At 31.6% G+C, this 68,391-nt stretch overlaps 2 long non-coding RNA genes across 2 annotated transcripts; both read left to right on the plus strand.

Moving 5' to 3' along the window:
• Positions 1–1,552: 1,552 nt before the first annotated feature.
• Positions 1,553–3,332, plus strand: LOC121118512 (uncharacterized). Its single transcript, XR_005864483.2, has 3 exons — positions 1,553–1,752; positions 1,818–2,147; positions 2,272–3,332. It is a non-coding gene; the product is annotated as an uncharacterized lncRNA (long non-coding RNA).
• Positions 3,333–16,997: 13,665 nt separating this feature from the next.
• Positions 16,998–18,645, plus strand: LOC121118753 (uncharacterized). Its single transcript, XR_005864559.2, has 3 exons — positions 16,998–17,369; positions 17,443–17,695; positions 17,769–18,645. It is a non-coding gene; the product is annotated as an uncharacterized lncRNA (long non-coding RNA).
• The last annotated feature ends 49,746 nt before the right edge of the window (positions 18,646–68,391 follow it).

The following is a 68,391-nucleotide window of genomic DNA, read 5'->3' on the forward strand; positions in this document are numbered from 1 at the left end:
AGATTTAGGAGGCCACAAATCCTTGGTTACGACGTCATAACAGTTCACAAAATAGTCCAAGGGATTAAGGTCGGGAGAGTTAGGAGGCCACAAATCCTTGGTTACGACGTCATAACAGTTCTTGGTTAACCACTGCATGGAGATTTTGGACACATGGCAGGGTGCTGAGTTCTGTTGCCACACCCAGGGCAGCCCAGATCCCTCGCAATGACCTTCATGGACCTGGTAGGGTCATCCTCAACCATCTTCTTTACCTTGTCGACAAAGTCGGTGTCCCTGACCTTCCTGTCGGCGCCCTCTTTATTGTGGCATCAACATCCCAGGTGTCCTCTAGCTTCTTACGGATACGCTGAACAGTCCGTAAATTCACTCCTAAGGTTGAAGCAATCGTTGAATTGGAGATTTCACCTCCATTATTAACCAATGCCATGACTACGACGGACCACGAAAGCTCATCGTTCCACTTATAGCTCTTTATCTTCTCATATGATGACGGCATGATGCTAACTGAACTATGTATCATGCAGCTGACGAGAATAGCTTTCCTATTTGGTAACCGGTTTTGTATTTGATAATGTCGTCTTCAAGTTATCAAGGTTTAAAGTAGGCGACAACTTGATCCCCGCTCCCTAAATAATAAAATTCATTTACCCCAAACTGGTTCAGGGACGTCTGCAAGATTATATTATTAATTTTTTTCCGGGAGAGTCTTGGTTTTTTGATGAAAAACTGCAATTTTTTTTTTGCTCCCTAGCCTAATTTGATCGAATCAAAAGAAATCCTCAAACAAATTTTCTCCTTCACGTTTTCTCAAGATATTTTTTTTAAATCAGTCATTTATTACAAAGAATCCATTTGGACATTAATCACAAGGAAGTAAAAATAATTTATATGGGATGGAAATAATATCCACTCCCATTACACAAAAAATTTCTAAATTACCCTTATTTGGGGTAATTTACCCATGTTCCCCGACCATTGACCTACATTCATGATTAATATATATGAGCCCAAAAATCAATAACACAAGTTATCAAAAAAAAGGTAATGCAAAATGAAACCACGAGATCTATTGCATGGGTCTCATGGACTTGAGGGGATTAGCCTGACCTGTTTTCTTTAACTACTTCGGGTCCAGTTTGGCCTTTTTAAGAGAGCCCTTCTTCCTCCCCAACGTTTCAGACTTGGTGACAGCGTAGAATGGTGTGTCCGTGTAGACACCCAACTATTTGGAGTGTGCCATTGGAAATTTGTCGATCACGTATATTTATCATTATTTTTTAATTAATTGTTGAATTAATAAGTGTTCAGATTTCAATCGACCACCTTGTATAAAGAATGTTAACTAATAGAGGGTTAAATACTTATAAGTTTAATTATTTTTGCTTTATAAATGTCATCAAATTCCAATTACAAAGGTTGCAACGTGTGCCAAATCTATAGTTGTAATAATAATCAAACAACCGAGCTCGCATTATTCCAAACACACTTGTTTGAGTCATTGTTTTATAAAACTAGAATGCATCAATTGCTCAGGATATATCTTGTCTGCCTATAACTAAGAGGTATTACTCATTTATAACACCCACACTAAACATTCTAAGTTTTTCACAATGATGCATTTGAAAATATTTGTGTTCTACAGGAAGGAAATCTCAGTGATAAATGATCTATATGTGGAGGCAATTATATTTGTTTATAAATTGTGATTTTATCTCCTTGGTTTGTACATACCTATTAAAGATTTATTAAGTAAATATATCTAACTATTTATATATAACTAACTTATTTAATACATAATGTTTTTTGAAACTTAGGGAATGCTCCGAGCTTGAAAAATAAGAATGATTGAAATATTCAATTTGATAATTCATGAAAGGATAATAAATACTACATAATATACAATGATTTCAGATCTGCCTTGGCAAAGCTTATTTTTTGGCGTCAAAACTGTCTTTAACTGGGCGAAATATCCCTCATTTTCAGTTAGTACCCACCATCAAAATACAGCTGTCCAAATTGCATGACAATTTTTCCTTTAGTTTGTGAGTTATTGAGCTAAGTGTGACGCTACTTTTGTTATTTCAAAAACAATGGATCAAAAACATTTTCTTGTTTTAGTGTTGCACTGCTTATTGAAGGTGAAGGTAAGGAATAGCTTAGAAAGTGTTAGGGGACTCCTCTCCATATATCGAAGGAGGGGGGCGGGGAGAAGAAGCCAATTTTGAACGAAAATAACTTGTAATCTTTATTACGCTCTTGACTTTTCAGTGCATGTGTCAGTTATTGAGCTCTATAAGAATCAAATAAAACCATCTGAAATTAGGAACGCCTGGGATCACATTTTACCACCAATTCACACACAAAGGCATCAAACGATATGAGGAGAGTGTAATAATCAAAAACAACTACTAAGATCTAATGTCGTCCCAGCTATCCGAGCCAAAATTTATAGGAACCCGACTAAATCGTCAAACATTATAATACCTGATCATAGTATGTCACACAGCTCTTTACTCCAATAGTCCATGAGGACCTAAAAATGTAATTCCAGAGGCTTCAATCCCACCCGTTCATAAATAAGACAATGACAGTACTCTGTGTGGAAGGAAGTAAAATTTTGCTTCAAAATTTGGAAATTATCTTCTCAGATTATAAAAATTTTCACTTGGATTCCTAATTTAATCATTAAAATGACCGTATCATAACTGGAGCAGTTAATGAGATTCCATCGAATTTAAGGCAAGTCCTTGTATCCAAATTTGCATCCTAGGTAATGGCGTTGGTCGGAATTTATTGCCAAGTATTCAATTCCAGGAAAGTTTATACATAACATGGTCTTTGGTTGAACCAAGAATACTATATATTCGAAGTATTAGAGACTGTTGTACTTCCTTCGTATAAATCCTGGAAGAAAAATAACAAGAAGCTTACTTTTCAGCAGGACGGCGCTCTTGCATATACTGGAAAGTAAGCTCGAGAGTAATTGCTATCAAAAATGCAATTTTGGCCGAAAAAGTTTTGACCTTCTTGAGCCCAGATCCTCGATTATTTGGTTTAGGGCTATTTAGGGTAGAAGGTGGGAATAACCAGACATCCAAATGTTGAATATCTCCAATTTAACAATAAACAGGAATGGGACGCACATAGTGCGTAAATTGTTTCAGTCATTCCCAAAAAGACTCACATTAATATTCGACAATGAAGGTGGTTTCATTAAATAAATATTTATTTATTTTTTGTCTTTTTAACACAAGTTATTAATAAACTTTTTTTCTCAAATTCCTTATTTTTGTGCTATCGGTAATAAATTTTGGCAGCACGGATTTGAACCACCCTGTTTATTTTAATATCATTATACTAGAAATATTTATTGTTCATTTTTAATCATTAATTATTCTCTGCGGCAACAAATGCTTGAATACAATCACAACATCAATTAAAATATATACAGCAACAATATTATTTTGTACTACACAGCATATCAAATGCATATTGATAGTCCAAAATAATACTCTAACTACGAGTAGATTCGCAATAATATATTTAATATTTTAGTTCAAGTACATATACACACACAATTTGACATTTGATTCAAAACCTGAATTCTCCCACGCGTCATCAAACATCTAAAAAATAACTAAAGTCTATATATGTGTTTATGTATATATATTTTTTCCAACTCATAAAACTGTTCTTGTCATTTGAATCACTATGAGTCATTCATTGTTTTCATCCAGATCCGAAGTTGGATATCAAGAGGTAGTTAATGTCCCAAATGTGAATCCTTGAACAAGATAAAAAAACTATCTTTGACATTTTGGGATGTGAATAATTTCGAAATCCTCTATATTGTAAATATATAATCTGCAAGGTATTAGAGTTGTTTCGGTCCTTATTTAAGAATAAATACTGCAGTCTGGTCCAGTTCAGTCCCTAAAAAACTTATAAAGCTGGTCCTCGATGTCGTACTCAACTTTGAAAATTATTTTTTTGATCAGCTCTAGTACTGACAGTACTAGAACTGACAGTCTTATAGAACAGCCCCAAGGCCCGATAGGACAGGACCAAATATAAAAGGACCTACACACCAGTATCTTTATTAATTACTTATCCCTATGTTGAAAATTCAAAAGTATTAATATGTAAGGGACACTATAGTTTATTTAGTGATATCTACAGACATTAAAATTGTCTTAATCCTCATGAGTATAAATCAACAGAAAAGTATAGTTGGGGAAGTTGAATTAACGACATATCTGCTGAAGAGGTCACTATAAAAACTGTAGTGTTCCTGGCTCACCAATACGTTTGAATGTTCAAAATAAGAAGAAATCTATATTAATAAAGCAATTTTTGTCTATATGAATGAAAAATAGTCTTTTTGATCGAAAAATAACAATGTACAAGTATTAATGATATTTTGTAGTCATGTGCATGTAGATCAAGCTTGAATACAGAGAACGATATATATAGTGCTCCCTGATGAATATCCTTTTTGTGTAAGATATAAAAATGTACTAATATAAAGGAACTCTTGTAGGCATTTTTCATGTAACATAGAGTATGCATACAGGGTGTACTGTATAATGTATATAGTGCCCCCAAACGTACATCATATGCACATTTTTGGTCTAAAAAAGAACCATTTAGTCTTGATAATTAAATTTTGCAGGTGTCAGCATTTAGCATCAGGCGTGTATAGCTAAGGTTCTGCCAAGTAGCGCACTATAGACTAAAGTACTCCCAGGCTCATGACGTCATATTTTTTTTTCTCAAGATATTATTATTGTTCTTTCATTCTTCAGGAAAGAACATTGATAACTTGAATAACAACGTCTGAGTTGGCTCAGAAAAGTATGTGAGTTAAAAGGGCGATTTACTGAACTTTGTATGTTCGACTATGTCTAAATGCCATTAATTCATAAGTGCACTAATATTTTGCAGATTACCAAAATTTACATTTTTTAAATGCATGCGATGTGAATTTCAACATTTTTCAAATCCCTAGTGTTAATTGTCAGCAGATATTTTGTTTTCAATGTTATTGACATATTTTTTGTATGTATATTCATAAGAATTTCGACATTTTTCATATCTCGAAATATTAACCTTGTCAATAAGGCAAATATACATATTATTGAATAAATAATACTGCCGGAACCGAGATTTTGCGAGAGAGGATCCTAATTTTAGGGACAATTACTACTATCACTGGATTATTTTTTAGGAGGGAGGGATAGGCTCTGGCCCTCTCTGTAACTACAGAACTATATTTAATAATAACTGAATATGCTTGCCGAGTTTTATTAAAGATTTAGGATGGAAAAATAAAATGTAGGGCTGTACAGTACCGTTAATGATCCAATATTAGAGGTATTCTGGGGTGGTAATTTATCGCATGGGGCAGTTATTTATTTTTTAAATAGTACTGTTTGCTAGTGGTTAATTCTTTTTGATTTTTTTGATTTTACTTTAATTGGTTAGATGGAGTTGCATTGATTTAGTATAAGTAAGCACTATAGTACTACAATTACTCCGACTAACTTTGGAATCTTGTGTAAAGTCCAAATACATAAAGTATACTTCCTTCTCTAGGAATCATCTTGGCGCGAACATACGCACATTGAGTTTCAAGAGAATAATTTTCCCCCTGCGCGTTGTCCTTGAGCTACGACAATTGCATATTGATTTTAACAACTGTTGAGCCCTGTATTCTAAAGGTTCCAAAGTGGGCCCCGTGGAACACAACGTAGGGGCCACAATATGATTTCTAAAAATGAAGAATATAATTTGGATTGACTTTTTCTTTGCGTGGAATCAAAATTTATGTAAGGATGAATGTTCATAGTTTTTATAACTCTCCTCTGGATCATTTTAAAAAGTGTTTTCCAGAAGATAGTACTTCATAAAAACATAACTTGATACGGCCCTTTTACAACCACAGTCAATCATCGATCGTTTGATATGGAAAATGCACTTATCACACTTTCATGTAACTAATAACTAAAAACGGATTTGGTATCTAGATATAAGTCATGAATAAGCTAAAACAGCTTTAGATTTACTTATATATTTTTCCTCAACTTATTTATGTTTGAAGACATTCATCCGTTAAGTTAATACTTATATCAAAAATAGTTGAAAGATTATAATGATTACTTCATTCAAACGTTGTATCATTATTTTAACTATTCAATTCATTTCGCACTCGTAAATATCAATGTTAATAAATAAAAATACTTACATGAATATAAAACATCGAAAGAAATAATCCCTATTTCTAAAATAATCTTCACAACATGAGTTTGGGCTTCAACTAAATAAAATTTGTTATTATTATATGTATTCAAACCTTCAATATTTTAACTTCGATACTTTGAAATATTCATTACTTCATTAAAAATTTTAAGAATCAAATTAGTACTCGATTTTCTCACAATGAAAAATAAATAATCCAAGAAAGCAAAAGAAAAGAGAGGAACTACCTAGAAGTAAAACAGTGAATTAAATTCATTAAACCTCGATTGAAAAATGGCTAATTATGTGTATAAGTCCTAACAAGGTATTATCAAGATAAATAAATAATCAAATATAATCCGATTTTATGTATAAGGAGCATACTGTAAAGTATTGATGATAAAGTATAGATTCAAAGGAGTAATAAGCCTTTATATATATATATATCTTGGCGTGTATAACATCCCATTTCACTAAGGGAGGGTTAAGTCATCTATTTACGAAAAAAATGACTCAATTTTATTTTCATATCTCAATGAGAGTTGAAGGGTTCGCAAATTCTCCGGCCACATTTTTCAAGGGTCGAATTCAAAAAAGTTTGGGAACCAGTGCTGTATGCTACCCATTATGTGCAATGGTTTCTTAACAGAACAAGAATAATAATAATCATTTTGAAACCGAGTTTGAAATAGTTAGTTTCAACTCTACTCCCTCCTCTTCCTTATCTTATCACTTAATCTTTATTGTCTTTTGGGATGTCACAAATAATTTTAATAAATACCTGCGAAATTATGTGTGTGATTACCACCTACTTCTTCTCCATAAAACTCATAAAATGGAGGTAATTTGCATAAAATCGAATTTATCTACATATATTTTCAATAATATGAAATAGCTTGTACTATGTGTAAAATTGCGTCATATCTATAGGGAGACCACTGATAACTAAATTGCATATTCAAGCAACAACTGAAATCATTGCGTCGAGGTTAGCATGATAAATAGGAGCTTCAAATTATGTAATGTACCTACCGGGTGATCCATTAAAATCTGAACACTTACTAATTCAATAATTAATGGAGGTACAGTCACTAAAGTTAATTTATTTGTCGATAAACTAAACCATAAACAATTAGCAACGAAAATAAACAGAGCTCTCTAGCTTACGTACAAATCGATAAATTGATACTTGAACGTGAATAAAGAACTTCTATTCACGCACTCTAAGCGTTTGGGAGTCTCCAGGATCACCGTCTACGCTGTCAACAAGTTTGAAACGTTAGAAAGGAAGAAGGGCTATGTCAAAAAGTGAATTTTTGACAGTATTTGGATGAAAATCGCATATTTATAAGACGTACTCTGTGGTACATTATACAGTGTTCAGAGTGTTATATAAATAATAAATGTATAATTTTAAAATATCAAAATTAACTGAAAACATCAGTTAATATTTGCTAATAAAAAGGAGATATGTCGTAATTACATAGGCCGTTTGATACTGACAAATTGTGCAATCTGTTTATGCATATTCTAAGAATAGACATATTTATATTACGAAGGCTATATTAATATATGTTGGAAACAGTCATTTTTTTATCTAAGAAATAAAAACATAGTCATATTAATGGAACCACCTGCACTTTTCCATGTAACATGGAGCGTTAAACAAGGTTCACTGTATATAGTGCTCCTTGATGTGTACAACATTCAAATATATTTTGGTGATCTATTAAATAACAATGTAGTCATATTAATAGTATTTTATAAGCGTTTTGCATGTAAAAGGCTCCGTCAGGTAGTGGTCTAGTGACTAAAGTATATGACTTGAATAAAACGAAACTTATAACCTAGAATATAATTTTAAACATTACATATACCAGTGAAAATTAATAATGCATTCACAAAGACTCTAGTTTAAAAAAAAAACGAATAATTTTTTTAATTGTCCCTAACAAAAAAAGTCTTAATGTAGTAAAAATAATATTTCACCCTGAATACAGAAAAAAAAACGCACCTTTACTTGCTTAAATATTATAGATATACTTATAATATTAAATACAATCATTTTAAGATTTATACACATACAATGCTTTCAAGATACATTTGGAAATCCTTTCACGCAATTATTTTCTTCAGGATCATTCTGTTCCCAGCATTTCCATTAACAGAAGGAACATAGCTTATAACTATGAGATTGGACGTCTTCTTACCTATTAATAAATCAATTTAAAAAATTTAATTTAATTTTTCTAATCACATAGCACAAAGATACGTTGTATATATAAGTTTTCCTCTATCGTTAATGATAGTGGTAAATCTTATCTTATTGGAATACAAAACATTATAAGATATTAATTCCTTACTTTTTGTAATCATATCTTTTGGTTTCACATCATAGTCTTGACTTTGGTACTAGAAGCTACTTATGATTTTGATATGGTTAGAAAGTAAGCTCTTGCTCTAAAACCCCCTTAATTGGATATGTGATAAACTTTTGAGTCGATTGGAGGAGTAAAACAAGTATAATTGCTCATTTAATAATTCTAATTATAGGCTACCTCATGCTTCAGAAAATGCACAATTCGTATTTTTCCATTAAGGAGTGTGTTTTGGGTATAGAAATTGATAGAACTATTTTTTTTTTTATAATTTGGACCCTTGATTAGTAAGACGGCGAGATTTTTTATCTTATAGATCGTCCTCAAAATCCTCATTCAAAAATTTTATGTGCCCTCACTTGAATTCTAGTAAGTATCTAATCTTTTCTACAGATATATTTTATGCATAGCCACCAAAAATAATCCTCCCCTTTCGAGACGATAGGGAGCAGGGTGTCCCAACAACTTAATTGGCCTCAACTTTTCTTAAAACCATTCAAAATTGTTCTTGTTTACTTTAAAATGACCCTCTATATCTGTCCTTTCATTTATTTTATTGTTATATTAATCTTTTTTAAACTAATTTTAGTTTTGGTAATCTTTAACAATTTGTACGATCTTGTTTAATTATTTATAATTAGATATTTATAACTAATTTAGAAGTTATATTATATTATGTCTATTTAATCTACTGTTAAATTTCAAGATCATACGTTATTTTTTATTTTTTAAACAAAGGAACGTGGGTGTACCTATCGTCCTGAAGTATAAAATGTGTTAGGGGTAACAATATTTATTAATTACATTATAGTGGTATAGAGTTTGTAACAGATGAAGAAGAAATCCACGCTTTTCTGGGAATTATTATCAAGATGTCAGTGATGAAGCTTTCTAATTTGAAATCTTATTGGAGCTTTGATAATTTTATATGATCTGAGGCTATCAAAAATGCAATAATCAGAATGAAATTTTTGCCCTTCTTCAAAACCTTCGCTTTACTGATAAATTAGGAGCAAATAAATGCTCCAGAACAAAGACTAATTTCAAAGGAAAATGTTTTGCAAGCAATAAGTGAAGTATAAAGCCATAAATTGGGAATTCAAATGTTGGTATAGGTGCTGAGGCAAAACGGGATATTTTTATTAGTATTTGTTTATTTTTTGTGAAGAAAAAAATGAATAAATATGGTCTTGGAGAAAGTGTTGCTTTTGGACTGTCTCAGAAGCTCAATAATTCCTACTGTATACTATGTTTCAATCACTTCTTCAGTACGTACAATTAGTAAATTAAACTATATTTTATCGGAACTGTAAGAAAAGATAGGGAAAATATGCCAACAATGAAGAAAGATCCTCTGATTATCTGAGTAGAAGTGAAATCGAGGTAAAATATGCTTGAACTAAAATACTAATCCCTTGAAACAAGTTAGATAAATATTTATAAGATACTGTAGCAATATATATGTTTTACCTATAGTACTTAATCAAATAAAAATCCTGTAACTGGATTTATTTACATAATTTTTAAGAAATAACATAAGCATTTCCTTTTTTTCAAATTAAAATGTGTCCATGATTATTTTTTAAATTCACGTTCTTAGGGTATCACTCAGATTCAGTGCCATATTTTGACATGAAGGAACTATATAGAGGAAAATCAAACAAAATAACAAATTTATACACAGATTTCGACAATTGAAAAATGACTTATTTATTAATTTACATTAATTACAATTAATAAAAAATGCATATAACCACTAAAAAATCGAGTAAAATGAAGGACCTTACCAAGAAGCTCATATCTTTTTAATTTTTACTTCAAGTGCTTTAAATACTAGCTGAAGTTATAGAATATACTTTATATTTCAATTTAAAAAAAAATACTTTTAAAAAATGTTGTCTTTGATTGATTTTTGGTTTATTTAGTTTTTCATATTTATTAAGGAATTTAAATGTAACAAGCTGGTGGTGTTGCGTAAATTCAGATTACAATAATATTTCGAGGAAAAAAATTGAATCGTTAATGTGTTTATAACTATCAATTCATGAATTATTTTTAATATGAAGTATCTTTAAACTTGCTTTAATCCCCTTATATCCAATTTATTATTGTATTATGAATATTCTAATAATCAATACAACTAAATTGACCCTTTTTAAATGATTTTTTTTTTTAAATTGAATAACTATGTATATTCTATAAGTTTGAATAAAATCGAGAATACCAAATTTATGTTGCCCGCGAAATTAGAAAATTCTTCTTACTTATTGAACATACCTCGTATGACCAGGGAGGTAAACATTATGTAGCACTTTTTTAAGAATTATACAAGTCCCAACAGATGTATTCATTAACCTAGGTCTGAGTATGATTTACTAATTGTTATTATAATTAATACTTAATAGTATAATAATAAATGTATAATTTAAATAACAATGTTCAATTATTATTGCACGAGCTGGATTCGAAACTCGACTTGGATTTGAGTCCATATTTTTGTCTATTAATCATTCCCAGTCCCAAAAAGTTGAATTACAGCTTTTTTTCAATTTGCTTCTTTTGTTTGATATCTTCTATATTTATTAAATAAAGTTTGTCTGTCTAGATGTTTGATATTTGAATGTCTGATGAGAACTCATTTATAATAACGAACTAATTTCATAAATAAAAGAAAAACTAAGTACACGTATAAAATAAAAAATAATAAATGTGAAAATATATGAGGTTTAGAAGCGAGTTTGGGTAGGTGAAGTACACCACGCTACAGACTAAAGTACTCTCCGGTTTACCACAACATATTAAAAAAAATCCAGCTGTTATTTTTTATTATTTCATTCTTCAGATACGTATGAGTGTGCTCATGAAAAACGGAGAGTAAGAATGATGATTTCTTCGGTAGATAATTTCTATATTATTAAAGCAACGTTTGTCTGTTATTCAACCTCTAATTACTCTTGACAATCCCTGGTACTACTGAAATTATAAAATATCGGAGCAAATATGTATATTTCTAGGAACATTTATTTTGATATTTTGTACGTTATATCGGTTTTTGTGTATTCTGATCCAATTTATAAGCCCACGTCTAATATGCATCTATATCCATGTAAAAATACACAATTAATTCAACTACTGAGTATAATCATAATATTTTAATATATGCCATACCATGGTCATTTGCACTTTAATTGATCAATCTCAATTAAAGAAATGCGTTCCATGATACTTATTTGCTAATAAATAAAATAATTGCTATTTATACTGACTTAATTAGCAGAGAATAAACTTCCTTGTCTCCATTTCCCATGAATCAATTGATTTCCTTTTTATAAAAACTACAATGAAATAGGATTTGATTCTTGGTTTTTTTTATTTAAGAGAGTAGAATTTATTATCATATACATATTATATATATGTATATATAAGTGGGTGGTCTAAAAAGTTTACGACCTTTTTTCCGAAATTTTTACATCAACTAACTCAAATGCCTGTTATATAATAGCAGTTCGTCCAAAAGGGCTGAAACTTTGGTGAGTAACTTTCCATAGATCATAGATCTGTAGATAAATGTCACTAAATTTTATTTATGAGTGCTACCATCTTCGAGTTAAGGCTAGAAACTTTTCAGACTACCCTGGTATGTACATACCTGTCAGTCCTTATTTAGGACCGAGGACCACGGTATATTCATTTTAGGTCCCATCCAGTCCAGCCCCAGATGTCAGTCCTTTAAAAAGGTAAAATCGATCCCTCATTAGAGATAGTACGGGTCTTGAATCCAGATCAGAAGGTAAGTAAACTTGTATTATCCGAAAAGGTCCAAGACCCAAACCAGCTTCGGTTACCCGAACTTCTATTAATCACAAACAAATCCAGGGGATTTTCTTGATCTTAAAAAACTTATAGTTTAACTTATTAATTACTCATAAAAAAATAAATTATCTATATCTAATAATGCATTTTGATTTATCTTGATATATGCAACCGCATCTACATAAACAGTTGCATCCCCTGATTATTCCAAACAACATTACCCAACACACAAAATTTTAAACTATACTTGGTTGTCAGCTGTTTATATTTCTCCTTCTTTTAAATGTGTACTCCATCAAGTGAGTTTAGAGACAGGGACTGGGAACTAAAAAGATTGTTTGTTTCTTAGACCATAGAAAAAGTGCCAGATTTGATGGACAATGGAAAAACTCTTGATATTTTTTTCTTTATCATATTATTTTGTATGAGACTGTACATGGGTAATTAATGTTCATTTTCTTTCATAAGTAACTATTTATCCTCAAATGTACTTATTACTTCAAAAGTCCTTCCACGACAAAGAGGTATAGAATTATTTCATAAGACATATACAGAGTCCTTCGACTCTATAATACATAGTTATCATCCAATTAATGTATTTATCTCAAAAATTGAGGTTAAAGGTCATATCTTTAGACCGTAAACAACAAGGATTATATCATCTTATTTTTAAAAATGGAGCATTTTTACTATCGTTCTAAATTACATCATACTTGAAGAAGACGCCAACTTTCGTTAATACAATATTATTACCACATGAAATTTAAAATTTTTCATTAAATCTTGATGATACTTCATCCAATGACTTTGTGAATAAAAAAAGACATAACACCTGCATTGAATACTATTTGATCCCGATAATAAAGATTTTTATTTGTATTTAATCGAAGTAATTATACTAAAAATCCAAAAGAAATGGATAAATTTGTACAATTATTTATTTTGGATCAGTTTTATTATGAGAATAGTAGAAAAATTAAGGAGTAGTAATTTCCACTATATTATATAATGTATTGTCTAAGCTCTACACCACCGTTTATCAGTCAGGGCACCTTTCAAAAGTGCATAAAATCTCAAGTTTAAAATATTTCTTGTATATTTAGATGAACCATTAATGAATAGAGCATAATACAAGCTGAAAATAATAATATGTTTAAGTATGCTGGGAACCATCCTATGGTTAGACAATTTCATGCCATATGTATCTCAAACTAAGGAAGACCCAAGTAGACCTGTGACCCAAGTACTGATTTAGCCAAATTTGAGGAAACTGACGTTGTATGTCATCTTTTTAGACTGATTAGTTCTACAATCTACTCTTGCAACCTTTTCTGCAAACTCAGATCTAGAGGATGAGGTATTGCAAAAGGTAGGGTGATGTTCCCATTCATAGTCAATCATGTCCAGTTCTTATGAGACTTTTTCTTTTAGAAAACGATCCATGATGCTGTTACTTGTTCAGATTATATTGTATAAGTTTGCATGCATCTCATACTTCTTCCAAACCAAATCAGTCACTCATAAAACATACCATCTACGATTTTTTTTCAAATTTGGCATTAATTTTAATATTACTTAAAAACTCAAAAATCTAAAATTTCAACTATACGCAAAGTTGTATGTGTTAATTTTTAATGTATAAAAAACATGTAAAATAAGTTGTTAGACATGCATTCGATTCCACTTAAATCCTACCGATCAATATATGTGTGTAGGTACACCAAATCTCGGGTTTGATACGTGGACATGGAAGAGGAGGTCAAAGGATATCAATATGGGTGACACAACGACTATTTTTGCTTGAAAATTGTAATAATAATTACATTATTTTGAGAATTAACTCATCAATGTTCAGGAGTAAAAATGCCGGAAATGACTGAGAGAGACGGTTTGGACACTACAACCTTACTACAGGATGTTCCCAAAAACATTTATAATTTAATGATTCATGGTAGATACAAACAAAAGGTAGTAGTTCCTTATATAATAATTTACTCAGGCTATTGTAATGACACGTTATCGAAGGTCTTGGAACGCCCAAGCGCTGAAACCCACATTTTTTATTATAATTTAAGCCATAGAACACAAATATGAACATTAAAACTTTCAAAGAATGTACCTTTGGCCTTTTAAGTTAAAAAATCAAGTTTTTAGGGTACTACTACGATTCAGCGTCATATTTTTGGCATGAAAGGCATATAGTACATTGTTGAAAATCAAATCAAACAACAAATTCTTATAAACATTCAGTATTTAAAAAATGAAATCTTTTTTAATTTTTCTTGATTACAATTAATATATAACCACTCAAAAATCGAGTAAAATGAAGGACCTCACTTAGAAGCGAATATCTTCTTAATTTTTTCTTCAAGTGCTTTATATCTTAACTGAAGTTTTAGGATAGACCTTAAATTTTAATTTAAAAAAAATTGCATTTTAGAAAGGTGGATTTTCATTAATTTTTGGTCTATTTTGTTTTAATCTTTATTAAGGAGTTTTTATTAAATATGCTAATTAGGCTGCGTTGAATATCGATTACGATAATATTCCGTAAAAAACAAAATTGAAGTCTTCATGCGTTTTTGAACAATAATATACGCTAATATGACTAAAAATTTACATGTAGGTGAAATAAAAAAAGTTTATAGATGCTTCACATTTAAAATCATTGATTAATTGATAAATATATTAGCGATTCAATCTTCCCGCCCGGAGTAATATTGTGATATATTGTCACTCAGCCTGAATAGCTTATTTTATAAAAATTATTTAATAAATATTACAACATAATGGATATAAAAGCAATCAAAATCGAACCTTCCTAAATTCGATTTTTTTAAATTTAAAATGTAAGGTCTATTCTATAAATTCCGCTAGGATATCAAGCACTAAAAAGAGAAAATAAAAATAAGGTACTTCATTTTACTTATTAGATGGAATTATTCGAATCGTTTTTCCTTAGGCGAGGAATATTTTATCTGTATTTCACGTAATTAAATTACTCAATCGCTAATTACATACACTGCCTAATCAATGTCTTTTCCAATTATAAATGATTGATACAATAATTAAGTAGGTTGTTTAGCATAATATTCTTTGTTTAAATTGAGTATCTCAAATATATTACTATCTATGTAAGTACTTGATTACCGATTAGTTCTGTTTGGATTGATTATATCAATGCACCGGCGCCGGAATATTTGTAAGAGAGAAGGGAAGGGATATAATGGTGACATCATCAAGGAAGACTGCATATTCTTATAATAAAATAATGGAAATGCCTTCAATATGGACAAAAATCATCCAACAAATGGCACATATTTGATCTAAATCAGATAATTCTAACTATTTTTATTTTATTGTCAAAATAAAAAGAAACAACGCTCAGAACTTTTTAGTTCTGAAAATATTTAAATTTAAATTTTTTTAATAAAATAGAACATGTTTAAATATTCTTTTCCACATTTTTTATGAAGGAGATGCCAGTTTTATTTTCTAAAACAGTTTTATTTAATAAATGGACATTTCATTAAATAACATTTTCATATACAACAATATTCCTTTACTTTTTTTTAAAATGACATTTTTTATAGAAAACGTTATTCCTTTATTTTCGTTATATATATATGATCTTTTTTGAGAGATGACCTTATTTTTAAACAAATTTCAACTTAAAAATTTCTTGAATTTCTTATTTTTTTACCCAAATTTAGAGCACTCTTTCACATTTGACGCTATTTGAAATATTCCTTTCTGGGGAAACAAATTACTACCCACAAAAAAAAAAAAAAAAAAAAAAAAAAAAAAAAAAAAAAAAATAACGTCCAGGACTTTACATTGATAAAGAGGTTGAGAATCACTACCATACAATGAAACAAAGTATTTATGTAACAATATTCATAGTTGATGAGACATATATTTCATTCTTTTTTTAATTATTCGTGTAATTTGACTAGTTTTTTGGTTCTTGGTGCAAGAACCGAACATTATTGATTTTTCGGTTATGGGTGCAATTACTGAGAAAAATAATATTTATTTAATTATTATCAGGTCTATATAATGGGGACCTAAAACTTGTAGTACTTTTTTGATGGAATCAAGAAAAGAAAACTCAAACCAATTTTGAATATGTTTAAATACTACATTTATCTACATTTTTTATTCAGTATGACCTCCTTCACAAACAACAACAGGCTGGACATGCATGTAAACAAATTTCCTTCTCTTTATTATAAAGTCATGTTCATGATGGAAGCTCGGAGTGAATCCAAATTTTCATGAGAGGTACAGCAGTAACTGCAAAGTACACGGAGTTGAGGTCATGACTGGAGAAGGGCCACATGGAGGTAAGCCCAAAGTCAGCCAAATTATTGCTGCAGAAGTTTCAGTTCTTCTTGTCTGCATGGAGCTGTAATGTTGTAGGCAGTTTGGATGGAGATTCCAACGGTTGCTGCAGCATTTTCTGAACTGACACCGCCGCAGGATATATAATAAAGTAAATGAAATTTTCGATTCATTGGGACAACATGTAATTACTCCAATTTACTCTTTAAATAACAGGTTCATCATCAAGAAATCCCTTGAATAACATCAGTAGTAATTGACTTCATGTCTTAATTTAATAAGAATAATTTAATGAAATTAGGGTTTTTTTAAATTTATCATAGTTTAATCCTAATTTTTGCTATATTATATCGAATAATCACGATTTTAAAAATATTTTTCTTGTTATAAGTTAGAATCTCATCATCACCACCACTAACATTACGTCCAATCTTTTCCATTAATGTAAGATCAGGATTTGGAAGTTTGTTTGGGCCAAAAAAATTCTCATTTGTTTCAAGATTAAGTGGGGATTGTTCAGCAGTCAATTTTGCGCCAAATTTATCATTCGTCTAATTGGCTGTTGTTGGAAACTGTTGTCACATCTTCAATCATGTAATTATAACTCTGATTTCCTTATATACATATTTTACCTCCAAAAAGAGAACCTAATGAAGGAGTGTTTTAGCATTTAGATTTTCCCACGAAAAATATCATCAAAGAACCATCAAAAGGTGTTGTGTAATCAAACTAGAACTCAAATTCTCTATGTATATTTCATACAAGTTTAGCTTAATGATCCGTTTTCATAGATCGAAGGACAAAATGAGCAATTTTTACAGAAAAAAGGGCAAAATGAGCAGCTTTTCCCAAAAAAAAATGTCAAACTAAGTAATTTTTGAGGCATTGAGTGCTTATAAATTTTAAATCTAGTTATTAAGGTAATTTTCATAATTTTTCCATTCTCATTGCAAAAAGATAATATTTTCATTTTTTTATTTTTCTTAAATACAGTTATCAGCATTTTCTAGATTCGGGGACAACTTAGCTTTTACTCAAGATGGAGCTCAATATCATCGCACCTATAAGACCCAGGCCTTCCTGAGAGACAACATTCCAACTCTTGGGACCTTAACATGTGGCCACCCTCCTCTCCAACTGTACCCCATTGGGCTACTCTATCTATGGGCATCTGAAGGAGAGGGTGTGTGCTACTCTTTAAAAGAGTGCTCAGTCTTTATAGGCTTTCATCATGGAGGAGATGATCAACCTCGAGTCTGACAACAGAGTCAAGGTGTTCAAGGGATTTAGGGCTCGTATTGAGGCAATTAGTAATGCTGAGGGCTTACATATTGAATAAAAGTTGTACCAAGCACTATTTTCAGACAGTTTTGTTAATCTAATCACAGAACCTCTCGTTTAGTTTATATTCTTGAAAAATTGAAGGCAATAAAATGTGTACCAATAGATAATGCCAATTCTATATAATGGTCATTGCATTTTATAAGGAAATGGCACGGAACTTGTATCTTTCTACACCATTTGTACAGACTCCATGTAAAATTTCAAGCCAATATCTCAAGCAATAGCGGAGATATGAGCATTTTAAGATTGCACTATTTTAGTCCAGGATCAGTAAAAATCTCCTCCTGAAAACGCAGTCTTACTTCAAATCCCTATAAGATTCTTATCTTACATTGTAGAATCATGAAAATTGCATTACTCAATTATTATTAGTGATAAAAAATAATCAATGTTGGATGCTACATAATAAAACGCACGCAATATTTCACTAATATGATTACATTGTTATTTCTTATATAGAAATATACTTCTTATATATGCTTTCTCTATATACAGTGCACCCGGTGACACGTTTTCATATATATAGACAGACTTTGCTTTAATAATATAGATGAATGGGATATATATTTAAATATTTCATTTCAGCATTTTAAAACTTATGTTGTTTTTAATATATGTATCTTTATTATTTTAAAGGTTTTTTTAGGTAATTCTGTTGCTGTTACTTTTATGTATTTACTTTGAAGATAATAAACTTCCCAAATTCCGAGCCAACAAAAAAAATTAATGCATGAAAAGAGATTGTTCCTAAGATATTTTTCCATTCATATATGGCTTATCGAACTGATAGGATCTTATTGACCATGTTTTATATTACATTCATTATTAATAGGTGATACATAGATGGAAAATGTTAGAAAGAAAATGCAAAATAGTGATTGAGTTATAAGGTTTTAAGTTTTGGAAGAAATAGACAGAGTTATGATTCATATCTAAGCAATTTTCATAAATATGTATTGGAGATGAATGAATGATTTTTTACAAGTGTATTATGTAGAGATATAAACATATATAACATTTAAGTAGTAATGTTGAGCTCGGTCCAAGTTCGATTTTTTCGGTTCGGTATTAAGTAGGAGTATACTGATACATCAAAATAGTTGAAGTATCGAATGCGGATCAAATCTGCCGATTACTTAAACTTACGCATACTAATTTATATACATTACCAGGAAAAGGGTTACCCAGAGTTGCACGGCCCAAGGTTGGAGCGGGAAAGCACCTCATTAATGTTTAGGCCTCTTCGGTGACGGCAAGCGTTAGGGTATTCTTACAGGCATTGTAATATAGTGCTTATATTTTATATGAAATGTATAATTATGAATTAAAGAAAAGTTGTCGTAAATAAAATAACGACATAGAATAAATTTTTCTAGATGATTTATCAATTTTTCATTTATTTCAAAAAATGGCAAATCGGAATTTGCGCAGAAAATTGCTAAAAACTGTTTGGCACAAATTTTATACATAAATAGTAACACCGTGAAGGATGTGAACCTTGGCTTGTACTGTTTTGTGGGTCCAGTGCACCGGCTCAACCCTATTTTCTAAATCTATCTTATTTTATTAATATATGAGTGTAGTAATGATGTGCGGATTGATGTGATGTAATGACTAAAGAAATGCAAATTATGTCTACAATATGGAAAAATTGTTGGAACTTATAGTGGGGATTATTTTGGTCAACTATCTTTGTTATCTTGTCTGCTATCGTGACGTCAAAGAATTTATCTTGATATAGCTCAGTGTCATCACTCAATGTATTTTATCTCTATGGTGTCCTCTAGTGTTGTGTCGATCTTTATTAAGGACTGAAAACTACAGTCCCGTCCATTTCAGTTTCGATCCGGTCAAGCTCAATCCTGCATATCGGTCCTAAAACTTATATAGTTCCGTCGTCAATGACTCCAATCAACTGTATTTCTTCTTTTTTTATCAATTTTAGTACTGACAGTCCTAAGGACCGGCAGTCTTAAAAACCGGTTCTACGAATGGACTGTACCGAATAAATAAGGACTACGTAAACCTAGTTTAATCCTATTTTTTGATCACTACTTGTACAATATGATTAGACAGATTCAAAATTCCAACTTGTTTATGAAAATGAGAAAGATACTTAATGTGTGTGTTTTTTTTAATTTCTAATAGGCAATCCTACGAAAAATGAATTTTACGTAGTTGATATTTACTTCTCATATTGTAAATTTATGTTATTAGCCATTTACGCACGATCATTTTCCGACAAACCAAGAACCTAAGGTGTGCCCCATTAATTTTTCCTCCTTTAGGGAAATGATGATTAACACACCTTGATTTTTACCTATTACTTTTTAGGAGACTGGATGATAGTAATTCATCATAACTTATGTATATGGGCATTCCTTGATAATTGAGATAGACAAGACGTTACGATTGTTTACTCGACCATTTCGAGGAGCATTCTTCATTCATGAAAGCAACACCTAGTTGTACAGACTAACATTAGGTTTGTTTTTGGTATTTTTAACTTAGTAATAGTTTTGAAAAATGTAATCAAGTTTAAGAATGAGTTTGGCTTAGTTTGGCTATTTCAAACTTGTAATTTGTCACTTCATAATTCAGGCTTGTATGGGAAGAGTATAAATGGAACAGGGAAGTTTTCTAACTATTTAAAATTATGAGTAAAAGGGGAAATAATTAAAATAACAATCTTGAACAAAAATCATAGAAAGGGGAAGTTTACAATTAATTTTTTTACTTCATATTCACCTCATGCGTCACATTTAAGTTTAAACTTAAAGAAATGCTCACAGCTCGAGTTTTGATTGTAATTTTTACAAAAGTGAGGGTAGGTTATATTTTCTTAGGATCATTTACAATTGTTTTTATTCATTAATTTTGGTTCTATCTTCAAAGACGACAAAATGGAAGCAAATATAATTTATGCACTGGAAATGCTGGCACGCTAGAAGACGACAACAAAAATTATCAATAACATCAGGATCAGTCTTACGGCCGTGTATGCATTAAAAATTGATTTAAACCCCAAGGAACAGCCGCCAGAATGTTTGGGCAAGGTCAGAAACAAACAATAAGAACAAAGGCTATGCTTATAAATGTCAAAAAAGGCCTTGCAAGAAGTACACATCCAAGTACTATGAATCCTTCACATAAAAAATTTTCATCTCATTTTTTTATCGCACCTTGTACAATTAGCTTAAACAAGTTACAACTTGTACACAACATATATACAGGGGCCTTCAGGTAAATTTGGACCATCTTTAACTACATCTTAAACAATAAAGAAAGCTTTTAACACGATTATTTCAATTTTAAATTGAGAAGTTGAGCTTTAGTTGTAAGTTAGTTGCGCAACTTTTAATTCAATACAAGTATTTACATAGTAGAAGACCCGGAGTCACAAATCCTCGAATTGGCTTGTGCAGTACACATCCTAAGGTACACCAAAAAGATACTTGGGTATCAAAAGAGCTTAGTCGACTACATCAAGAATCACTGGAAGGAGAAGGGGCACATAAGAGAAGAACCCATAAGTCCCAGAGTGATAAAAACGCACTCCCAGATTCCGAGTAGGTCTAAAACTGTCGGTCAAGCCATCTTCTGGGACTCTGATTAAATTTTTTGCCAAAAAACAACAACGTCAAGTAAGCTGTGCAACAGCTTACCGGGATCATAAACACTGAGGACGAAGTCATACTGCCTCTATATGAATCCTATGGATTACTTCTTTTAGAAGGAGTCTCTGATAATAAAATAAGCAGCATTGACTGTATGAGAGGTTCTATCATCAAGTACTGGGATAGTCACCCTATAGACGAGGTCAAGGACAAGGCAAGATCCTTTAGGCTTCTTATCGAGCGAATGATTGGGGAAGATGGCAGACACCTTAAAGGTTTTTTTGTATTATTAGAACTTCTAAATAAAATTTCACGCATCTACTTGCTTCCTTTATTGATCGGGATGCAGTTAAAGGTGGTCCCGATTTACCTGAACGATCTTGTATATAAATTTATATACCAGGGTCTTTTGAAAAGTCCGTACAAAGACCGGAAAGATTATGGCAACTGTCTATTGGATTCGTAAGGAATAATACTCATCGACTTCTGGTAAAGGGTAAAACTATTACAAGTGCATATTATTTATCGTTATTGAACCGTATGAACCCGAGCTGCAAAAAAAAAAAAAAAAAAAAAAAAAAAAAACATATTTGGCCCACAAAAGTAATTTTCGCTACGTCAATGTACCAGCTAACACCTCAGCAGTTGTGGTCAATGGATATAGGGTTCCAACTTGAGATGCCCACAGCACCTACAATGTCATGCACCTTCACTTTTCTGTCATCCATCAGCATATGATGGATTTTATCAATAATTTCTGGAGTAGTAACCTTAATAGGACATCCAGAACTTCCAGTGTCACTTGTGCCCATATGGCCACTCCGAAAATTTTGAAACCACGTATAAACTGTTCTAATTGAAGGTGCAGAGTCCCCCTAATGTTTCTCAAGCTTTTTTTAGTCTCTTACGGTATTTTTCCTTTCATAAACTAATATTTAATCAAGACACAAAATTATTTTTATTCCATTTTTGAAAATCATACCACTTCCTCGATTCAAAGAAAGAGTATTAGACAAAGCTGGCTGAATGTTGGTGTGTGATCTGCCAAGAGATGCTACTAACTAAATACGACCTCGATACATGCCAGTAGTACCATTTCTCGAACTCTGCAGAGACTTTTCTAAAGACCCCCGTATGGTGCACCACTCAAATATAATTAATAAACTATGTCCCTAACAAACAAACACCTAAAATATATTGGATGATATCTAAGTTTTATTGTCTAATCCGGGTAAATGAGAATGTATGAACCATTGGCGCCATCTAATTTATGATTCTCTAGATGAGGGAATCTTTTGTAGCGAATTACATAATTGGGTGTCAGTAAATATATATGACAAGTAATGTTTTTTTTTTTTTGAGCATTACGTAAATATTGAAACACAATCCACGTTGTATTGGAGAATGCCTTTTTATCTTCTCATCACGCAGCTATTTAAAATTACATATTCAGAGACTAAATAACATTTTTTGTATTTAGTATAATAATCCATCGTTAGGAATTACAAAAAAACGGAGTCGACTTCATATCTTTACTGTGTCGGTTTGATTTTTATCACTTAACACATGGCCTGGAAAATTCTAAGCTTCACTTTTGTTTTTTCCCTAACCTTTAGTAGGTTTTAGGAAAATTTGCCGAACGGACACTTTTCCCAAAGAAAGTAATAGATATATTTGATGATGATAATTATTGTCAGAGAAGACTTCCGTAAATAGGGGTGTCGATCAGGAATTAACTGGGTACATACGAGCTTCAAGACATTTCATCCAAACGATTGGTTTATTTTGATTGTCCATTGATTTATTAACTCCTTTTCTTTTTTAAATAATTTTTCTCTTTTTAATTTATTTATTGTACGGTTCTTATGATTTATAATATAATGATTATAATAGCAGTTCACGAGCCTACTGTTGAAGCATCTTCACATCAAAAGGAATCAATTGTTTATTAATCAACACTTAATCATTGCAAGATGTGGAAAATAATCAAACATTAAATCTTTTAATGTTGGTATAATATAAATTGGAATCATAATGACATAGCATTGCAGTATGACTTATCATCAAATATATTTATTATATTTTTGGCAATGTGGTCATTTGGCACCGTGCCCATGCTGCAAAATGGTCATTCGGTAATAAGATTTTCGGCAAAGTGTTCGCGCACGCCATTAGTAATCGACCTCGAGAAACTTCTTTGTAAATATATATTCTCAGCCTGTTAATAAAGCTATTCTTTATCAATGAAAAATTCAATGAACTTTGAAAAAATAAAACAGTCAATATATATGTTACTTAAAAAATATTAGAAATTAATCAATTGGGTGTGAACATGCAGTTGTAGTAGCTCTTAATTATCTTTCTTTTTCCTTCTTTTTTTATTTATCGACAGGAGTCAATCCTGAACGACTCAAATCGACAACACTTTAGCTTGCTTTTGTGTTAATTTGGTACCTATGAGGTATCTTTTAAGAATATTGCAGAATACATATACCCTGCAAAAATAGTTCGTTTTTTATTATAACGTAAGATATATATATATATATTTGCTTAATTATATAATTTATTCTTTAATATATTTAACTGAATAATTAAAAATGACCTCACAAGGAATCGATTTTAGCTTCTTTACTACCCAACAGTAGGGCCTACGTTTGATTGAATAAAAATTTGAATTTATTTTCTAACTTTGAGCAAACTTACAAAAGCGCCAAAGTACCATACACTTATTTACTCAACTGTATATGAGGATATTTTTGTCCACTCATTGATTACTTTTTAACAAGTTAGTTTCATATTTGAATTAAACTATCATACTATGTATTATTCATCAATAGTATCCTACTTCTTAACAATTGCTCAACCTTGGTACAAATGTCAATTATTTTTAATAATAACAAAAAACAAACATCCATAGCTTTGAATGTACATATATTCTCCATGCTCAAGTGTATTGTTCAAGCTCCAGCATTCCGTTAGGTAATGATGGAATTATTATTACTTTATCTTTATTATAATAGGAATTGTTTTTATTATTCATTACGGGGTGGCCCATTTAAACTTGTCCACTTAATAATTCAATTCCAATTAGTAAATGGATTTAAATTAATTCATAATTCAAAATATTAAAGCATAAACAATTAGTTACAAAAAACGAATCTGAGCTCTCAACGTACAAATCGTGAAAATGAAACTCTATCACTACTCTTTCGAACTACCCATAATCGAAATTCGAAAAAAATTGAAAAACAAACTGTCTTAATGTCTTGGTAAGATTATATCCCTCCATGGGTCCGTTTTTCCCCTTCAAGAGAGAGGGGTTCTAATCGAATATGTTTGGACAGGAGGCCGAAGATAGATGAAATATTTTTTGCTTGATTACTCATAGATTACGGCCTCACCTCATTAACATACAAATTTACCCTGTATTTTGATATTTTTCATCACTATCTAAATGTATTAATAAAAAAAAGTATAACGAAAGTTTTGTAACGTCAAAATATATATATACGTACAGTCGTACTGCACCAGTGGTAAAACTTACCAAATGGAACCACAGGTACAGCACCTTACAGTACCAGTCCTAATATTTAGTGATGTGTTTGTCCAAATTTATTCCGTCCAATCCAGTCTTCAGATCGGTCCTATTAGTCCTTGGGGACAATCGTTAAGACCGTCGGACATTGTACTATCAGTAGTAGAACTAACTAAAAAAAAGTATATATAAAGTTAAGTGACGTCATCCAGGACCAAACTTTTAGTTTTAGGAGGACTGATATGAGGGAGACTGAGCTTGACAGAAATGCAGTCTTTATTCCAAAATAAGACCAACACAATAAGTATTGCATTGAGGGTGTATACAGGGTGTACTGTGTATGGAACACTACTGATCTGATGAAACTTTATGACACCAAAACAATTTTCAAATTGTCAGAGTTTTCACGTTGATTTTTGGTTGATTTTTATTAACATGCCCCTATAGTATCCAATTAGCATCACTGAATATAATTTCTACAAAAAATACAACACCTTGGATTTGTAATTTATTAAAACACATTTGCCTTTATTCTCATGAAAACAGAACTTCTTCATTGTCAAGTTTTCTCATCATTATCAAGATGAGTACAGATAATATTAAGCTATAAAATAATAAAACTATGTTTTTAACATTGTTTTTTATTTTTTTAAGATTTCATGTTCCTTTAACATACATATGCCTACAAAATTATATTTAGCGTGTTTAATCATTTTTGGAATACATAAAGGACTTTCTTCATGGGATATATGGGTGTACATTAGGATCGTGACTTTTTTTATAATATCGTATCCTTAATTTTTTTTGAAATGAACCAAATATTTTTTATTGAATGATCTGTAATTGTAAGTACAAAATGTCCCCCATAAAATAATTTCATATTTTTTTTATTAACTTATCATTATAGTTTATGGTTTTATATATAAGAATTAAACTTTAATTATTACAGAAACATAGGTACGAAAGACGTACTCACAAAATTAAAAATTAAAAAAATATTTTACCCTTTCAATGACTCAAAAAAAGTCATTTTGCCACAGAATGACTACTTCAACCCTTTTTACGAATAAATCGAGAGTTTGAAGATATAGAGAGAGACAGTATATTCTCTAAGTCCGTTCTAGAGAATCCTTTCTATGATTGCCTAAAAGAAGCTCGCTTAGTGAACATTACCACTCATTTTCTGAAGGAATATTACTAATCTTCAATCCCAATTGGAGATTGGATTGTACAAGATGGTACATTGAAATGTGAACTCTTACTAATTCAACTATAAATAATGAAGGTTGACTGATTTAAATTAATTCATTTTCAATATATTAAAGCATAAATAATTAGTTACAAAAAAAAGGCCTGAGTTCTTTAGCTTACGTACAAGTCCAGAAAATGACACTTGAAGGTGATTGACTAATTTCCATTCGCGCACTCCATGCAGTTGGGCGTCTCCAGTACACGCCGTTTATAGGCCATCAGCATGTCTGAAACTTTGGAGAGGAAGACGGGCTCTGTCAAAAATTACAAACTGGACCAAAGAACACAGACCAGGGCAATCCCCTCAAGTCCGTTAGGGGACATGAAAAATATATCGGGGTTTCACACCAAACTCTCCAGAGAGCTATCAAAAATGGGTATTAAATAGTTTTGTGAGTATGTAGATGCCACTTTTGACAACAATAATAACAGAACCCCGTCTCCTCCATTACTAGACTCTTTCTTTTTTTTTGACACTTTTAGTACCCTGAAATATCCGATGTCAAGCCCTTCCATTACACCTCTTGGCTTCATGTCAAGCGGAAGGACTACAGTTTCTGTCACCTAAACATGGGAACCCTCAAAAGCACTGTCAGTCAGCACTGGGACGCCACGACAGAGGACTACATTCGCAGCGAGTGCTAAACCTTCTACCATCGTCTGAAAACCATCATTGTCGCTAAGTGAGGCTACATTAATGATCAAGAAAGATCCGAAAAACATCTGTTTATAGTATTAATTTTGTTAAAATAATATTCTTAATTAATAAATTATATCTTGTTGAACTTAATAATTCAAAGTGTTCAGATTTTAGTAGACCACTCAGAAATGTCACTGCCTACACACAGAATTCTTTTTAAAATAGTTGATAATATCACCAAATTCCTATTTTTCTTTACGCAGTATAGAGTAACGACTCTTGTATATCTTGTCTGGAGAGACTCCTCAAAAGATCCTCAGTGTGCTGGAGAGGTTTCATGTGAATTGAACGCTTATCATTTGAGTAAATGGGTCAATGGAACACGACACATCTAATATGTTACCTTTTTTACGTATATATATCTGATATAAGTATATGTGGCTACTCGTTTTTTTGTATTTTTGTTTGTTTTGCTGTAATTTATCCCATGAAATATCCATTTCGATATGTTATATCAACTAACAAATACACCATACACATTGACACTTACATATTTATAGAGACAAACATATTTGAATTACTCCAAAAATATTTGTATGGTCTTGTGTAATCAAAAAAATCAAAAAATAATTAAAATACAATCCAAATCCTTCGACTCTTCAATTGAATAAAAATTCAAAAAAAAAAAAAACGAGATTACAGTGGTGAAAAACAAGAAACAAATCAAAATATATGGTCATAATGCGCCGTACAAAGAGAGTATATTTATTTACTTTCGACATCATTAAAACTAAAATACTCCAAATGTAAATCATATAAGAGCAATTTTATTAACAGATCCTAGAGCGAACAAGTTATCTTAAGGATAGCTAATGAAAAATTAAAAAGGTTTTATTTACATATAGTTTGTTTATTTTAAAATTCTAAACTAAAACGATCTACTATAAATATATAATATCTAAATATTTGGTCTTAAATACTCTTATATCTAAATCAGTTTTATACGGTTTTTTATACATTTTTGGTTAAAATTAATGTTCCTTTTGAAAATTTTAATCAAAATATGTAATGTTTATATAAAAACACATTATGAAATGGTTTTTTTCTGTTGAAAAATGTTGGAATTATGTTCTAAAATTTTAATGCATACATACTATTGAAATCTCACTCACTATGTAATGAATTCCAACCGGAGACAAAATAGGAAATCAAATCAGTATAATACGATTTAAAACAACATGACAACGGTTTAAATAGAATAAGTACTAATCACTTCTCCGTTATCAAATAGTTATATAATAGTGAGACTTGATGGATTATTCATTTTGGAAAATTACTTTATTATGTCGGAATAAAAAACGATTTGATACGTTTTATGTATGGATGTACCGATATTTCGGAATTAGGAAGAATCTGTCTTTTTGAGATATCAGAATTGGATGTCGGAATCGGTTCAATATTGTCGATTCTACCGATACTTATAACACTTATTTTAATATGTACAGGATTAAGCAGAAAAATATTTACTAATTTTTTTTATTTCAAATGGACAATCAATAAAAGGAGGCGAGGTTATACTATAGGTTTAAGTTTAGGGACTCCTACATGTATGGATCCAGATAAAACTGCCTTTTTTCCATTTGTATTTTAACATATACAAAGTTCAACAATAATACACCTTACAACAAAATTATGGTCATGATATTTCTAGGTCGGAAATTACGTTTATTATTTCTATTGCAAGTCGTAAAACTTGAGAATGATCTTTAAAGCCTTTTACAGATCCAAGTTTAGTCTTTAGAGGTTTTTTTAAAAGAATCACGTTTGATTCGGTCGTGGAAGAACTATATAGATAGCATTTCCACCTTCGTCCATTGAAAAACTATTTAGTAATGCGAGTAATACATACATATTACTAGGGGGGGGGGCAAATTCAATTGAAGCCCTACTTTTCAGATGCAAAATGATTTTTGAAGCACTATGAAATTAATTAGAAGAAAATTGCGTATTTCTTTATCATTAAAGCCTTTTTATGCTTAAAGCAATAGTTATATAACATTTTAAGTTTATAAAGTACAGTTTCAACGTGGTAAAAAGGTCAAAGGTCATAAAAGGTCAACTTTTTGCTTAATTTTTATTTTAAGGTGTGTACTTGGGCTTCTAATGTTTAGCGGCGTGACCTGTTAATTCGACCTTTTGTTGTATTATAACGAAAAAATTATGTTTTTTAAAGTTTCAGTCTTCAAAAGGGCCTTTTTACTTGTATAGCCACATTGAAAATGACTTTTTTAATTACATTCTCTATTGTTAAAGGGATTCAGAGGTTTACATTTTAAAGTTATGTTGCTTAACTTCGGAAGTTTGAAAATTAAAATAATGTTTTTGAATTTCAAAAGTTTTATTAAGAATCATTTTCTTAAGTGATATATAAGTATATGATCCTCATTTTTCATTTAAAAAAAAAAATTGTTGCCAACGAAATACTTTGCATACTGAAAGGATCAAAAGCACTTTACTCACCTCCAAATCGAATCAAATAAGTATCAAAGCTCACTCCTAAATTTTATTGTAAGTGGCTAAAGTAATAGAAACTACTGGCAAGTGGAGTCCCAAAAGACAATGTACCACGGATAAGAAGAAAAACTGTTTATGAAGTAAGAGAAGAAATAAAAAACTAATCCCATATAAATATAATTGAATATTGCTGATGAGTATCAAACTTCCATGCAAATAACATAAGAAGTATTTTTAATATTCGTAATGTATATTTTGGAGATTTTTGAATGGACGTAGTTATATATAAATTCATTTTCCAGATTGCATCCAGATTAGTTATGAGTAAAGATGTACAATGTACTTTTATATACGGTCAAACCCACCTTTTCATAGTACACTACAATGAATTTTGACTTATATTGTCTATACTTTTTTTTTAAACGAAATCATATTTGCCATTAGAAGTAAATCACCCAATATTAAAAATTTCATAAAATATAACACTTGGGGTATGATTCAGAATGATTGATTGACTCCAGCTGGTTTTTAGTAATCTTTCAATTACCAGGAGAAGGATAATAATACCAAACAAAATTTGCCATTTTATTATAGCTCCTCGTATGACAATCATCAACAAAAACCTTTAAAATTGTGTTTATTGATGCTCTCTTTTTCTATGAAATCATCTAATACATTTCTGAGCTTTTTTGGTTAGACATGAATATGATCAATCTTCTGATTATATCAAAATCTTCAAAACAAAAAACATATTTTCATGGCCGATTGAATCACTCAGTTAGTTTGAGAAGAGCAATTAATTATACAATTATGTTTGAATTAATTGAAAGACTGGCTGGTTGTGAAATATTTAAGATATCTCGAGGATTTATTGTTTTCAAATCAAGTTTCAATCATTTTAATGATCCAGCCTTAAGTAAGTTTCTTCCAAATTATTTTGAAAAAATATTATAAAAATACGCATTCATCTGTGAAAAAGTAAATGGGGTAGGGGGGGTTTGGCCAGATTTTTTTTTTTTTTTTCATAGTACTTCCAAAGAGTCGGGCTAAAATTATATAGGTGATTTTGATACCCCTCATCTAATATTAGTAAAATGAATAAATTCACTCCTGAGCACAGAGAGAAATTAACTTTTTTAAATTATTTACGACTAATTATAATAATAATGATAATTAATATATTTCAGTATTTTCTTCCCTGCCCCCTATCAGTACGAAATTAAACATTAATAAAGGGAAATCATTTTGTTATTGTAATTCCTTGATACATAATAATAATGAATCAGAATTAGCATAGGAAACGTACAAAAAGATGATATCGGAATCTGGATAGAAATTGGCCAAATTTCGGTATGGATACAAACCTAATAAAGATAACAAATTAATAAATTCAAAGGAAACATCAATGTCAACAAAATAAAAAATAATGGCGTATAAATTTCAATTATATTAAGGCAAAATATCCTTGAGCTATAATAGCTTTAAGGTGAAATGGTTTAAGGAAAGTTGTCCTGAGGCAAAATATTTTAAGGTGAAGTGCAAAAAGGTTGCATGATTGGAGTTGTTGCTCCTCTAGATAGTTTTTTGAACTAATTGACTATTTCTTTTTTATTGTTATTTTACTAATCTTTTTCTTTCTTCTTCTCCTAGCTATATAATTAATCAGATCGAGATACAACAGTAAAGTTCGAACCGATAATAGAAAAACATAAAATAATATGTCATGCAGGGAAATAACCAAGGCCAAAAATGTATTTCGCATCGAAATTACCTAGAACCTTTACATACATTGCTATTACATTTTAACCCTATAGTTTATTCAATATACACTTGATAATTAATGATGGTTTCGAATAAACTAGAAGTATTTTTAAATGAATATTAAATGTGATGTAAAATCCAAGAATTCTTTTAACAATGCTTTAAAAATACTCCGAACTAGGTAAATTAATTGCTACTCATCATTCAAGGGCATAATTAGCATACACTTTTCAAAAGGTTGCTTTCATTTTCTTATATGGTCAAGGATGAATGAATATTTATTACTCGTACATATATAACGACAAAAAAATTCAAATGTTAGTATACTGCAATATTAACCTTTGTGTATGAACTGGGCTTTTCTGTGCCACAAATTTTACAGAATTGCTTAAAAATATATTTACAATAGATTTTATCGCCGGCAATTGTACCATGTTCTTGAAATATGATGGAACACTTTACTGCTGTAAAAATATATTTCCTTGTGACTATTCACAAATTTTGCCATTTTTAATAAAGGCTTCGTGAATTTGATTAATTTGTTCAATTTAAAGTTGTTTTTTTCTATTTCCCTTTTTTAAATTTAAGGTATACGAGTTACTAATAGTGTAATATCAACTGTTTTTCTATTGATCACACATATTTTCCTCAAAATTAAGGAGTATATTTTTAGTACGTTAAATTCGTTAAATATAATTAACATTTAATTGAAGTTTTTATCAAAAAAAAAAAAAAAATCAAATATTATAACTTTTGTAAGATTAACTAAAAAAAGTATTGCATTTTAATTTATATTTTCGAGTGCAAAATGGATGAAATAGTTTGGAAAAAAATTACAAGTTTAAATAGCCTAATTTTGAGTCTATCTATATCGATTATATATCATTTAATAAATTTGTTTAATATTGGGATAAATGTTTACCCCAGTTCACTATCTACATAAAAATGGGATTCCCCTTGTTAAACATCAATTTGTGATACCACCCAAATTATTTTAATTTTCAGACATTTATGTTCCATTTAATATTTATTACTATACCTTTGTACATATAAATATACCCGTAGTACCTGGCACTGGTCAGAGACAAAGCGACAAACTTTGCTCCAAGAATAAAGAAGATAATATCAAAAACATCTTAGTGGTATTCTCCATTTTTCCTGATCATACTAAGACGTAACTACTCAATACTTAGATGTGACCTCCTCAATAGTGAAATAATAATGATGACAGCATTAAAAAATTATACATCATTTAAGTTCCCACCAACAAAAACTCACAAATCTAAAAAATGCTCGTGATTTATATTCTTAAATTTATGTACTCCCTTCTTTTTATCTTTTTTAACATGACATGCGGAGATTTAGCTACACACGCTCGTTGTAACCTCTGTTCAATATTCGCTAATGGATTGATAACACTCATATTTTTTTAATAACTAACTAATAAAGATGTTGCTTGACTTAAAAACTGCAAGCTCTACAATCTGCTTGTACAAGTTACAAGTTGTATACAATATTCCACACCCTATCTATGTAGAGCCTCATATTGCGTTTTAAATTTATATGTAAACTACGTATTTTAAATAATGAAAACAGCTTTAGTAGTAAATGTTTATGTACATACATTGAATATACACAATACTTGTAAAGATAGTAACTCCTCAATTTATGAGTCTTTAGACAACATTTGGATAAATGAGTTTTATTTGTGAATGTAATAGAGCATGAGAAAATTTAAAAAATATACAGTTGAGCCCAAAAGTATTTGTACCCTTTCAATATTTGTTCTATGAATATCTGAAATATTTTACAATTTCTTTTAATTTTCTTCTTTGTAATGTTTTTGATTATAATTACTATTTATTTACTAAAAATATAAACTTCTTATATAAAATATTTTTTATGCCTCGAAAAGAATTTTTGATTGTTTCGAATGTATTCAACACCTACCAAAAAGGTAAAAATAACAAAGACCTTGTCTGTTTTTTTATTATGGTGAAGTCTGGAAAGATTAAGAGACTTCTATGAAGTACTCGAGAGATCAAGAATTTTATTGAACTATCTCCTGAGGTATAAAAGTGTGATGAGCAAATTTCTTGCTTCAGTCGTATTCAACACTCAGCATGACCAAGCCCCAGGAGTACTGTGAGGCTGTGAGCTTGTAGTCCATTACCATAATCAAGGTGACACCTACATAGACATTTCCATAAAGCTTTCCATTCCAAAATCTCTGTCCAAAGCATTATCACCACATTCAAAGGAACTGGCCATGTCAAGAATATTCCTTGACATGATTGGAAGTCCAAGCTGAGCACAACACAAGTGAGATATGCAGTCCGTGAGGTTGTAAATAATCCATCAACAACTCTCAATTCTATCCAGCTGGGGTTGAAAGCAACAGAAACTTTGGTTGGACGATCATCTGTGCGAAGGCTTTTGCACAAGAATGGGTTCCGGGGTTGTGTGCCAAGAAAGACTCCACTCCTCAAGAGTAGGTTCATGCCAATGACTGCAAATATGTTGTAATCAACTTCTGGTGCACTGTGCCCTCTTCAGATGAGACAAAGGTGGAGTTATTTGTCAACAACCAGCATCGGTACATTGGAGCGTATTATACACCTTTTCCTCCAAAAAGAACAGAAAAAAGATCAAAAATCAGTTAGTAGTTATTCTTCTCAACTTTATAGTAGAGACTGATTATTACTGATTAGAGGAAAAGAAGTGAAAACACATACAGAGTGTTTGCATTTTTATTTTAGTCAAATGACCTTTTTTCGAAAATACTTATATAATTTGATATTTTTTACTGCATTCCATAATTAATGATAATTAAAATTTGAAAAGTGTGTGCACCTATTTTTTACGCTATAGTCCGGGACCTGAAGCAAGCCCCCTTTATTCTCTCCTTCGATTTGTGTCTGCACACAATAATATAAATCGTTGTATTGTATATACAAATAGTAGTTTGTTTACATAGGTAATGATAGTGTCGACGTCTTGCGGCTAATATTTTGGAAAAATATAAACTACGTACCAAGTTAGATGGGGAGGGAGTGAAATTGAGGAAACAAGTGATACCTTGAACGGTCACCTTCTAAAGCGAAAAAATTCCCCCTAAAATCCAACTAAGTTATGTATGAAAATTTGTTCCAATATAACTGGTCGATATGGATTTTTTACATTTTGTGTTCCCTTGACCTCAAAAAATTTAATTGACTCTTACTATAACCACTTATAATCTTCATACCAATTTTGATGAAATTCAATTTGTAACTTTTTCCGTAATCTTGGTGACAAACAAACAAACAGAGGCAAAGAAATAACCTTCTTTCGACTTGGTTGTGGAGTTAATAAAGGGAGGGGATTCAAAACTGGAGTACATACTTTGTACATTACCCACAAATGGTTTTTGTTTAATTAGTAGATTACAAAGGGGAACCATTAGGGGTTGGGGAGAATTTTGTACAAATGAATTGAAGACAATAATAGGATTTATCTATGAGCCCAGAATCCAGAACTGATCTCAGTTTTTCTCTCAGTTATCTGAATTCTGAAATATTTGGGATAATTTGGGACTATTAACGTTCAGAGTCATTTTTAATCTATAAAACAATCCTCAAATTAAAAGTAGGATTTATAAAATTTATGTGAAAAGGTTTCTTTATGATTAAAAACAGTTTTTATAGATTCTGAATCTCGTTTTGAACTCGATAAATTTACATTATTAGGCTGAAAAATGACACTCTTCTTTAGACCCTTATAACTTATAATAGATATGATAAGTATCATAGCTTATATTATTGAAAAATATTCAATGTATAATTTAAAAAAATATCTATTTAAAAAGTATACGTCTCAAGGATTTTTGTTCCATTCTATATTTTTTAAGTAATCCCATTCTTTATGGGGATGTACTAGCAAATAGTCAATATTATCATTATATTTTTTTCTGATTTCAATGCCAATTTCATGACGTCATATCTCCTAAAAGGAAGATCGAGGTAATTGAAGGAAGAAGGAAGAGACTTCTAACTTGATCATCCATCTTTAGAGATATTCGAATTCGGATTCCGATATCAACAAGGGACGACGGGAGGAGAATTCATAGGAGGAAAACTACCAGACTTCATAAGGGAGTAGAATGGACTCCTTCCTTGGGAATGAAATACCTGGATCGAAACAATACAGCGATTTATTCACGATGAGTAGATAATTTTAATATTTCAAAATAGGATTGCTTAAAAAATACAAATGGAACAAAAATCCTTGAAAAAACACTTTTTAATTATAAAACAAACTATCAAATAAGTTTTATTAATCATACATTTAATTCGGTGATTGTTTTAAGGGTAAAAATGACTCTGAACGATAATTGTCCAAATTACTATGATCCCTGATATTTCAGAATTCAGTTGACGGAGAGAAAACTGACCTCAGTTCTGGATTCTGTGCTCAAATATAAATTCCTTTTTTAACTTGAAATAATTTGGAGAAAATGAGTGCTCCCCTCTGTTATTAGCTTGTGACTAAAGCTTATTATATCTGCACTATCTTGCGTGTATGAATGTTTTATTAGTTTGTTCATAACCTTGTGCACGAAATCCTCTGATTGGTTTTTACAACTGCCTGAGTTTTCCCATTTCTAAGAAGTGACCCTGTCATCGAATATTAGTAAAAGTAATTTTTCTAGAATCCATTTCGTTTTAGATTTGAAATACTACTCCCACACGTATGATGCTCGTATTCTAAAGTGTTATTGTGGATAAAAGTTATATTAAGAGTTTTCATTTGGCCTTTAATAGTTTTATGTATGAATAGATTCTAAATGTCATTCTAATTGTTCGACGCTTGGAAAATTCCATATATTTGAAGGGTAGGTATTTTTTAATGTTTTTATGTTCCAATGTTGTAAAAAGGAAGGATGTAAGCATGATTATCGATTGTTACTCTTATTATTGCTCTAATGACGTGAATAATTACATAATTGATGTCATAATTATCCTACTTTATCAAAGGTTCAAGTTTCATCTTTTTCCTAGTATGCTATGCATAGTAGGTTTCTTATGTCACGGGAAGATGCCATCCAAGGAAACCAATTTTTCATACTCGGGATGAACCTAGTCAACAATAAATTTAGATTCGTCTGTTTCTTGAACTCGAAAAATACTCGACATACCGGGCTGGCAGCAAAACGTGGACTGTTCATTAAGTTATTATTCTTATTAATGTAGGAAGGTTAAGTGACTATTCTTTGACATTATGCATCAATTGTTCTTTGGCCATAAACAAATTATAAAAACATTTCGTCATCATGAGTAAGCAATAATCCAAAAGGCAACGCATCTCAGATTTACTAGATACTTTAGTTGGTGTGGCGAGGATTATGGACATTTTTTTCTGTTTTTCAATGAGACCAATATTAATGAGAATGGAGAAGATATCACCAGGAAGTGAAGGGTACAATTTAAGGAGGGACCCGGAGTTCCTGTTCAGCTTCGAGAAGAAGATCAAGAATGACACAACCAAATCGACTCGTAAACGACTTCGCTGTGGGTGTTAGGCTCATCAGGACGTGAAGGGCAACTTGAAATTGTCCTCATACTCAAGGACCCCACACCAATTTCTGACAGAGGCCATGAAGACCTGAGATGTAAAAAAACAAAAAGATGTGGCCCCTTCCTTGCGAGATTTGTATCCGCTAGACTTTGTGGTGCGGTGTAATTTGGACAGGGAAACCAACAAAAACACCACACCCAATGTGGACTCACTGATGGTCGTGGGACAACTTGATTTGATGAATTTGTCATCAACTCCTACAAGGTCTTCTGGCGACGTATAAAGTCTGTCATTGACCGACCAATTTTGAAAAGGAGTTGTATATAATTTTTGTTATAATTTTTTTTTTTTTTGTTATTTCTGAAGTATTTCTAAAGCAATCTCTCGAGTCAACGTTTTGTTATGACTTTTTTTTTGTAAATTAGTTGAACTCTTCCAAAATATCATTCGAAAAACTCCACATAGTTTGAGCTCGAACCGCAGAAACTCTAAATCTATATATGTGTCTCAAGTAATCCATTTAGTTATTTTTGATATCAAGGTATATCTAATTTTCCCTACGAAATACTAATTTGTTAATAACTATTCAAAATAAAGGGTGGCATCAAATTTACAAAACTTGAAAATTTTGTTTGCGTCATGTTTTCTGCTCAAATCACTTTAAAAAATGGAATATAATTCAAAATCTAAACATATTTATTGGAAAAAAATTTCAAGGTATGATCTTGTAAAAAATAATTACCCTTATGTACAAATTTTCTTAATGTTTATGTAAATCGTATGTATTTTTATAGATGGTCCGTTTCTTTGGAATTGGTAATGTTGAAAAATAATTTTCTTTTTCATGCGCTGTTTTCATTATTATTTAACTCCTGAGTAGTGAACTTCCTTTCCTACTACATACAATTATATTCAAAACCTGATTTACGTTTCGTGTGTGCCCTTAAATGACCGAGAGTAACTTTGAGGATTTACTCGGGAGTTATAATTGTACTACTTGTCGAAATCAGAGTAAAATTGAGGATAAACATCGGAGTAATTCTTGAGCACGTCCTTGTTTTTTTCCTTCTTCTCCTCCTCCCTTGTCACAACTGCTTGTAGATGATCTAATGAAACGCATGAAAACTAAGCTGCTCTCCTCCAAAACTTTAAATTGTCAAGGTTACCATATTGGTTTTCAGTTGGGTTTTTTTTTAACATGTCCAAAATGATCTTGATTAGCATTAACATTGCTAAGTGTTCTGCTCTATAATTTTTCCATCGTTTCCACGGTACTTCAGTTGTCATAACAATTTTAATGTAGCAATTTATTTAGCCAACTTGTCCAATAAAATGGATAATTTTTTTGTTTGATTGTCCGACGATTCTCCCCATCTTCTCTTGTCACAGCTGATTGTAGCTGATTTAATGCAACGGTCATGACACTAAGCGTCTTTCCTTTAAAATATTCTTTAAATAGTCAGGGTTTTATATTTCTTTCGGTTTCCTATTTTTTAACAGGGCAAGAATAAAAACAATTTTCATCACTCTTTACTACAGTCATTGACAGATAATTAAGACGTAAGTAGAAAAAAATGTACTCTTAAAAATTCAATCATAAACTATAACTTGTAAAACGTACATATTTCATACCATAATGAACGATATAATTTATATGTAAATGGAAGACATATTTGTTTAGATTTAATTTTTGTAAGAAATATCTCATTGTTGGTGTAAATATAAAAAAACTTGATTCGAACCACGCCTTATTCATCCATTACTTTAAAAATGGTTGTCATGACGACATTTTGAATGAATGTACATACTTACATGTGTAGGACATATTATGTTGCTCGTCAGCATAGAAGCAAGTTTTGTTAAAAATTAATGGGGATCACATTTGTATTCTTCGAAAAAATTCGTGTATTAATTTTACACTGCTTATTTATCGAAAAAAAATACTTTTGTAAGCTATGCAATGGTCTAAAAAAGGACTCTGTTTCATCAGAAACAACAATCGAATGTTAATTTGCGCACTTCAAATGTGGCCGTAGATTCATCAATAATGTAAAGTGCATTGGACCTTCAAATGAAACTGCAACAACCGAAAACCTCAAAAAAATCAAAAAAAATTGTTTTTAGTAATCAGAAAAGTGAAGTTTTTTGATTTAGATGAGATCGTAAAGATATCAAAAGAACGTGTTGCCTTTATATTGTATGAGCATTTGCCCATGAGAAAGCTATTTTCAATGTGGGTGCCGCGGTTGCGCAATGTTAACCTAAAACAAAAACGTGCTGATGATTTTGAACAGTGTTTGACCATGTTTAAACGTAAAAACTGGAATTCTTTCATTGGTATGTGACAATGTACGAAACATGGATCCATCATTTTTGTCTGAAATCACAGCGATTATCATTGTATACATTGATTATCGATAAAATAATGGTTATCGCTGAGTTAGACAGGCATGTGAGCACTTATTTAATTTCTCACGCACTGAAGATTAGCCAGAAACCCGTTTGAGATCATCTAAATTGGATAATCCTAACTCTGTTAATTTTATTGTCAAAATAAAGGACAAAAAACAAAAACGCTCAGAATATTTTTACTTCACCTATTATATAAATTTTGAAAAAAATAGCATATCCTCCTTTTTTTTAAATTTTTGTAATAATATATAAAAATACATAGAATTACGAAATTTGTTACTTCCGATGGATATTGTGTCTTTTCATATACTCATCATCAATGTGATAAGTCACATAAATATCTCTTAAATTCAAAAAGGATATTGCATTATTTTGTGAACCAGTATTTGTAGACAATATCCTTTTTAATGTAAAGATTGCATTAGGTTGTCTTATTTTTCGGTAATATTTCTTTCCCCCACTCAAAAAAAAAAAAACTTTTCTGCTGGAGGCAATCAAAAAAACTGAATTAAGCAAAAGTTTAGAAAAAATGCGGAACTTCTTGTTGCGATTTTTAATATTTTTATGGTTTTAAAGAGTGATAAATGACTAGTGGTTTCAATTTTTTATTGTACATCATATATCAAAATTTTATACAAGTATTTTTTTTTAGCTAAAATTATTCACGTAAAAAACGTCCACTAATACCTCAGCTAATAAAAATGTTCATAGGATCACTTAAAAATACTATAACGAATTTTTAAATAAAGTTCAATTAACAATTTCCAACACTCAACTTCTTTATATATAACCAGTATTTTTTTTTTTATTTTTTTTTTTTTTTTTTGGGTGGGGGACATTTACCTCAAAACAATGAGGGACACATTGAAAATAGAAAAATCTCAGAGATTGAAGAGTAGTGCATCAATTGTTAGGGAGAGCTGCAGTAAACCGAGGATCTTTGGCTTTGACGGGGATCCGAAAACAGTATTGGAGAACCCTTTTACTTCTTATAAACAAAAGTGGTTCCAATATCGAATGCCTTCATCCTCACTCTACACAAATAAATCAGCAGTGGGGAATGAATACTCCACTTTATGTGCCTTGCCAATTGATAATTCAGAACATCTCTTCGTCCTATGCCCGTCCGTGCGTCAATTAATTAACAGAGTGGAGGAGCTATTAAAGAAAAAATAGAACTATAAAATACCGAAGGGTGATTAGTTAGTGTCAACGGCTTCAAGTCACCCAGAAAAAGTCAAAATAGAAGCCTTAATATAAAGGTAATACCCCAAGGGATAGAGAAGATGTTCAAGAGATCAATATAGTGAGAGTAAAATAAAAAGCATTATAAAATAATAGCAATCAGCTCGTTCAAGAGAGTTGACGAAAAAAATCTACAAATTAAAGGTTGGATAGGAAAGTTTGTAGAAATCCACTACTCCTACCCAGAACCCAATACAGATGATGCTACAAAAATCTACAAATTAAAGGTTGGATAGGAAAGTTTGTAGAAATCCACTACTCCTACCCAGAACCCAATACAGATGATGCTAATACAGAACAACTATTCAAAAATTACAAAATGTATACAGAACCTCCAACTACAGTTTTTAAGTTACGCCGAATCCATCCCATCTCCCACAAATAATGCCTGTTGATGGGTGCTTAGTCAATTTAAGATATCGCGGGGTTAGATTGCAATACCAGAAATGTTTTCAGTTTGGACATTCGAGGCTAAATTGTACAGGTAAAAGACTTCAAATAGTAGAGTATATATCAGCACTTCTACAAAAAAAACCGCTGAGTTCAAAGAAAACAATTCCGTAGAAAAGTCAAACGCCCCAAGCTCTTCTCCACTTTTGCCCATACCTGTGATGTTTCCACGGGCAGGGATTGTGGAAATTTGGTCGAAGTGCCAAGAGAACTTACTCCAAAAACATCAAACACTAATCCCAGCATCCATGCCAACATGTATCCAAGTGACCTTGAGGATCAAGTTTCTAATCTAAGTGGTAGAAGCATAAATTGTTAACAAAAACCAAAACCAAACACTGTCTACTTTTTCAAGTTTGGAAAAAGTTGTAAGCACAGATACAAATAAAAGCCCTTTACCTTGAGGAGGTTATTCTGATTGCTATTTGCATCTATCTCTAAAGAAAATACACTTTTCTCAAAATCAAGATCTGGCTCAGTTGCCAGTGAACCTCTGCCTCAGGGTACACTAATCCGAAGAGGCCGATATACGATTTCACCCTATCACCAACTGGGAACCCTTAAACATAAAAACGTAAGATGTATACTAACTCTCTACGAGGTTTTAACAGAAAGTACGAACTGCCAAGGTTATTAAAATACCTTAGTTTACGAGATATAGTTATACTATGTGATACGAGATGTAGCATCGAAAAACATTTTTCTATTCCTATTTCTTACGCGTTATTTTCGTCTTTCAATTCGAATAACTTACATCCAGAACGGGGGGTTTCCTTATTTATTAAGTCAGCTTTAAACCCAAAACTGATGATTCGAAATCACGAAATAAACCTTACGAAAGCAAATTGTTACTATTCAAACTCTAGTTTTGACGTAATTGGTCTGTATGGACCCAACCAGGATGATCCTGATTCTGTCAAGGCGAACTTCTTTTCAATTATATCGAAGAAACCCACCATTGTTAGAGGATACATCAACATAAAGTTTAATATACATAATAATTGTCAACCAGGGTCTTCCAATGATCATCATAGAGCGACACGATAATTAAAAATGATTATGTCTTCTTTTGGCTTATGTGATACCGGAAGGGAGATGAAAAACTTATCACATACTTTCCATACTAAAGACAAGTCTTCAAGAATTGACCTGTTTTTATTGAAAGGATTTGTAACTGAATCAATAATTTTTTATAATGTAATCGATACTCAACTATCCGACAAAAAAGCCATCAACAATCTATTCAATCGAAAGTCTGAAAATTGAGATAAAAAGGACAATGGCAATTAAATTTGGTACTTTTAGATTACTCCAAAACAAGTAATGAAATTATTGATATTATTCAGAGAACATATTATAATTTAGCTCCACATGCAGACGTATTTAAGCAAGTGAAAGGAATATTTTTGAAAATCAAAAACCTACTTCGAAGTTGCTTAGGCGAGCCGCAGAAAAAGGTCGTGATCTTGCTAAGATTGAAAAAATCTCAAATAGTCATTTTAATTCCACAATTAAAAAAGAAAAAGTTTGTCAACTTTTTAGGGAAGCAGACATATTTTACGGGATAAAACTTAATATATTTGCCAAGAAATCAAAAAATATTACTGTGAACTTTACAACTGTTGTGACTGGGGAGAAGAGTCCATATATGTAAGATGTAGAATCACTGGACGTTTGTGATGATTTAAGGACAGAAGCTTAAGATATAAAAGTCACTGACGTGGAAAATAATTGACTAGAGCGGCTTATTAGCGAAGGCGAGATAAAAATTGCTATAATCCAAAATGGAAAATTGAATAAAAGTCCTGGGCCATCTGGTTTTACTTTTGAGTTTTATAAAAAATATGCCACCCTTTTAACACCTATTTTGCTTCTTTTTTATGAAAAAGTTATCTTCATCGGCATCTTTTCTGAATTAACATCGAATGGACGTTTTGTTCTGATACCGAAATAAAAAGAAGGATCCTGGTTTCTTAAAACGTTTAAGACCCTTGATCATGTAGAACTGTATTTATAAAATATTTTTTTATGTTTTAGGCAATCGCCTTTGTGGAGTTTTAAAATATATTATTCACCCTACTCAGTATGGTTTTATAAAGGACAAACTATGGAAGGTGCGTTCCTCTTACGTTACATGCCTTTTTAGAATGGTCCTACGATGTTTCTTTGATGGGGGTTGATTTTACCAAAGCGTATGACAAGCTATCCCATAAATTTATAATTCAAACATTATACCAAAAATGCTTTGGTGACTACATTATTCGAATTGGTGGAGTGCTGCTTGCAAACTCCCAGACAATAATACAATATTGAAGTCAAAGTGCAACGTTCCCCAAAAAAAGAGGTGTTCACCCAGGAAACCCATCGTCAGCCTTACATTTTATTATGTGTGTTGACCCTTTAATTGGAAAATACACGCAAAAGATATTATTGTTGGTTTCTCCTCCCTTTCATCTCATCCCAAATGTCCTTGTTACGCTGACTACTTGACCATGGTTTTTACAGGCAGTCAACTGCGAACAATAAATCCCTGAAGAGAACCCTGCAGTTATTAGATGACTATTCGAACCAGTCTGGCCTCAAAATGAACCAAGAAAAGCCTCAGGTACTCACCAATATGATAGCCTTATAAATAAATCGTGGTCAGCTTTTCACACAGTGAAAAACATAAGGTTATTGGGGTCTTAGATTGGAAATGACAGTTGGTCGAAAAAAACTTTGAAAATGTAACTTCCAAGATTAAACGAGCTTGCGAGAACTTTTTTTCTTTTAAACTGAATATGTAGGATAAAGTTCAAGCCTAGAACACCTATATTATCCTTAGTGTTACTCATATATTACGAATAACGCCGTATCAAGAAAAAATATCTACTCAGGTGCTAGTAATGGAAACGACTGTTATGAATTTGAAGAATAAGAGAAATATTACGCCAAGGAGACTTCACAAGCCTCGGAAATACGGTGGCCTATCTGTTATATTTTTCAGCGACCTATGGAGGTCTTTGAATTAATACTGGGTCAGATATCTTTCGACATAAAATAATTATTGGAATCACCACCTTTCCGGATTCATAGGGAGAAAATACTCCGATGACCTCACAGCCGGCCTCAGAGTAGTACTAGATAAGTTGTCCAAATATTCAAATAGAATGCAAGCACTTTCAGAGTGTGTTTGTGAAACTCTCATTAATACTCTTAAGTGGGAATTCTCAAGCAGAGATTCCATTTATATCATTGGAGTTGCGACCATAGGTGTCGACTTTGCTGCCGAAACTCATGGCTCAAGTAGCTTAATTAACAAAATGGCTTTTGGACCTTTGAACAAAGCCGTTGAAATTCTTCTTCACGAACATTACGACTTTTATTATTTGAAGAGAAACCATTTTATAGCCTTTTACATGGGAAATAAAAAAAAACTTATAAACACCATTATCAAAAAGGTACACCAGATTGTAGTCGCAATGTGAAACTCCTGCGACAATTACCTTTCTGGCGTATTATGTGTTGTGAAACTACACATTAATGTTTTAAAAAGGATAAAATGTTTTTATCTACTTTTATTTCAATAATTTTTTTTTTTAGATATATTTTTAGCCTGTGTATAGCTTCTAAATTTTTGTTGAACGGTTTTTATAGCGTTATGTTACTGCATTTTCTTTTTCTTTTGACAGTCTACTATAAGTATATATCTATTTATGGGATTCCAGTTAAAGATGTACTTATTTTGCTGTCCAACACTTATTAAGTATTTATTTTTTTGTCATTTTTGATGTTTTGATTTTAATATTTGAAATACGCCTACTAGCCAAGAAAAAAAAAAAAAAAGCAAACATCAATGATATACAGTTTTGATGATAATTTAACACTATATGAACTTTTGAGAGTGTTAATCTTTTTTTAGTAGTTATTCCTCTATATAATATGATATAACTAAGTAGAAATATAATATATTTGTATTATAATGAAAATAGAGACATTTAAAACAAGATATGTGCAATGATCTGAATACAACTTATTTGGCTTAATAAATATTCCATATTTTTATAAAACATTGTAAAGATCGACAGTTAAGGACCAGTTCCATGGACTGACGGTCCTAAGACTGGACGAATCGAATAAATAAGGATTAACACAACATTAGTTACGAGGGATCAATTTTACCTCTTTTAAGGACCACCAAGTAAGTATGTACTGGACCACGGTTCTTGCCTATATAAAAGTGGTTCCCAAACTTTTTTGAGTTCGACCCTTAAAATATGTAGCTAAACACCTGTCATTGAGGAATGAAAATAAAATTTGTACTGTAATTTATGCAAATATATTACTTTAAGGTCAAACCAATCTTATAAAGTTTAACTTAGAGGCACATAATATTAGTTATTTGACTACATTTGTAATTTTGAATCAAAAAAATATATCTTTGGTGTAAATTGATTTAGAAATGCATACAATAATAAATAAATATAATTATAATTCTTCCCCTGCACTAATGTTATTTTAAATGTAGAAGGTTTATAGCAGCAATTTATTTTCTCCCCCATATCAAATAATAGGCAGCTGAAATTAATAATCGTCTTAAATCAGTAGTACTATATGTCTCACTTCCGCCTTTCCCCACTCTTATACAAGTCCATCCTAGGACATAAAGTAGTAAGAATGTTTTTATCCCTAAAAAGGCTAACTGAATCAAATTAGGCACTCTGATCATGTTTTACCATCTTAACTTTCAAGCTCTAAGCAAGAATATAGGAAATTCGAAATACCAAAAATTAGTGTACGTCCAAGTATATGTAGAAAAAATCAACCCTATAAATGAAAAGAAGAATAAATAAATTGTAGTCTTTTTAAGAACTTAATTAACAGTTTTTATTGTCTTAATGATCAATATGGTTTGTTTTTTTGCATATAAACTCTGAGAGGGTATTTCATAATAACATATTAGTATAAAATATTGTCATGTAATGTGCAGTACAAAAAGAAAAGCATTGGAATCAAGAAGAATTAGCTTTTTGAACTATTGAAATCGGCGAGAATTGGGCTTTTTTTTAACTATGGGAATTGGCTCAATAATGCCGATTACAACTTAACCTGTACTTACTAATTAATAAAAATTATCAAACAAAAAAAATCTAACTTTTTATTCCAATTGGTCAACCAATAAAAACAAGTAGACCTAGTTATGAGACTAGAGCTCCTACTTGTAGCCCTGGATAAAGTTATTGTTTCCTTAATTTCTTTTTTAACATATAATAAGTATAATAATAATAGATATGTACAACAAAATTCAGATAATGATATGTCCTTGGTCAGAAATCACATTGATTAATTGATTACTGTTCATGTAAGTCATGAACACACACAAAAAGTACATTTAAAATCTTCAACACATCCCAAGCTTGCTTTTAGAGTATTTGAAAAAAAAAACTTGTCTATAAGATATTTTTACGATTTATTTACTTGCCACATCTTTAAGAGGCAAGTTTCAGCAATTTTGTTCAAATACTGTTATAGGATATACTTAATATAATATAAATCAAGTTTCTCGATTCAATTTGATCATTTAACAGGAACAAATTCAAAAAATCAATTTTTTATGTGTACAGATTTTCATAAAAAAAGTGCGTGTATGAACAATATTTTTTTTTTTCAAACGATTGAAAAATTATCTATTGTTTAAATGAATAAATTGCAAATTAGAAAATATCCTGCAAAACCAAATTCAGAACTTTTGTCGTTTCGGTAAATTCTAATTTACATTTTAAATACGGGTTAAGGTTGAGTCTTTTGAAAGGATCTATTTTTTATTTCAATTTTTCAAATGCAAAATTTAATATTGAAATCTTCACTCTCTTCAAATTGAGATTAAAAAAGTCACAAACTCGTCTGTGGAGTGTTGCATGATTATACCGAGATAAAAAGTTAATTAAGTTTGTTTTAGGGACGGAAACTTTTAAAAGTCATTAATCAAACTTTGTGTAACGTGGTTTGAAAAAAATATGAGTTGGAAAACTAATCATTATATTCAAAAAAATAGATTTAGCTTTAATAGGATGAAGACTTTTTTACGAGTATATAGATTATAAATATTGGAACACATTCATCTTCAATTAATTACCCATAAGTATGCACATATCTTTATAAAAATCAATGTGACCACAGTATGGTTATTAATGTCGGCCATTTTTAGCTCCTAAACAAACAAGTTTTATAACAATGAAACCCCTTTTTTATTAATATAAAGAAAAATAGTAGGGATGTACCAATAACAAATTTTCAGCCGATTCCAATACCATATTTAAGGACAATTCCAATACCAATTCCTTATTATATAGAAAGGAATTTCATAAAGAAATTGAAAAAAATGTTTACTTTTTTTAATGTTTAACTTTTATTAATTACAGATAGGAAAAAAATGCATAAATTTATCAATCATAATTGGAAATATTAATGTTTAATTGTGTAATAGAGTGTTTTCATGTTACTTCATAATTTTAATGTCGTGTATTTTGGGACCCTAAACAACCAAGGTTTATATTAATGAATATCATTTTTTTATTAATATGAAAGAAAATTATGATCTATTGGATGCCTACATGGGACCAACAAATTAAAGGACTTAAACCCTACTTTCCAACAGAAATTTATCCCTCTATTGACTGGTTTGATTATATAAATTACTCTCAAATTTAAACAAATTATGTTATTAGAACGTTGTACAATCTTATTTCCATATTCGAGATAAAAATTAAGTGTTACAATGGAAAGAATACGATATTTTTCTCCAATTCTCCTACTTTTCGTGTCCATGATTGAACAAAAGGTAAAAAATAAAATACAATCATTGGTATCAAACATTATTCCATGCAAGAGTATTCTGTCTTTTTTTATTCATAAAGCCTTTTCCATGCAGTTTTATCAAAATTCATTTGAAATATGTCCATTTTATCTCGTAAAAATATCAACTTTGAGTCTCAAAGATAACGTCTCCTTCAAATATGATGCAATGTGTTACGTCATTGAAAAAGGTCTATAAATTTCCTTGTTTGCTTATTATCTAGGTAAAAGTTTTAGGTTCTTAAGGTTAAAACTTTAAAAGTGACAGAATTGTATAGAACGATGTTTATATCTCCCAACTATTGTTGGGAATAAGATAGGCATGATATTCCTTTTCTCGCATCTAGGTCGGTTTGGATCTTTAGACGTAATTATGTAAATAAATTATGGGTACTCAAACTTCCAGATCAAGATCCAGAACAAAAATTGGACGGATACTTGTCTCAAATTTTATTAGCATTTTACCCAAAATTCGGACAAATATAAAATAGGATATTGACAAAAGTTACATTTTTACTAAGTATTGACTCCGAAGCAATGAATAACCCAATATTATCACCATTAGAAAACAATTTTTTTTTATTAATAGACTTATTAGTTATAATGACAATTGAACAACAAGGTGATGTAGCTCTATATGTAGATGCCGCTCCAAGTACTAAACAAGATAAATAGAGATGCTACATTCAATATAGATAATATTAAGCGATCTTGTTAGCTTTTTAATATCCTAAAAATCCGTGGGTTCTTTTTAAGATCCGTATGACTTTGATATTTTGTTCAGATCCGGCATCTCAGATTATGCAAGTTTACCTATACCGTTTCCAAGTACTTCGGACCTAGAACCAACACTTGTCTTATCTTTATTCAGCCAATTATAAGCTTTTTTTAAATCCATAGAAGTTCGAGCATCTTGGATCTTTTCGGATCATAGAAGTTTACTTATACCATACCAGGGTACTGTGGATTCGGGTCCAAAAACTGTCCTATCTCTAGTAGATACCCAGATCAAAAATTTTTTTTCTAGGTTAGGTATTCAGTGATTTTTTTAGACTGGTTTGAATTTATATTTCTATGTAAACCTTGGACAAATTTAGTTAAAATTATAACGGTCTAACACCAGTCTAGTATTACTAGACGGAAACCCAACACTATTACTTACATATTATGATAGACTTTAGATATCCATAAAGAAATGCCGTTTGTTTGCATGTTAGAATATTATTAACGCATACATTCCTTTTTTTTTTCTTGTTTTAGATAGATAAAAACGCATGCATTTATTGAAACTAACATTCAGTATGTTCTTATATAATTTATCTTACGTATATTACTCTGCCCCATTATTGGAATAATGTCTTTAATTATTTGGGTGGGAGACTTTTAATTTCGATGATGTTTCGATTTTCTTTGGAAAGAGCAGAGATAATTAAGGTAGTAAATCTTAAGCATTTGTATGTGGGGTGATATATTTTATTTTTGGCAGCTTGGAAAGTACTTATTATTTTCCAAAGCTGTTATCATAATTCCTTTATTCTTTAGGAAGAACATCTTAATCTAAGTATAAAGTGTAACCAAAAGTGTGTACTCATGAACGACGGAGAGTAAGATTGAGGATCTCTTGGGGAGTTATAATTAGATTGTCTTTTTTTGAAAGAGTGCAAGGAGCAGGTGAGAGCGAGAAATTTGGTACATCTGAATTAAGATCCTTTTTTACTTATTGTTACGTATTTACTCTTGTTCTTATAGATCTTTTTCCCTGAGTATAAACGATTTTTATCATTCCTCAGCCCTTGCTTCTAAACACAAGGAGAAAACCAGATCCCGGAAGCATACACATCCAAGTGTTATAAATACTAACCCCCTTACTTCTATGTAACAGTAATATTTTTTAAGACAATATTTGAAACTTGTACATTTTTTCTTCTATAGAATCGAATTTACTGGATGAAAAAACTAATTGAAAAATAAATTATGCATATATATGTAGAGCATATCTTTAGTGGCATTATCATGACTTTTACTTAGACAATTTATGCAATTATTCCAAAATGTCAAAGAAATCGGAAATTATGTACATAAAATAAATATTTTCTCTTTTTTACAGAGTGGTCCATTAAAATCAAGAAACTTTCAATTTTAAATTTCAACAAGATATAATTTATTAATAAGCAATAGAATTTCAACAAAATTAATACAATAAATAGATGTGTGCCTGAGCTCTCTTAAACCTTAATTTAGCAGCCATTAGCGGCAATGATGGTTTAGAGGTGGTGAGTGGAGACCTGGCACCGGCTGCAGATGTAGTCCTCTGCCATGGCTGGATGACAGTGGCATTGAGGGACTCAGAGCATGGAGGACGGACACTGTAGGCTTTCCCCTTGACATGCACCCAAAAGGTGTAGTCGAGGAGTCTGCAACGGGGCTGTAGAGGGGCCAAAAGTTCAAAAGAGTCTTGTAACGGACGAGATGGGTTTCTTTCATTACTGGTGTCAAAAGTGGCCTATCTACCCTACCAAGGTTTTTTCCAACCACATTTTTTATAACTCTCAAGGCAATTTAGTTTGAAACCCTGAAGTCTTGCATGGGCTTTCATTGACTTGAGGGAATTAGCTTGGTTTTTTTTTTTTAATTCCTTCGTTCCAGTTTGCCCTTTTCGAAAAAGAGCCTTTCTTTCTCTCTAACGTTTCGGACTTGCTGACGGCGTAGACAGTAGTCCTGCAGACGCGCAACTGCTTGGGGTACGCGAATGGAAATTAGTCAATCATGTTCAAGTACCATTTTACTTACACTGATAATTTGTTGGGGAATTATCTTCTATTGATTTAAGCAAATTTTGTATGTTCGTTGACTTCTAATATTTCCAAGTAAAGCCAGGTACTACCGCTATTTTATAATAACTAGAGATTGTTTTTTTGTTTTTTTGTAAGAGTAGGAGGGAAACGCGGGAGCAAGACAGATGCTACATCTGAATTAAGCCCCGGGTTAATATCAGCTTCCTGTTTTATGATTTTGGGGGAAGACAATGAATTACTGCTATAAAGAGGAGAACCTTTTATATGTAAAATAGAATTAGTGCAGGCAAAATATTTTTAATGTATTTAAATTAATATATATTTATTTTATTATACATTTTTAAATTGATGAAAAAAGATAGGCGGGAGTTCTTCTTATGGAGGGAGATGTTAACACAGACACGTATGATTGAATAATAAACAAAAAAGAAGAACGATCGCACACATCAACCGGTTTACCTTTTCTAATTGGTAAACTTAGTTTTTTCTTTAAGCACATCACCTTTTAAATTATAACGCAAGATGTACAGAAAAATAACACATTTAAGACTAGAAAAGAACAAAGAAGTTATCGTTCTTTTTAATATGCAGAAGGCTCTCTCCTTTATAACACTAATTCAATGTCTCCTACCAAAATCATATAACAGGTAGCTGATGTTAACAAGGGTCTGAACTCAGCAGTATTCAATGCCTATAGATGAAAATAATACTATAATGGAACTCAGTATTCAATATACATAGATGAAAATAATACGATAATGGAACCAGCTTTTTTGTAGTTGCTACCTGAATATTTTTCTTTTCTAAAGTTTAATTTTTCTTTCTTTCACAAGGCGAAAACATATTATAAGTATAAACTCTAAAGTGTCACCACTAATGAGTTAGTTCATGAATGACTGAGAGTAACACTAATGAGTTTTATGTGTAAGTCCTTATTTGACTCCGAGTGGAATTGAGGATCGACATTGGAGTAATTCCTATCAATATCATTGGAGTGGAGTGGGAGTGGGATTTGTGTTTATTTCCTTCATTTCACAGAAGCTTCCTACTAATTTAATAGGACTTCATAACAGCTAAGCTGCAATCCTCCAAAACATTATTCAAGTTGTTTGGGTGACAGCGTTAATTTTTGATTAACTTTACAGAGTTGATCTCAGCTAGTGATATACTTAAATTCAATTTTAACCAATGGGAAATGTATACGTCAATTATCTTCCAACTCGGTGAAAGATAGATTTTGACACTCAAGATTCCTTGAGTAAGGTTTCCCATCAATTAAAAACAAACTAAACGAGAACAATAAAAGTGGAGCAACAAAGGAGGGAAATTTTGAAGCTTCTCTCACGCGGCATGTCCCTGTAGGCCAAATTCAAGGAGTTGGTGTGTATTGTGCCAGGGATTATTCACAGCCACCATAGTTTTGGGCGTTGTGATAACACAGGTGAAGAGTGCCCTCCCCTTTTTGTGGAGTGGAAGGAGCGGCTCCTTATATCGAACCTCTTTATAAGAAAGTGCTACCTTAGACCAGAGAAAAGTTTGGAGAAAACTTGTTTTCCCTCAAGGCGGAGCTCTGTGTCATCGGGTCGCTAAGATCATCCCTTTATGGGAGAAAACTTTTCACACTTTTGGGACCTCAACTACTCTATCTAGCTGCGTCTGAAGGAGAGGTTTTGTGCAACTCCTCATTAGAGTATCTAGTCTCTAGAGGCTCCCATATTGAATAAAAGTTGTACGGAGCACTATTTTCATATGATTTTGTTAAATGCATGTCCTCACAAAACCTCAGGTTTAAACTTGACTGTTGAAAAATTGAGTAATAAAATGTGTAAAACTAGATAAGATCAACCCTATAATTTAAAAAATCGGTGGATAATATTATTTGAATCTCTGTTCATAGCATCTATTTATACATTGTAATTGTAAAAACTTCGAATATATTCCAATAGGTAATTACTATTATTTCATCAATGCTTATGTCTCACTCCTGTCTTTTCCTCGTGCTCTCCAAAATATACACCCCTAATTATAGTTCTCTCTGAAGACAAAATCCCTATCAAATGTATATATTAGTAAAGACTTCATATTGAGCCAATAATTGAATATAATAAAAGTGAACAATCAAAAAATGTATGTTGCTTCAAGAATGGATTGACAATCAGTTGGAATTATGGAAATATGATCATTTTAAAATAAGTCAAAAAACATTTAAATTCTTTCTTTCCTATAATTGATGATGAACAAAGAATTCATATCCAAACACATACTCGTATTTATATTTACATAGAATTGTACCTCCTGTTACGATTTTTCTGTTATAAAACATATTTTTCTCATATTGTAAGTTTTAATTATATAATTATAATTATATGATGATAATCACCGGGTCAGGTTAGGCCATTGCAACCTATGCAACTTCCATAAGGCCACACAAAATTACCTTTGAAAAAAGGTAATCTGAGAGAAGAAAAATGTTTTCTAAAAAATTATTTAAAGAAAAATGAGAAATTTCCTTCGTTAAAAAGTTAATAGAATTTTTAAATAGGCTATTACAAATTCTAAAATGCCTCGTAATTTATTTTCAAATAATAAGGTTCAAAATTGCATACAAATTATCCTCTAAGAAGGAGAATATTCTTTTCTAAGCTGTTGTCATTATTATTTAATTCCTGAGGAGTTAACTTCCTTTTCTACAAGCTATCATTGATATCTATATATATATATATATATACGAAGTCGGATTGAACATTTTCGTGTGCTCATAAAAGAAGTAGAGTGGTGGCCCTTTATGATTTCTAGTGGAGTTATAATTCTAAGTCTTAATGGAACTCCGAGTATAATTGAAAATGGAGATATTGTCAGGTTACCATGTTATTTTTTTGTTTTTTAACACGCCCAAAATACACCCAATTTTCATTAATAATGATTACAGTTGAAATTTTGTACTTTGTTCAGTTCAGATAAAGAGTATGTACTGAGTAAATATATCTTGATTTTTCTACACAATATATTTATGTACATTGATATATTATTTTGTCTCATTTCGTGAGACCAAATTATATATGCACGGATACCTGATTAAATAAAATTTTCAATATTGATTATTTTAATATTTAAATATGTGAATGTCGTTTTGATTACAATCACTCTTAAAACTCAACCTGTTTTAGGCTATATAGTATTGTAGGTCAACATATCATGGCAATAGCAATTAGTCAAACCAATACATCAAAAGAATTTATAAACATACTAGCGGTAGAACTAGGCATTGCCTGGAGACATTAGGTGTCGACAAACCTACAAATTTTGCTTTAACTCTATAGAAGACTCCAGAGAAAACCTCTGTGTTACAATTCATATGAAGTGTTCTGTACTTAAGAATAAAATAAGAGTTTAAGAAGCAAAATTTAATGTGACTGTATGCTTACTTAAGTCTCTTGAACGCTGACTAACCAAAAAAAACAAATTGTTTGATGTAGGCTAAATACAAAATGCCTGTGAGAGTTAATTCATTTTGACATACCAGCTTTTTATATTTTATTCAAATCTTGACATATACTGAAAATGCATAGAACTATGACTTACACAAGAGAGCAATAACAAAACAAAAAATTGAAATAGTGCTGCATAAATCGCTTTAGACTAAATTTTTAATTAGACTTATCCAGATCGATTTTTTTGTAAGTAGGATCCAGACTAAAATTTCCTTTGCAACGAAACAAGACTAAATTTTACTTTGAGGCCCGTTCAGACCAAATTTAAAGGACCGAATAAGTTTAGAATGTTTATAAATCCACACTTTCTCCAACCGGTCTAGTATTTTCAGACAGGCACCCAAAACTAATAAAAGACGTATGTATAAGCTAATACAAACACATATATGTAGGTATTGTGTCAAATTATTAACTCCACCAACGTAGTTAAATGGACGGCATGTTTTCGCCCATGCATGATTGTATATTAGTTTGTTAGTTACCTCCACAAACAAAGTTCAACGGAGATTTTTTTTTACCCTGTTTTTTTGTATGTTAGTCACCAGAATTACGACAACAGCTACAGATTGAATTTGATCAAACTTGTTACGAAGGTTATTATGCTCACAATAAAAGGCCATTAAATTTTGAGGGGTATAAATACAGAATCGACCATAACTTAGTAACAAATTGAGATACATATTTCGATATTTAGGTTTTTCGCCTTACCGAGTTCCCATTCTAGTTTTCATCAAGTAATACTCATCCATACTTAACACTGCTTATCAACAATATTGCATACATTCTTAAATTTACAGCTTTTTTTATCAAATCTTCCACTTTAAAAAAATTAAGTTATATTGTTGATAGTACATTTCTTTGTATACCTATGTATATTAGGATGATACAGTAGCCCCTGGAATTAGAAATCCTTTTCAAAAACAGCAGAACCTAATTTTGGTACTACATATAGATAAGCTAAACAATTATCCAAAAATTTATCCAATTTGGTTAACTTTTACCTCTAGTACAATTGCAATTTCTAAGCCTGTATGAAACGAAACTTCTCTTCTTTTTTCTTTTTTGTGCGTTATTTAAAAAATATCAATTTAAATAAAATATTTTAAGGAACAAAATAAGAAAATTGTGTTTTATAATTTTTTTAGACAAAATTTTCTTTCAAAATTCCGTTGAAAAATGGACATCAGATTCTAAAACTTGTGTGTGGTTAACCATGGAGCAGAAAGAGGAGTGAAGATAGCGTACGACTTTTTGGGTCAAGCTAGAAAAGAGAAAAAGTTACAGAACATCTTAAAGATCTTTGAAAATAATGGATATTCCCTTTCCAAATGAAAGAAACAGAAAGAAGAAAAAATAGTTTGTATTTAAAAATTGACAAATGATCTATATAGGATTAAGTTACTCATTTAATTATAATTTTTTATTATTATGTGAAGATAATAATTAGTCAAAACAGGAAATATCTAAAAAGGAATAATTAATCATTTTTTTTCTTATTTTTCTCAACTGAAGTTTAATCATGTCTTCTTTATTTAATAAATGGTCTAGGTGCGATCACTTATTGCTCTTTGTAATCCAAGAAATTAGAGTCACTAAAAAATTATAGAACATCATAATCATATTCTGTTTAATTGCATCTTTTTTAAATGACGCACAACTTAAAAGTTTGGTTTCATACAGGTTTAGAAATTGCAATTGTGCTAGAGGTAAACCTTAACCAAATTTGTATTTTACTTTCCTAGCTGCAGTACCAAAATTAGGTTCTGTTGAATTTTATAATTTTGGGGCAACTGGATCACCCTAATGTATGATTTTTCATACAAACCAATAAAAAGTACATGACCTCAACGAAGGACGGGATTATGCACATAAAACTAAAGATTATGCAAAAGTTTTCAAATGAAAATGAACTTGTTTGTAATGCTTCCCTTTGCCAAAATATATTATTCATAAATCAAAATATCTTTTGGTCTTGTTATTATTGTGCATGTTTATCTGTTTGGATCAAATAGGACTGACTTGATATTAGTATGATACAGAAGACATCTTGGGTGCGTCAAAATAGACGATCTTGAACATAAATAATGATAATGAGAAAATACCGGTATTTTTTTATACTCTACACGTCTTAACAGTTACTTTATTGTATCACGCAACCTTTTTCTCAAAAAGAAGCAGATAAAAGGCCTGAAATCATCTTGTAGTTAGGCGAATAATTCAACCATACCACCTGTTATTTATCTCTTAAGTACTCATTGACTATCATTGCCATATTATCTTTCCACAATTTTTCAAAAGAACTCGATTAAGGAATTTCATAATATTAAAATCCTACATAGTATTATGTTCGATACTGTATGACCATATTGCTTCGTAATATTTTATTAAAAGCGTAGCTATATATTTGAATTTCTAAATGATAGCCAAAATTTATTTGTAGAAATAACAAAATTGCCAGTACATTGTTAAAGGGTGATCCAGATTGATTGGGGAAATAATTAAAGGCTTATAAAAGCCATAATATGCCCTCACTTTTGGAGCCCAGATTTTTGGCCAGCAAACAGCCTGTAACTGAGCCCATGCAATTTCTATCTCTGGAGAGGGTCAAGCATGAGACAATGATTCTTTGCAAATGTTACATTGGGAGATGAGCAAAGTATCATTCGTATGTGGAGGCCCTGAAAAATTATATTACACGTACAATCACAAAGCTAGATCTAAACGAAGTTCCTACTAAAGCTTCCAGTGACGCATGGGCGAGGTTATCAAGAAATGCAGATCTTATTATGAATAAATTAATGTTATTAAGTGTAGCTTTCATATAATAAAAAAATATGGTTCTAGCCCATCTAGTTCTAGTTCGGTCGTTATAACCCTTTATATATTATCTGGACAACCCTGTATATATATAAATATATTTTACGAAGGATCAACAAGAAATTGTATTCCGGTCCTTTTGGAAGCGTAGTATAAGTATGGTTTAACTTATTATTCGTCTATTTATCGAAAATAATAAATTATGAAATGTAGAGATGACGTATCTAATGACACGAGGGAATGGACAGCTGACAACAAAATATGTAGAGTATTTTTGTGTTAGCAAGGTTTCTCCGAGTTCAATAGTAGAAGTATTCCAAGTTGCAGACCAGTGACGTCGGAACCATAGGGTCCAAGGAGCCATTTTAAGTATTTTTATTGTTTTAGAATATAAACATTTTTAGTCATGCCCCAAAATATTTGAATCTTCAAATTTTATCTCTTCAAAAACTTAAAACTCTAATTTTTTGTCAAATTTGGAATTTATAAAAAAATTACCGTTCTAACAAAAAGCCCCACCCCAACACCACGGATGATGACATCATTATATAATTTGGCCTACCCTTTACAAATACATTCTAGCGACGGTGTTGTAGGGATGAATAGACGGCCGAAGGGAGTATAATCAAGAAGGAATGTACAAGAAAAGAGACAGTGAGAAGGATGTAGAAAGATAAAGAAGGAGAAGAGAAGAGGGAGAGACAGAGAGAAGGAGAGATATAGAAAGAGAGAAGGGAAATGAGATTTTTTCTCTTTCATTTTCGTTTAGAAACAAACTCTTAATGATCTCGGATACCCCAAAAAATTTCAAAGTAATGTTCTTGGTTATTTTATTCTTCTACTTGTAAAATTTCAGACTGATCTGTTCAATCCTTTTGTATTCCATGAATGAACCAAAAAGAATAGACTTATAACTAGAATGGGTAGTCGGTAGATCTCAAAACCTCCGCCTAAAATCAAATTGGATAATGTATCTCAATTAGTTTAAAAGTTATTGTCGATTATGCATTTCTTATGTTTTGTTTTACCTGGACCTCGACTAGTGATTTCTGAAAATTAAAAGCCTCTTATTGAGACCATATACTACGTGGTCCTTTCAAACCTAAACACTAAATATTTCAATAATTAATTAACGTTGAGAGATTGAAAAAAAATTGAGCTCTCCAGCATACGTGCTATTGTGTCGATTCATAGCAGGGTGCCAGGCCTTTCGCCACCACCTGTCCTCCAGAATTACCGCTAAGGTTGGTTACATTAATTAGAGAGCTCAGACACACTACTTTTTATTGTATTAATTTTGTTGAAATTCTATCGCTAATTCATGAATTATACCTTGTTGAAGTTTAAAATTCAAAGTCTTCAGATTGTAATACACCACCTGGTATAATCTTAGTACCAAGTTTGATCCAAATCGATGCGAAACTTCTGTTGTAATCTTGGTAACTAACAAACAAGCAGGGACAAAAACTCAACTTCGTTGGCGGAGGTAAATATATATATATAAGATTTATCCATTAGGGTGTCCAAAGATTTATCATATTTTTTTTTCTCAAAAATTTGAAATACATACACATGAAGTATAAGAAATATAGTGAATAATCATGAATTTCCAATTACTATGTCTTCTAACGAAAGGATACGGAGGGATCGAAGAAAAAATCGTGGAACGTCATAAAAAAATGATTTTAAAGAGTACCAGATGTTATAACTTTACTTTGGGATGGAAAATTACTGCCTGCTTTGAATAACGGGAAGATGAAAGAAGAATGTTTACCGATTGTCTTTACATATGGAAAGCAATCCTAGACTGGAAACTCAAAGAAAATGAGCAAGTTCTCTGTTTTGATACAACAGTTTCAAATAGTAGTCGTCTTAATCGTACCGCTATGCTGCTGTATCAAAAATTTGAAAGAGAAATGATTTTATTTAATTTTCGTCATCATCTTCATGAATTTATTTTAAAAGGTGTTTTCAAAGTGAAAATTTAAGATGTAACAACAAGTCCAAATATTCCTCTCTTTCTAAAATTAAAAGATTATTGGAAAGTTATGGATTCCTTCAAAATATACTCCTTACAATCATTAGTACAAAGTAACGTATCGCTTTCGGAAATGGAAGGTTTATAAGAATATTATCGCATTGTACTATCAAAAGAAATTGCGGGAGATGATTAGATGGAGCTCATAGAACTATGTATTATATTTTTAAATGGAGACAATGGTAAAGAAAAAATAGACCTCCCAATGCCATGCACCAACCTCGTTGGATGACCAGAATAAATATAGTCCCTGAAAATATCCTTATTAAGTTATCACCTTAAAATAAATAAAAACGATAAAATAGCGTTATTAGAAATATATGTTTATTGATTGTAACAATATACGTTAAGCATAGCCTTCAATTTGTTTTAGCAGTTCAAGCACAATATAATGATTTATTACTGTCCACCCAGTCAGCAATTCCTGCAGTCTTTGGAACATCACCAAGATCTCCAAAGATCCGGGAGGGGTTCCCGAGGTAAAATTCACTTGGGTGTTCGAAATACCCATTCAATCCGATGATGCTCGGTGTCATTAGTTCAGACTGCACAGTGTTTCAACCGGTGGGGATAAAACAGACCTTGAAGGCCAATAAATATAAAATTATCATGGCGAAGAAGGTGTTTTCCGCCCACAACGCCACCTACGTCATTAGAAATCGGGTAGGGACACAGGACAGATCACCGTGCCACACATCCAAGGTCACCCAAAAGTATTTGAAAACAAATTAGGGGCGAATGGGTTTTGTTCCATGGGAATATGGCCACTCAACTCCTCCAACCTGAATCTACTTGACTATTATGTGTAGCATGCTGTATAGATAAAGGCCAACACCCACTACCAAAGCAGCGTGGAGGGGATGAAGGCCAAGGTGGAGGGGGAATTGCCAACATTCCGGCAGAAACCGTCAGGAAAGTTTATCGTAAGTTTCGAACCTATGACTAAGCGCGGAATGTTGACTAATAATAGAAATTAAAATATCCTTCATCTCATTTTTTTTTTTTTTCTTTTTTTGTACCATTAATATTAAGCCTAGATTTATCTTTCTTTGTAATAAAGTTAAAAGTGTACAAGGACTTATGACACATACATTATATCGTTTTCTCAAACTTTTATACTTAAGATAAACTTTCGCTTGCTTAAGTGCAATCTGCAATACATTGATAGGGTTAGTAAAAATAGTTTGAGGATAGAAACTGACGATAGAAGAATATAAATGTAATCAAGGCTTAAATTTGAAGAAAATCATTATAGCTTGCTTTTGGGTTGACGGGTCACATATGTAACTTTTTTTTATTTGTGGTTGATTATAATACCATAAACATTAGAGAGAAATAATTCCTCAACTAGTTTGGTTAAGTATAATATATGTATAAGGAGTATTCTAAATTTGGGGGAGCATGTCAATCAAACAGCACTATTAGCTAATAGATAGTACTAATTTTATGGTTTCATTAACATGGTTTCCATATGTTGTACGTTAAAAATAAAAAATATTCTTAAAAAAAAAAGAAAGAGAAGTGACCAAAATATTTTTCTGTATCATATTGTGCATACATTCCAAATTTTGGTCAGATATGGACTTTGTATTTTCAAATTTTGAAATGAGTTGAGATACCCACGATGACAACCATAGTTTAAAGCTTTCATAGAACCCCCCATGGTCCATTTCAAATAAAAAATATAAAACTTTAATTCCATTATAGTGAACAACAGTTTTGCCAACTTTCAGGGTAAATAAGAATAATTTCGAAGTATAAATTGACAACTATTATAATTTGTCCAAGAAAGCAAATACAGGTAGTTGCAATAATACGCGGACTATTTGTGGCAAATAATTAAATGTGTAATAAAATTTGTATGACGTATTTTTTTGAGAATTGAATAATAGAAAATTTATTCTGGTATAAAATTTAATATAATTACTGAATATAACCGCCATCAGCTGCTATGACACCCTCCTAGCGCCTGCGGAAGGAATTGCACACATTGATGATGTTATGGTCTTCCATAGCTGCCCATTGCTCATTGACGCTGGCCTTTAACTAGTTCAAATTCGGGTGGCGGGTAGCACAGGCCTTCTTCTCAATTTGCCACCACCAACTCTAGTCAAGGGGATTCAAATCAGGTGATGGGGTGGCCAAATGTTTTTGTTCCAAAATGGGATGTTGGCAGCGAGCCAATCCAGAGTCATTCCAGAGGTATGGGCAGGTCTTTCAGACATTTTCCCTCCTTGACAAGCTTCTGGACCTTGAACACAGTAGTCCTGGATAGTCCAGTGTCCTTGATTGTCTCCTTGACATACCTACCCGCACGGAGGAGAGTGGCAACCATATGACGTTTGGCCTCTTCATTCATCGTAAACGACTTTGTTTGATGCGAGTAAGAAAAACAAAAACAAAAGCCAAAAGATTTACCGAGTTACCTGTGCTGAAATTTTTTATTTCCGGTTACAGAACCTCGAGATATAAGCGTTTAAAAATTAGTCCGCGTATTTATGCAACTACCTTTATAATCCACAGGGTAGTTCAGATAAATTGGGAAAATCTTAAAAGAGATACAATAAATGAACTTAACGAAGGAACCATAATTTTTTTTGATTATGTGAAAGCTACATTTCATTACATTTACTTATTATTAATGCAATCCGCCTCTCTTAATAACCTTGGTCACACGGCGTCAGAAGCTTTGGAAGGCCCGAGCGACCTCGTAATTAACTTCTTCAGGGCCTCTACAGAGAAATGATACTGGTTAAAGGCCTCATGTTCGACCTTCCCCAAGATATATAAATTGTATAGGTTCGAAAATCCGGGCTCCCAAAGTCTTGTCGGAAGGTGTAATTTCTTCCTTGGGTTACTCCATACATCCAGGGTGAGCAAATTAATTCTACAGAACCAGTACAATGGTAACGTCAGATCCGTACAAAGTAACTCGGGTGTGCTTCCGGCTCCGTGTGCTGACATTATCAAGAGTGGTGGGTCTCCCAAGAATTTTGTGTTAACGTGGCACAAATATAGGAAATATGAATCATTCAAGAATACTTAAATGCCATCTTCATATCTGTCAAACTCTTTAATCCTACAGCGTTCAATATCAACTATATCTAAGAAATAGTATTTAACAAAAATTAAATTAAATTAACTGTAATAGTGAGAGTTAGAGGAAGTTACCCTTATTATTGCTAAAAAAGTTTTAGTTCTTCTCTAAAGTTTTGGCTCTATGGTAGAGGATGCTCCTTAATGGACCTTCATAATGTTGTAGGCAGTCCAGATGGAGATGCTAAGGGTCTCTGCAGCTTTTTTCGAACTGACACCAGCGCAGCTGAGAGTACACATCCACTGGTTTTTTTTTTGTTTTGTTTTGTTTTTGATGTTGCTCCGACATTTTTATATTACATGGGATAAAAATAAAGCTTATTTATTTTTGTTTCAGTTGTCATTCTGTTGCGCTGTGAAACCTTGCAATTAAAAATAACTGGGATTAAATTGTAATTAAAGGCTGCTGCAATTTTTGTGCTCCCGATCCGCATAAACAGTAAATTATAATTTTAAATTTTATTATGAACGTATGCTTTAATGAAAAAACAATCTTTATATATTTTTAGAACTGCATGTGATCTTTACTTTTGATCTAACTAAAAATCCATGCGTATAAATAAACAATCATTTAATATTGTAATTTCTACATTTCATTTTGCAATTAATTTTCTCACCATGTCAGTGTATGATGGTTTGTTTTTTATAAACCAGAAATATTTTAAGTGACATTTCGATTACCATTTGTTACTGGTATTTGATCCATCATTTCATAAATTATTTTCGTTTCGCTGTTCAAATGTATTTATATTGGTTATAGGAAGATTGTCTATGGGAATATTGTCATCAGAAAATTCCCCTCAGAATAAATACCATCTGCAGAAAATAGTCTGTAATTATATTACTTAGGGCAGGAAAATGAAATCTGTACCCGCTTTTGGTCACCTTGGAACCAAATGTTGTCGTCATATCAATTTTGATCAATGCAGCTTAATATACAGAGAAAGCACATTCATTCAGTCTAATTTCATCACAATGGAAGAGCCATACTCGGAGCTGCCTAAGATTCAGTTCAAAAAGAAGAAATGGAGATGACCCGTAGTTATGCGTCTAATTGATAATCAAATCAACAAACTGTGACATCCGTAACACTACTGGGCTGTCAATGTGTTAGGTCCAGAGGAAACCAGGAAGAAACTGGAGGATTCAAAGAACAACCAGAGGACTATTTTGAGGTTACAGAGATCACAGGAAGACTCCAGTATAGTCAGGAACGCAGAGTTTATCCAGAAGGTGCGCACCATCATTGGCCAGTTCCTGTTTAAATTGGTAAGGAACTTGAACTAGATGTGGGGGCAGGACTGTGCACCTGGCAAATTTCTTGCCTGGTTTGAGGAGAACTGCTGCAACCTTGTGACCAGGGACCAGTGTCCCCCAGCAGTCTCAATCTTAATCCGATGTATTATTTTGTTAGGGGCTTCCTTGAGACACACAATAATTGACGTTCCCGCTCGACTTAGGGAAGTCTGGTGGCCGTCATAAAGGAGCTCTTCTCATTCATGTACAGGGACCTTGTTATTAAAGCCTCTCCTGGCTTCAGAGGCCGTGATTGAGACTGAGGGAAATTATTTATTGATCAATAATGAAGAAGTCACCATTCTGTAGCGGAACCAAATTCTCCTTTACGCTTGTGAAGGGGTTTCTGAAGAGTTTGCTTGAGCCCTCGATAACATTTCCTAGAATTATATGATATGTCCTCTCTCAAAGTTGTCATATTGATATGACATTCTTTCAAGCAGATTTTTTATGCTCACCACAATTTACGTCCCTTCAAATTATATTCAAATAAATTACTTAATCTATCGATGGAGTGCTAATTATAAGTTGGTAGTCAATGGATATCCCTTTTGAAAGGATCTTTCATGTTATAATTTATAGCTTCTTGTGGAAATGCATTGTGGAGATAATAATTTATTATCCAATGAACACCCACAAAGACGTCCATGACAATGACCAAAAAATAAACCCAATGCAATGACTTTTTGATAAAGTAAAGAATAATAATTGATGTAAAGGTTTTTTTCTAAAAAAAAAAGCATCATTCCTCGAGGAATTAACAAATAAGTAATACTGTATAATTATGGGATGTTAAGGAGAAAAGCGTGGGGGAGAAGTGATTTAAATAGTTGTGTACATTCGTGGTTGTATACTTTGTGGTGACCAAACAAACCAATACGTGCATGAGTGCACATTGGCATATTATGATATAGGAAGGCTCTCAAAAATTTATCATATTCATAAACAGGCAGATTACCATCAACTTACATATAACGGGTTGAGCAACTTTGTGCCTCTCCTGCATCAACTAGGTACTACCAACATATTATAATCAATTGAGTGTATTCCGTTTTGCCTATAATATATTTAGAGTATGGATTCACTTTTTATTTTAAAGTAGGCTTTTGAGATAAAATATTTATGAGAAAAAGCCTCAAGGTTTTTTTTTTAAATGTTATCTTTAATGTTGTTATACATGTTGTGTGCAAGTTGCAACAAAAAAGGAATACTTTGAAATGAAGGATTTACAATACTTAAGGTGAGGATAAATGCAATGCAGGAATATTCCGTGGATGTATATTAACGGTGTAATTTTTGACTATTTTAATACGAATACCAAAAATACCAGAATTCTGGGACGCATTATACAGGGTGGGTAAGCCATATATTCAACAGCTATGGATCCCTCTCTTGGGCAAACGTGGGTACTCAAGCAGCTCTAAATTTTTGGTGTTAGAATGCTTGTTCAAACTTGCTCCAGTTGGGGGAAAAAATATAATCAATTAACGAATTTGTTGTCTCAAATATTTGGAAAAGGAATGGAGGCCTCCTTAGAATCCGCAGAGGGAGTGACAACATAACAATTGTTTGAACTCTGGGACTCAGTGAAACGTTCGTTCGCAAGGTTATGAGTAAATTTGAGGCCTCTAAAGTACTCAGCTCCTCACCACAACTCGAATAAAAGTCTCAAATGACTCCGAGACAATTTAGATGACTGCATCTCACCAGACTCTTAGCCTCCAAACTCGCCCTATCTGAATCCAATGTTTTTTTTTGTGTGTGGGGTACGACCAAACGACAAACCAACAGAACCCCCTGCAAATCCAAAGACAAACTTATCAGTTGGATCAAGAAGGAATTCCAGGATTTACCAATGGTCTAAGTGAAGGAGGCTGCTTGCACTTTTGGTCTCGTATAGAGGCTTTAATTTAGGCTTGTGGTTATTTTATTGAATAAAATAAAATATAATCCATCAAACATTCGAAATCTTGTTTTATTTTTCAATCTGATAATTGGTTGGAGAAAAAAAATATTTTTACAGCACAGATGGCTTGTGAAATAAATTATAAATTACAAATACTTACAATTATTTTACACATTAAAACATATCAACCATATAATTTTTGTAAATAAAAATAAAATGCTAGTATCAATTAAAAATTGGTAATTAGAATAATCAATGATGAAAGACGAAGAAATTGCAGCTTGTACAATTTGTTTATACAAGTTGTAACTTGTACAGACATCGCAACTTGTACAAAGCATTTATAAATGAAAAAAAATAGAAAATAAGAGATTAAATATGAGCAAGTCGTTACCTTTATTATTTCTCTATACAGTTCCCTCTCGAAAAAGTAAAAGAAAAAAGTACACAAACCATTTGGTAGCCGTTAATCATTTCTTCTTAATGGTGGAATTGTAGTTTATACTCTATGGTGACTAGTGGTGAGTTGATCCTTATTTAGGACTAAAAACTACATTCCCGACCACTTCAGTCCTAAAACTTATTAAATTCAGTCCTTTATGACGTCACTTAATTTTCTTTTTTTAATCAGTTCTAGTACTGAAAGCCCGAAGGACTGATAAGGTTGGTCTTTAGAAAGGACTAGACTGTACCAAATGAATAAAGACTAACACAGAACTAAAGATGACTATAATTTGATTTCCAAATAATAGGCACTTGCTTGAGTCCATATCAGTTTTAGGATTCCCCCAAGGTTAATAGAAATACAAGGTTAGACTATCATGTAATCGGGGTTGATAGAATTTTCAATTTGATGTATCGTACCGACTACTGGGTAAGATAGGCCGATTTTAACAACACACGCAAGCACACATAGTGTATGACGTAACTATTCCAGTAATTTTCAATTTAATGTATCGTACCAACTGCTGGGCAAGAAAAACAGATTTTGAGAAAACACACAACCACTCATACACTATGATGTCAATACTAAAAAGCGTGGTGGAGGTCAAACATCAGTCGTGCACGCTTTATGGTATAATGTATATATGGTATATTTTGTGCTGGACTCTATTGTAAAAAGAGAACCTTGTCCAGAGAAACCACATGGATGGTCATATTATTATACTATGTAGTGAATAAGTTTTGCATTTGTCTGTTTTTTTTAGAGGTGTTGAGAGTTTCACTAATAAATTTGGCTACATTTAGGAAAAGCTGTTGTTGTTATCTTTCACTCAAGATATTGTAAACAAATATAAATCACTTCTGCACAAAGATGGAAACTAAAAGGGTAAGAGATTGTAAAATGAACCAAAAACGGTCATAACACCTTGGGCATTGTCAAGCAGCCTAGGATCAACCACCAGAACATCTACTGCGTTCTCAAATGCCAGGATATAGGATCCGGCCTCAAGTATCGTCCTGAAGTAGTAAACCAGTTATGATAACCCCCCCGAAACTGCCAAACACAGTCTTTTTAGGTCAGCCTTTTCGTGTCTACAGGTGAAATCGCAAAAAAAAAAAGTCGATAGACCGTTCTACTGTGTAAAATATGGTTGCTTGGGGTGAAGTCCAAAGGTTTGAAGAGAGGCCATTCTTAAATCAAAAGCCTCAACAATTGAGTATGGTGAATCAAGCATCACCCTAGACCCTGGGCCTTAACATGCTAAACTGGTGACAAGTGGAGTCCAAAGCCTACAGAGGCAGCATTCCCGACCTCAAGTCATCCATGATTAACAAGAGAAAAAGGATGAGTTACATCTCAAATATATACACTTCCTACTACACTTAGTAAAAATATAATATGTTCGTTTTATATTGCATTATTATGGAAACAGAATATTGTGATGCAAGATATGTACAATGCTATTAATAAATATCTCATATATCTTATTTAGTCTAATAAAACATTGACATTTCATGAAGCATTCCCAGGAATGGCAGTTAAGGGGCATTCTCAAGGATCTATACTCTTTAGAGTATATTTTTTAATGAAAAAACTCAGTTCGAGTCGGATTTATGGTCTTGAAATGAACTAGAATAAAATCTGAGGACTCGATGAAAATATATAAGGATTTGAACTAGTAAGAAAATACCTGAGACTTAACTTGGACTTGCAGTTTAAGGATTTTCCTTACCTTTGCTCTTTTGGTATATTTTTTGGTGGAATTATTCTTTAGCGGCAGTACAAACATCGTTTTATTTAAATATAAAAATAAATTTTTCTTTTATTATGGAAATAAGTACTTTTCAAACTTTTTGAGGTTGTATTCTCTTCAGATAAAAATTGTGTGTCTGTCTCAAGCCTTCTTTCTCTCTCATTCTAAAACAAAAATAGATTTTTTATTTTGCTTTTTTTTAGCAATTTTTATATAGTAAAAAACCTTTTATTGAAACTTTTTGCCAGCAACTATTGTTGATTCACATCAACCTTATATAATGTATCCTACAGTTTGAGAACCACTGCATTATAGTAGTGCACTACATTATTTATATACTTGAATAATTATTAGTTGAAGGAAACACCATCTTGGGGGTTCAAAGTTGGCCTTTTTTACAACATAAAATAAACAAAGTTCTTGATTAAATCTTGATTAAACTCTATCAAATGTCTTTTAGAAGAGAAAAAAATTAACAACTGCATTAAATACTACTTGATACCAATGGTAAACTGTGATATAGTCAAAGTCATATCTACTGAAAAGGCCTTTGAAAGCTTGTACAACTAAGTTTTTTAAGGATCGATTTGGGACAAGAAAAGTAGGATAATTAAAGCAAAAGATATAATTCTTTTTTCTTTGTTAATTTTTATCTACAATATAGAATTATATTCTATGTCGATCTAATGACATATTTTTAATACATTTTAAGGTCAGATTTATAATAAAGCTACGCAATAAAGGAATAAAATTTTAATAGAAGGTAAAGTACTTTTATTTCTTGGTCTCGTTTTTGTCATGCAATAGTTGGCAACTTTCA

Source organism: Lepeophtheirus salmonis, chromosome 5 (assembly GCF_016086655.4).
Source record: "Lepeophtheirus salmonis chromosome 5, UVic_Lsal_1.4, whole genome shotgun sequence".
In the NCBI taxonomy this organism is placed as follows: Eukaryota; Metazoa; Arthropoda; class Copepoda; order Siphonostomatoida; family Caligidae; genus Lepeophtheirus; species Lepeophtheirus salmonis.